Consider the following 62,323-nt stretch of genomic DNA (forward strand, 5'->3'; position numbering starts at 1 on the left):
ATGAGCGGCTTTGCCGAGCGTTGCTACGTACTGGCGTGTTTTTTTCCGTGAAAAACATTCCAAACGCTGCCAGTGTTGCTAATAAACATGGTGAAGGAAAACCATGAACAAAATGGCCGCCAAGACCAGAACCCGGTTGATTTGGTTTGTAAACTAGCTTAGTGCTTGTTTTTTTTTGTTTACGTTAGAGTCGTTAACGCAAAATGGCCGCCAAGATGATTTGCATTTTGGGAGCGTTCGCAACGACAAACGCCAGGAAATCAAAACTTTGGTCTCAAGTTTGTCATAGAAATGTTCTGTTTTGTTAGCATAGTAGCATAATTGCGCCGTCATTTTTAAATGATTGACATGAAGTCTCTGTCTTTGTTCTTGGCGAGTTAAAAATGTGTTTTGTTTTTGTAAACGTTAAACAATATAGACATTGGACGCTTTGTTTCTGAAGCGAGCTTCGTGTGCTTCTCCGTCAATTGTTTACATTCGACTGGAATTCAAGGAAATATTGTAACGCAAAATGGCCGCCAAGGCAATTGGCCTTTGGGAACCGCCACAAATCGAAATTTGGGGTTTTTAGGTTCAAATCTGTCATAGCAATTTTCTGTCTCGTTAGCTTAGTAGCATAATTGCGTCAGTTATTTTTAACGGATTGTGACCAAATCAATTTCTAAAAATTCCAATATTTTTGTCGTGTTAAAAATGTGTTTTATTTGAAAACGTTTATTGTATATCTGACACTATTTAGGGCAACAATTTTTTTTTTTAAACATTTTTTGTCTGACGTAGTTCCATAGCGATACGTTCTGGGATCCTGAAACAAAGTTTTGGGTCAGACAATGCTGTGAATTTTTTTGGCTCAAGTTTTTAGTTTGAATGCAGAATTTTGTGTCTATCGAAAAATGTTTTGGGTTGTTTTGAAATGTCCAACTTTTTTTTGTGCTTTCTGAGTATCTTGAAAAGCTGCTTGATTTTGGGAACTTCGCAATGGGAACGGCAGGAATCCAAACTTTGAGCAAATTTAGCTCGAGCTTTTACAAATTTTCTTCATCGCTGAAGTTTGGAGCTTTTTTTAAGAAGCCACGGGTTGGATTTTTTGGTGGGACCTTTTTTTTTGTCACGAGTAGCGTGTTTTTGTTCTGAATGCAGACTGCTGCCCCCCTTTCGGGACGGCGGTTCCGAGTTTTTCCTTTGGGCCCACAAATAATACAAACGCTTTGATGATGAATGGGAATTTCCCTCCGAGAACAACAAATTCTCATGAGACAAAAATGACGCAAGTGTTTGTGTGCGTGGTGAGGATTATGGAGGGGGTCTGGGCGGAGAGGGGGGGGGGGGGTCTGAAAACTGTCTTTCTTCACCCACGCTGACCTCAGGCCGTCAGCAGGCCCGGATATGAACTGCGATCTCTTTCATTTCCTCCATCCACAGGAAGCCCCCCTTCCCCCCCACGCCCACCCGCACCTTCACACACACACCTGAAATACCTCCGGACCCCTCCCCCGGGGGTCTTTTCTACCCCCCCCCCCCGGCTCCCTGCGTCAAATTGCCTCCCGCATTCCACACTTGGCCTCCATCTCGCCTCGCTCAAGCTGCTCGGGATCTTTGCCGCCCCTTCTCGCTTTCGCCGCCGCACTATGGGGGGCTTTGTCTGCCAACTCAGTGTTGGGGGGGGGGGGGGGTCACGAGGATTCATTGCGATCAGCGGAGGGAACACGACGCCTCGGAGGAGCCGGCCAGCACAAGTTGTTGGCATCGGGAGAGTCCTGACTTTTTTTTTTTCCCGTGAGGCCCACACGCTGACAGATGGACAATCGGGGCTCTCATGAAGGACACACAAACAGAGACGTGCACACGCACACACACACACGAACGGACGGACGAGCCATCCTTGGGACACGACAGATGTCTGTGGGAAAATCATGCAAAACAGCCGCACGGACATGATAGCACAAGTTGCGATAACAGGAAGTAGCCAGAAATACATTACGTGCGCACACACACACACTCACACACATATCTCTCACAAACACACACGCACACACACACGTCTCTCACAAACACACACATATCTCTTACACACACATACTTGTGCCTCTCACACTCACTCTGCTCACACACACACACACATCTCTCTTCCTTACACACCTGCCTCTCACACACAGCTCTCTCACATAGGTGCAACTCTCACACATTTCTCTCATACCTCTTTGACACACAAATGTTTACACAAAACCCGAGCACAAACTTATTTCTCTCACACTCACTCATCTCTCTCTCACAATTAGACATCTCTCTCTCTCTCTCACACAACTTGCTGACCCACACACACACGTCTCTTACTCTGTCACTCACACAAAATCCTCTCTCACGAACACACTTTTCACCGACGGTGCGTGCACGTTTCAACATCCCCACCTGCCCCCTGTCCGCACTCTTGATGTCAGATTAGTTCAAGTCCAGGCCAGCGCGCTCTTTGCTACGCTAACCGACTGACCCAGTAATAATCCAGACGGGTGTGAGTTTGGTTGCGCGCGCGCATGAGTGACGGTTGAAGGGCCGCGTCAAAACCTTTTAGCACTTCAAAAAAAGGCACACAAAAACACAAATCCTCTTGACAATTCGTGTTACACTACAGTCTGCTGTCTTATATTTTAACGTCGTGCTTTAAATTACATATGCTAAAAAGGTTAACCTGGAAAGTCAAACAAGTTTTTGGGGGGACAATACATATCAAATAGTCACAAAATGTCCAAAGTATCGAGGCTTTTTCTTTCCATGACATCATACGTGCCATCAATTGTTATCAAAATTCAGCTGGACTGTTTTCATGTTAATTCTGTATTCGTGTTGAAGGTGAGCCTTTTTAGAGGCGTGGCCTAGTGGTGAGCCGGAAATGCTCATGGTGAGCGTTCTCAATTGCGTTCATCAGCAACAAGGAAACAAACTCATTTCATTTCTGTGGCTGGCCATGACGTCACTAACAGAACTCCCTACAAACGTGGTCTATTTTTGCCCTTTGCCAGCTTTTCTCTCAATGATTCTCTGTCTTCGCTGCCTCCTCTTCCTCCTCCACATTCTCCGCGGATAAATGCGGCTCCATCGGCAACGGAAGAAGTGGGCGTGTTGTGACGGTGGTCCCGATTTCGGGAGGGAGGGGGGGGGGGCGGGTACGAGCTGTCGGGGTCCCGATGACATCATCTATCCACTTCCACGCGCGTAATAAAATGTGCCCGCCACCCCGCCCACCAAACTACCAACCCCCCCCTTTCTCCCGAATTAACGGCAGGATGCGAAGCCGGTGACACAGACGCCACAAACCGCAGAGCCCGTAATCAAGCTCAATTAGAGATTACCCACTAATTACTCACGCACGCACGCACGCACGCAAGCGTGAACGTACGTACGTACGCGCACACGTTCGCATTCGCCTTACGTACGGGTTAAAAAGGCTGGTGCGCGTGCGTGTGAAGAGGAGGTGGTGGTGGTGGTAGCGGGAGGAAGGGGGGGGAGGTCACCGGGGGCCCTCACAGGTCTGATATGTAGGTCGAGTGCAGGATTTCCTCGTTGATATCATCACTCCTGTCTCATTAATGACGCATGCGCACACGCACAAGGCTAGTTAAGTCGAAGTGGACGTGCGCGTGCACACAAAGGATCCAACATGGTGGGGTTAGGTAGGTCGCTAGGTAGGTCGCTAGGTAGGTGGGGTGACTTACCGCGGCGACGTGAGCGTGCGGCGGCACGGCGGCCAGCGCCAGCAGCAGCAGCAACCCGGGCAGCAGCCTCATGCTCGGTGGCGGGGGTACGCGGCCACAGCCTCCCGGTTGGTGGTAGCCGCCGCTGCCTCCTTCGAAGGGGGTCGTCGAAGCCGTCTGGGGTCCAACTTTCAGAGCGCGCCGTCGGCCGAGCTTTTAAAATCCACACACTCAAAAAGAAGCCAGGCCAAGAAGAAGAAGAAGAAGAAGAAGAAGAAGAAGAAGAAGAAGAAGGTCCCCCTCCTCTTCCTGAGTTCCAGGCCGCCTCTCCCTTCGCTCCTGATAGATTTACTGGCTCGTCTCGCCTCCCTCCGGCTCTCTTTCTCTCTCTTTCGCTCGCTCGCTCGCTCGCTCGCTCGCTATCTCCTCCTCCCCCCCGTCGCCGCTAAGAAGCCAGGATGTTCCGTATGGAGACGCCGCCTGGAACCGCGAGTCTGGCGGGAGGAGGGGTTGAATGAAGGGGGAAGGGTGGGAGGTGTGGGGGTTTCGCGGAAGAGGATTGCCCCCTGCAGCTCGAGCAGGTACCCGCAGCGGAAGTGGAGCTCTTCTCGCTCTTTTTTTCCTCGGGTTCCATGAATTTCTTTGTTGGCATTTATTGATGTATTTATTTATTGATTATTTATTTATTTATCTATTATACGGTCAGGTGTCACAAGGATGGCGGAAGTGTAGCCCTCGTTTTTTATAGGCGGGCTTGTTTTGAATTGCGTTCGTTAAAGATGGGCGGCGACACACCTTCGCAACGAACCGCCCCCTCCTCTACTATCACGTGGCAAAAAGTGCCAAACTCGCCCTCATTAAACCTTTTCCGCTTTTTTCCTCCTTTAGGTGGGTTCGTTGGGTGTTGTTTTGATTAATGAGATACGGGTACAGATCTTCGATTCAGCGAACCGCCCCCTAATGCTTACCAGGTGTTTGGAACGCACTTCCACTACGTTCATATCGTGGTTGCCTAGCAACTGGGTGGGTTGGTTGTGTGTGTTTCTTTATTGTTAAAGAGGGGCGGCACACACCTTCTTAGAGAAACCGCCCCTCTAACTGTTGCGCGGTGAGTGTGACGAGTGCACCTCACCTCGCACGCGGAATTGAAGCCTTTCCCGCTTTTTCCCCTTCATGAATGGGTTGTTTGGCATTATTTATGAAAAAGAGGGGCGTTGCACACGCCTTATTTTCAGCAAACCGCCCTCTCCGCCGATGCCCGGTCAGGTGTGTCAAACGCACCATCCACTACGTCAGATTTCATTTTCATGGTCGCCTAGCAACCGAGCAGGTGCTCTGGAGCAGGCGAAAGAAGGGTTTTAAAAATAGCCCCCACATTGAATTTTAATCCAGTGGATATCGCACTTAACTCGCCCCTGTCCATTATTCATTTCGCCATTTCACGACACTGAGGTTATTCTTATTTATTTCTATCGTGCTTTCACGACCTTACTTTTGTTTGTTTTTACGAGATTTGCCTTGAGCAAGTGTCATGATCGAGGTCAATAAAATTCAAGTTCAGTGATGGGGGAAACTACCACTTTGAGAGAAGAAAAAAAAAATGCAGATATTAAAAAAAGTGGAAGATAAACCAACTGTTATTTTCCCCACTGTGGAATGAATCGTTATCTTTCAGGAAACACTCGTGTAGCGAACCCAAGTTCTTCCTCTGACGCGTTGTGTTCAACGGTTTGGTTTCAATGGAACATTCTCCTGTAAAATCAGCATTATTATTTTTTTCCTTCTAAAAATCAAATTAGAAAAGCTGGATTTTTGGTACCAAAAAAATGGATCTAGTAGTGTTGAAATGCAATTTCGACAAGCTCTGATGTGACATTCTGCTATAAAATAGGCACTATTTGGCTAAGCATGTCCCAAAACAAGTGTATGGTTCGCACAAAACAGTACGTTTGGTGTTATTTGTCCATTTATGTCCACGAAAATACAAAAAAACATCCACCAAACCGTAAACTACTCAAATTGAAACGATGAAGCGTTATATTCTTGTTTTGTGTGTTGACCCTGAAGTCGATGTGTATGGCCTAGTTCTGAAATCTGGTTTGTTTTCTCTCGGAAATATACGAAAAATAAGAACTCACTTGAACATATGGCATTGTGACGCTTAACAACAGACGTGGCTTTGTTTTGCCCCATTTTACTCCAATTACGCTTTAATACGAAGAAAGCTTCAGAGTCTCTCAAGCATTTGTGATCGATTACTTATGCCTGAACTTGTCGAGAGGTGAGAATAACGAGGCTAATTCAATCAAGGGGCGGGGCGTTAAATCAAGTAGGGAACAATGACGCACACAGAAACAGGTTAACATTTTCAACATTTTTTTTTTTGGTTCTTTTTTTTTTCTTTCCGTTTGGTTCCAAAATAAAGATCACACAATTGTTTAGAGACAATCTACAACAGGAGTTACAAAAAATAGTTGCCCAGGCAAGTAAGCATACACAGGTTTCTGTTAACTATACACATATGGTTACAAGGTGTGCTCGTAGTAGTAAATATACACAAGGCGGCTTTTTTTTTTCTTCCTTTTTTTTTTGTTTATCTTCAACACCCCCCCCCCCCCAAAAAAAAAAAAGTCTGCCTCTCTTCTGACCTACACCCCCCCGAAAAAAAAAAAACTCAAAACATGGACAAATATGATACAGCACTTACAGCACTAGAGAAACGAAAAAAAAAAAAAAAAGAATCTCCTCTGTACAAGCCGTGTTCACTCCCATCAAAAGTGAAGCATTTCTATAAAAAGATCTAATAAAAAAAAAAAAAAAAAAACAAAGTCAGTGGGAGATATATATTTTTTTAAAGTTAAACAGATAAAACCAAACATGGTGCAAATGTTGTTTTTTATACAAGTACTATGCTGTTCATATATAGAAAGGGATTTGAGGGGGGAAGCAAAACTTGATATTACAATTTTTACAATATACAACAACGCATAACACAAACCAAAAAGTGAGAATATACACTGAAATGCACAGGTAAAGGTTTTTTTTTTTCCCCCTTATTTTTTTTTCCCCCTCTTCTTCATCATCCTCATCATACCAAAAAAGGGCGGCAAAGCACTTTTACATTACAAGGGTTTACAAATGTACAAGTATACAGTCAGAAGTATGCGTGGTCACTACTAGGATACATTATAGATACAGAGTCAACATCAAAAAACCAGAAAAAACTACAAAGTTTTTATATATATATTTATATATATATATTTATATGTACTGTATATGCAAAGATTCTACACCAAGTATACATGTTATATTTATAGAAGCAAGACCAGAAAACTCCCATGCTAAATGACGTGTAGGCTGGTTAGCTCGCTAGCTCGCTAGCTCGCTCGCTCGCGCGTGTGTGTGCGTGTGTGTGTGTGTATGTGCACTCGTCTACGTTTGGCTGACAAATTAAATAGTCAATTCCGAATAGTGGTAAGGGAGCCAAAAGTTAAATTGGAAACAAACCAAAATCATGGGAGAGGTGGAACAACACCCCCAAGTTCAGCAGGCCCGGCGAGGGAGGGGGCGAGGCTATTGGAAAGGTCGGCATGGAAACAGAAGGGTTGGGGAAAGGGTTCCTTCTTTATAAGGGTTAGGATTAGATAAGGGGGGGGGGGGTTACATGATGCCATTGGGGGGCCCGCACAGGGGCCCCAGGTCCACGCCGTTCTTCATGTAGTACTTCTCCAGCTTGGCCAGGATGTGTTTGCCGTACGTGTATTTCCGCAGCGTGGAGATATGCGGCCGGATCTGCAAATCACATTTGGGGAATTGATCAAAATCGGGCACTTTTTCCCCCCCCCCGGACACCAAATGTGCTTACCGTACCCCCCTCCAGATTTTGGCTCGTCTTGCAACTTACTACTACATGCTCAGGCATGACTTGTATACATCAGATCAATGAGCTAATTGATCACAACAGACAGATATAAAAAGTCTACACACCCCTGGTCAAATGCAAGATTTTTGTGATACGTAAAAAAAAAAAAAAAAAAAAAAAAAGAAACTTTTCCTACTGTGAACTGATCAACTCCATTGAGGAAAAAAAATCTTTAGAGAAGGGAATTAATTTAAGTGCTCATAATAAACTTCACTTTTTTTTGGGGGGGGGGGGGGGTGTGTCATGAAAAGTTCCAGCACAAGAGGCAAACTTATGCTGCGGGCACGCACGCACGCACCTTGTGCATGACGATCTTGCGCTGGGTGGGCTCGGCCACGTCGATCATCTTCTGCACCACGTAGTTGGCGTACTGGTCCTTCATCATGGTGTATAAGGCACTGTGGGGGCCCTCCGTCAGGCTGCACACCTCGTCGATGAGCACCGCTCGCTCCGCACGAGACGCGTGCGTCACGCACTTCTCCACCACGTTGCTGAACGGTGGGAAGAAATTGGAAACAAAAACCAATCAGCTTTTATAGCGACGTCATAAGTGCACATTTTGAGAAAGGCATGCTTATAAGTACACCGCCACGACATATGCTGTATACTTATAAGTCCTTCCAAATCCTAAAACATGACATTCACAAGTTTTGATTTATTGTTTTAAACCTTAGCACTAGGGATGGGTTTAAAATATATATATATATATATATAATGAATCGCTACTTCTAAATATGGCTACCAAATGCAAATGTGCCTTTCTGTTATTCAAGAGTTCCCCAAGAGGAGCTCCGTGTTTTTGCCACTTTATTTACATCGTGCTGTGGTTGTAATCAATTTCAATGATTATTTCTTGTTTTGATCAGGTCATGTTCAATAAAACATACATGATTAATGTAACTCACTGCATTGGATTCAATCCTAAATGTATTTTTTTTTTTTTCATACTAATGTGTCATTTAAGAGCATTGAAGTAAAATTGGTATTGCCTGAAATCCTTAACTGAAAGAAAATCGGAATTGGTTCCCAGCCCGACTTTGCACCTTACACTAATTGTTACAGCTTTGAGGTGGCAATTTTGTAAAAACTGCTAAATGTCTGGACAGATGCTTTATTTACTTATTGAATTTAAAAAAAAATTATGCAATTTTTTTTCAAGGATTACCTTTTATATTTACTTTCAATTTCTAATTATTTTTCAAATATTTCTCATTCCATATAATTAAGTCATTTAATTGTTTGGGACATATTTACTCAAAACAATCGAACTTTCATTTTCAAAATGTTCATAACATACTGTGTTATTTGTTTTAAAATGTAATTTATGACTAATTATTGATTTTTTTTATTATTGTTATTATTTTTTACCGCCAGCCAAATGATTTTACCTGGCAAACTTGTGCTGGCTGAGTCCCAGCACGTTCCCTCGGATCTCCGCCACGATCTTGCTCTTATCTTCGGCGCGGCCGTGTTCCAACACGTGCTGGATGACGTAGTTGCCGTACTGGTCCTGCGCACGCACGCACACACACACAAATAATAATAAAATGCAGCAGTGACTCTCAAAATGTGGCACGGAAAGAAGAAATGAATTAAATGCTCAAACGGCATAATGTTACAGTGTAGTAAACTTTTTGTTTTAATCCAGTATATTTCTCAAGTACAGTTTGTATTTATTTATGTACAATACATTTTGTCACTGTCGGGCAGAAACATCCTATGCCCAAATTTGGTCAAGTTTACACAAAAATTGATACACCTGGTAAGACAGCTTTTTTTTTTTGGGGGGGGGGGGTATGCTATGTACTAGAGTTATTATAGTTTTTGAATTTTTTTAGCTTTATATTTATTTGTAATTAGTTTTCAGGGTGGTTCTGATAGTTTTAGGGTTCTTATTTTATTATTATTATTTTTTTAAGTGCTGTGTATTACTGGTGTGCAAGATTTAATAAACACAAGGGTACACTTTCAAATGTCTTTAAAATCCTCCCCAACAGCTCATGTATTCATTACCAAAAACTCAAACGAAGGACAGTTTAGCTATCATTTTAGTTAGTTTTGTAAACATAAAATGTAGTTTCAGTTAGGTTTTGTTTTTTATTTATTTATTTATTATTATTTTTTTTTAAATAGCATTTTCATTTTTATTTTATTTAAAAAAAAAAAATTGTAGTAACTAAAATAACCTTGGTATATGCAGATACCATTGGAACTTTTGATTTATAAAGTTTCATTTAACAATGCCAGATCATGTGTTCTTTTCGATGCATAAAATTGATCAGCCAACGTGTCAAACTGCAAAAGTATAAAGTACCACTGATTGTCACACCAATCTAATAATGCCAACGACTGCCAAGGAGGACTTAATGGGGTTTTTTTTGGTCATAAGTATTGGTAGCTTGCATTGGCTGCCTTCACAAGTACCCGATACCTTGAGATATGGCCTGTATCATCGTGATACCGATACCGATGCCCGGTATCGTTCCATGGCCATACATAACAATTGCGTGTTGAAGCGGACCTGCACGAGCTGCTCGGTGTGCTGGTGGAGCTCCTCCAGGATGGGCAGCGTCTGCTCGGGCAAGCAGTGCTCCAGGATGCGCTGGATGACCCGGCAGCCGTACGGGTGCGTGGACAAGGCGAACACCTAACGCACAACACAACGTCACACTTGGACTTCAAATGGTAAAATTAACTCGTTTGTATAAAATATGCTTTACAAAACGACTTTCCTGTATGGAAGGTTTTCTTTTTGTTTTGACTGACTTTTTCTCCCCCCCCCGTGAGTAGGAATGTATTTATGTGCTTTTGAAACATCCATAAACATAAATGTTGTTGCTCGATTTGAAAAACGCAGCCACACCCTGCGCAACGCCACGGGGAAGGTGAAAACAAAATTCCACACGCTACACAAACAAACCTGAGTCACAAACACACGCAAACAAACAAACCTGAGACAGACACACACAGAGTTTAAAAACAAACAAATGTCCCTCCGAGTGTGCTTGTCTTTAGCGCGCTATGCTAACGACACAGTACGCAAATCAACAGAAGACAGAAACCAGGCGATTGTGGTTTGTGTTGCCACGGCAACGCAGTGCGAGTGTGTGTGTGCGTGCGTGTTGCTACCTGTCCCTTGAAGGCGTCTATGATGAAGTGCAGCGCGTGCGGCTGCACACACTCGATGCACTTCTGCACCACGTGGTTGCCGTTCTGGTCCTTCACGCACTTGAGCACGTGGCCGTCCAGCTCGCGCACCATCTCGCTCTGCCGGAGGAGCGAAAAAGACAAGTCATCGTTGGACACAAATCAAATAGTGCCTCCGAGCAGGTTTATTTATTTATTTATTTTTTTTAAACAGGAGCTTAAGTGTAGCCAACAAACAGCGGTGTGCTTTGAACAGTCGCCCTGGAGAAAACAACGAGTGAGCTCCATTAGGGACGAGATGGATACATCACAAACACGCCCTGGCGGGTCTTGGCCCTAAAATGTAATGAGTCATTAAAAAAAAAAAAAAAAAAAACATGGGGGGGGAAGCCTGTGATGTTTAAACACTCACTCGCTTTCTTGGCACCAACAGTTATGAATTAGCATCGCGAGTCAAGTAGCGCAAAAACCTCAAGTGCTACTCCTTGTCTGTTATTTAACCTTCCTGCTTTGTGACCAGAAGGACCCATTTTTAAAGGGGAAGACGACACAACAAATGCTTTTGTGACAATAACATGTTCTAAATATGGCATTCTGTTTAATGTGAGTTAAGCAGCAAAATGCAGCCATTTTTATCCATCTCAGGGGGGCGGCCATTTTGACACTGGGATGTCGACTGAAGGCTCAGAGGCAACGACCAATCACAGCTCACTTGTTCTCTGAAGCCGAGCTGTGATTGGTTGTGACCTGAGCAACTGTGATGTCCTCTTCAGCCGACAGCAAGTGGCAAAATGGCCGCCCCCATTTTGCTGCTCAATTCTTATTCCACAAATGAAACATTAATCAGTCTTGTTTAGATTAGTGAGGTCACACACAACATTGTTAAGAAATGTTTACGGTTGACTTACACTTTAAGTTAAAAAAAAATATATATATTTTTTTTTTAACATTCTTTTTATTCTATATACTTTTCTTGACATTCTTGCTATTTCGTGGATGTTTCGATAACCAGTAAGTGTCAAGTTGTTGAAATGTTGTCTATTGTGTGTGCGCGTTACTCACAATGACCTGCTGATCGGACGGGATGAACTCCAGCGCCTTCTGGATGACTCTGCAGCCGTACATCTGCAGCGCCAGCGACAGGACGTGGCCGCGGATACGCTCGGCCAGCGCCAGCTTCTGGTCCAGACTGCCAAACTGCACGCAAAAATCAAGTCTACATCTTCTGCTATAACACAAAAAAACAAAAAAAAAAACACACACACACACATGGAGGCTACCTCGAAGAACTTCTGGATGACGTAGTTGCCAAAGACGTCCACCATGAGCTGGTAGGCGGCCTGCAGGATTTCACTGAAGACGAGCTGCCGCTCGGCCGGACTGGCTCGTTCCAACTTTAACTGGATGAACCTGCGGCAAGGCGATCGGGGCTTAGCTTAGCATGCTGCCAACGCCCTAAAACTCTATGGAACATTACAGCCGGAAGGGTAACGCGGCCCGTGACGGACGCCAGGCGAAATGACAGATAAGGAAGCCAGCGATAATGACAGGCAAGGAAAAGAAATGTTTGGAATGAGCAGACGGTGCGTCATGCTGGATAAACACTAAATTGAAACACGTGGCAGGCTCTGGAGAAAGCTACTGTATGCGGTCTGCGGAAGTCATCACACCTACAGTCAGTCCGCTCCAAGATGAGCAAAAACGCTTGTGTAAATTAATGCAAATTTTGACCGATTATTCCATCACTTAAAACAATATTTTGAATTGTTGTAAAGAACATGTTAATGTGAAGTGCAGGTTCCATGCCATCCTCATGATCTACTTAAGCGTCCATGTCAGAGTTGTGTGCCTTTCAAAGTTCGAGGCCAGGCTTGGTGAGTGACGTGGGTGGCAGTGGACATGAGTCACAATACTGTATGCTCCAAGATACGAAACACTGTAGGGCTGAACTAATTAATCAATCGCACAATGCTAGCCCTTTTGGTCTGGAGTGTAGCGGATTTTTTCTTTTTCCATATATCGACCCCCTTTACACCCAAAAAAACAAAACAAAAATTTTTCTATTTTTTGCGGATTTCCCCCCTCTTTTATAAAGTTAAACAACTAAAGGATAACGCATTTTTTTATTTAAGGCCCGATTATCAACATTTTATTCTACCTAATACTGAAATTGGCATTGGAAAAAAATCCATATCAGTTGGGCCCTTGAATGTGCTTTTTTTATAAAAAATGCTAAAATGACACGAGTCTCAAAAGCTACGCGGTCATCCATTTCAAAACCCTCAAAAACCGACAGGTGCACCCAAAGTACTTGTACAATCCGTGAAATAATGCTATGCTCACGTCATGCTACAAAGATAAATGCTATGCAGTCGCATTTTGAATCAGTAAAAAAATAAACAGGCACAACAAAATGTTCCATCTGCAAAACATATGGTATGCTGCTTATTTCCCCAACATGCTAATGTCGCTAAGTGCTAACCTGCTGCCGTGCTGGTCCTGGCTGAACTCCATGATGTGTCCGGCGATGTCGCGCAGCTGCAGGTTGGGGTAGCGGTTGTTGCGGAAATCCTCCAGTAGGCGGCTGCGTCCCGACGGCATCACGTCCGACATGCCGTAGCGTAGCCGCGACGACGGGAACAGCTGGCTGCTGGGGGAGAAGAGCGACGAGCCCGAGCTGGCGGCGCTGCGGTACTTGGCTTCGGCGCCCGGGGCGGCCGAGATGAAGCGCCCGCTCCCGTTGGTCAGGCCCCCTGTAAGGGGACGTCGGACATATGTAAATTCAACTGGACACAAAAAAAAGAAATGGTAAGCCTGTGCTGTAGCCCGCAACATTTGTGGTTACCCGCCTACCCAAATTGAGGTTGGACGAGGAGCTGTGGTTGGAGAGCGAGGGCGGTGGGGTGAGTGAGTGGGACGGGCCCTGGTTGGGCAGCGGCATGCCCACCGGGCCGGGCGAGGGGCTGAAGCCCAGCGTGCCGTTATAGAAGCCGCCGTGGCCGATGGGCGTGAGGCTGGAGGGCGTGCGCTTGTATAGCTCGCTGTTGCCCGTCAGGGAGTCGCGCCGAGAACCGCCGCCGCCGCTCGAGTTGGCCACTAGAGGGGGGCAGAGACAACACTCCCGTTAAAATGAATTACAAGTATAAATATATTTACATTAAGATACAAATAAATATATGAATAAGGAAATTTCAATGCTTTACTTTTTTTATTACATATTTAATTATTTTAAATGTAATATTTTTTTTTAATTCTTGATACATCACAAATGTTTAAAAAAATACAAGTAGTAAATATATTTACATAAAGATACAAATAAATATGAAGGAAATTTCAATGCTCTTTTTTAATATTTTTTTAATTCTTGACACCACAAATACAAATAAATATATTTAAATAAAGATACAAATAAATATGAATAAGGAAATGTCTATGCTCTATTTTTTTAATGACATATTTAATTATTTTTTAAATTATTTATATTTGTATTTAATTCTTGATACACCAAAAATATTCATGTATCAGTATGACTTGCAGCTTGCTTGAAAATATTCTTAAAATGCTACTAAACTCCTTTTTTTTTTAAACCATTTTTATACTCAACCCTTCCTAGCTTGAAATGAGTCAAGTCACATGTTTTACATTAAAAAAAAAATCTAACAGCAAGCAACAAAAAGTGAATAAAATGGCATCTTCTGCCATCTAGTGGAAATGCATTAAACTGTTCCACGTTGCGAACATAGATGGATAAAACAAAGACAAATTTGTAATTAATAATATTCAATCCACATAAATGTTTTTTGTACAACACATGCATGTTTAAGCATGAATAAAAAATGTATTGAAAAACAAACAAACAGTGTTTGTAATTATGTATGGATGTCACAAAAACATCAACACCATGTAAGTAACAAATTTTTCAACACAAACAAATCACCTTCAAATGATGCTAAACCATATTAGACAGCGATTCTTACATAGGCGGTTGTCAAAAAAATACTTTGTCGAAATTCCCACTTGACAAAATGCAAAGAACGAAAACTGCTCCTACCTGCCGTACCGAAGCCTCCCAACGTGGCCCCCAGCGTGGCGCCGAGGGAGGAAGACGCTTGTTGGCTGAAGCCCAGCGAGGCGGAACCCGGGCCAGGCTGGCCGGAACCCTGCGAGAAGAGCGAGGAGCTCTGCGAAGAAGAGCTGAGCGAGGATGAGCCGTAAAAGGAGCTGCCGCCCAGCGGGCCGCCGCCGGGGCCGCCCTGCTGCTGGGGCTGCTGGGACGTCATGGCACGGAAGGGGCCGTTGGCGCCGCCGCCCAGCCCGCCGTTGGCGCCACCCGCCGAGGCCGCCGCGGCAGCAACTGAGAGCAAAAGTACACAACCCTTGTAAAGAAAATGTCACATTTTGGGCTTTTTATTAATATCAAATATAAAGCGTATGGAAAAAAAAAAATACTGAGTGAGCTGAAATTGCATTCAATTGTCCCAAACGTGTCTTAAAAATCATTTTTACCTTACGAGGGTTTTGTTTCTCAGAGAGAGAGAAATAATATTTGCGCAGTTTGAATGTTGGAAGGTGACATTTGAATTTTTCCAGGTTGCAGTCGTGGTATTTGATTTGACAGTCGACAGCTTGATTTTTCTCGATTTTGACACCTCATTTTTTCTACATACCAACATTTTTAATCATTCAAATCTGGCAGGATTGTTAGCAACACTGCGCTCTGCGGTGTGTCAAGTTGACAAGAAATATTTATTTTCACTTTACCTGCTTGCGCAGCAGAAGGCGAGATGATGACGGACGCGGGCGCCATGAGGCGAACGGGGCCGCTGCGAGCGCCAGTGTTGACCACCAGGGCGCCCGTCTGGTCGTAGTAGGCTGCGGGGGCCAAGACCGGATAACCTGGCAGGGGGGGAGAAACCAAAAATTAAGAAAAACAAAAGAGCACTATGGCGAGGGCTATAAAACGAAACGCTCTGTTCAACGGACTCACCAGGCACGCCTGCCGCCAGCCCCTGACCGAAGGCGAGGGCGGAGTTGACGGCTGCCGTGGCAACCAGCTGCTCGTTCTGCTGCCCTTGCTGCCCCTGGCTGGGCGTCAACGGACGCTGGTTGCCTCCCGCACGCATCACCTTGAAACGAAAAAAAAAAAAAAAAAAACCCATTGTCAACAAACGACTTCACATGTGGCCTGAATGAACATTTGTAGGACTGACCTGCTGTTGGTTCTGCTGACCCTGGCCTGCCGCCTGCTGATTGGCTGAGTTGTTGGCGGCGGCCGCCTGCTGTTGAAACAGATTGGCGGGGTACACGCCCCACGGGGTAACGCCGTAGTACTGAGGAGGCATCACCGCCGGACCTGCAAACACACAATTTGTGAGTTCGAGGACATTTTTTCAAAAACGCGTATCGAGCCCGAAAACTTACCGAGAGTAGCCGCCGCCGCTAGTCCCGCCGCGTAAGGGTCTGTACCCGGCGGCGCGGCGCTGATGATGTAAGGATTGGGCACGAAGGCGGGGGCCAGACCTGAAGATGACAGGTACGACATCAGGAAGCCATAATATCATATTGACTTCCATTTGTTGAACAATACGCGGGAAAACGTTTTGCTGTCATTTTCCAACCTATGTGCGACTGCTGTGCCGCCGCCAAGGCGTATTGTTGCTGCTGGGCGGCCGTTAGCTGCTGAACGGCGAGCGCGTTGTTTCTCTGGAAGAGCTGCCGGACAGGAGAAGAGAAACATATTAAGGAGGGTTGGGCAATATGGTAGGGATAGACCGATAATGACTAAATAAATAAATAAATATGAGGTCTCACAGCTCTACAACATGTTTTATTAGCGCAAATAAGACACACAAACCTGCTGCTGGCTGGTGTAATCAAAAAGTCCGACGGTGGGCGCCGAGTCCATCTGCATCTGCGAGTTGTAGTCGAACTGCAGCGGCTCCATCACCGACTCCATCTGGTCCATGGCCACGCCTCCCTGGTCCACGCCCGGGAAGTCCTCGGGCGGCTTTGGGCCCCCGCCGCCGAGGGGCGTCAGCCCGTCCATGCCGACGCCCCCCGGACCGCCCAGCAGGTCCCCCTCTGGGCCCGGCGGCTGCATGTTGCCCGGCGGGCGGCTGCGGGAGCGACAACGTTGACGGCCAAAAAACACTGGCTTGCCAAGAAGCCGCCGTTGCGAGACGTACCCGAACTCTTTGACGTCGACGTCCAGGCCGTTCTGCACGGGCAGCCCGTTGGGGTTGATGACGTCGTTGATGACGTCGGCCTCCACCTCCGCCAGCTCTTTCAACTTTTCCGCCTCAAACGTCGCCTTTGGCTTCTCCCGCTTGTCCTCCACCACCTCGCCGTCGCGTTGGCCCTGTGCCGCACATGACAAAGGATTCAAAAATGCACCTTTAAATCATTTCTTTGACTTGCAGGAAGCCAATATGCTGATTTCAGGCAACTTCTAAAAGCACAAAATGCCAGAGACTCACATAAGGTCCTTTCCTCAAGCAGGAGTCCAGCTTGTCTGCGGGCGAGGACGACAGCACGTACTCCACCATGCTGACGCCCAACCCGCCGCTCTCGGATCGCGGCGACATGACGGAGCCCACGCCCACTTCGCCGCCGCCGCCGCCATGGAACCCCTGACCGGGTCGGCGGGACACCATGATGGGCTGAGACACCGAGTGGTCTGCGGGAAACAAGCGGGGCGGTTAAGTAACTGAAGAAAATGTTTATCCGCTGTCACAGTTTTAACTCATTCGCTCGCAGCCATTTTGACTGAAGCAACCCCCTTTCGCTCCCGGCTGTTTGACTGGATTTGGACTGATTTTGCAAGGCCCACAGAATATTGTGTTCTATTGCTATGAAAACATGGAACCTACCGAAAGAAAGATTAGTCTCTTCTTTCACCAGGAAAAAAAAAAAGTATACTTCTATCTGTTTCTGTTTTGCAGCAATTAGCATTAGAATATAGCAAGTTTCATCATTAGGCACAAATCTGTTTAAAACGGTTGGGAAAATAGCTTGTTGCAACATGGCCCTGGTTGATCTCTTATACTCTACTGCCACCTGCTGGCCGTTTTTGTAATAACTACCATTGCTTTAAGGCTCTAGCATAAGAATTGTATGAATACGTCTTTGGGACGCTTAAAATATAAAATTTTTGGGGGAGCAAATGAGTTAATGAATCCAGAGCAGATGAACAAAAGTCAGGCATGGATTTCCATTTTAAAACACATTCACTTGAAATTGTAGACAATGAGCTAAGGACGAATTCCAATTAGTTTGTATCATTTAATCAGATTTTCATATTGCCATTCATAACATATTTTTCCATTTTAGATGATGCCCAAAGCATTTCCTTTATATTAGGGATGCGCAAGTACCGATACCGGGTATAAGGCCAATGCCAGGCCTTATTTCAAGGTATTGGTGAGCCCGACGCCGTCTTGCAGCTGTTTAGGAACCAGAAAGTCTAATAGAAAATGATTGCCATTGTGCAATTTTAAGGGAAAATACTATATTGGGATGCAGGGTGTCCCCCAGTGCTTTAAAAAAAGAAAAAAAGGCCTCAACTAGGATTTTATTTTAGTTTTGGAAAAGGAGAATGATGACAATAACACGAGTAGCCTGCATTTGGTTATGGACCAAAGCGGGCCAAAAAAGGCCCCGGACCTTCCTGAAAGTGATACACCAGAAACCTCATCATAACCGATGCTCCTACTTTTTACATCCAACGTTTGATCTTAGCGTCCATAAATAGACTTCCAGAAAATCAAGTATGTGATTGTTTTTAGTGATTTCTCAGTGTGTGTGCAAAAATAATCCAAATGTTCCTCTACCTGAGGCCCCCCATGCGCTGTCCCGCCACTGGTCCAGGAAGATCCCCTTTGGCCCATCCTTCCCGGAGTCGTCCGTCTCCCAGAACTTCTTGCCAGTGAGCAGCTGCTGCAGGGAAATAAAGCCAGGGGGGAAAAAACGGTCAAATTTGAATCTAGACAGCAAAGAAACAAACAAACAAAACACAAAAAAATCATTTGTGGGCTGGATTTACACGGCATGGTTCAAGTCACAATTACGATTATTTGGTCTCCAGTGGCACAATTGGGAAATGCATCATCGAAGCCTTACAAGAAAAAAAAGAAGGAATTGTCTTCAATGACACACTAAATACGGTATTAACAATAATTGCAACATAAAACAGTAAAAGTTAGTTTGAATTGTTATCACGTTTATCAGTAAATTGTTTCACTTCGATGTGTAAGTGTGGCATTTAAAAGGCCTGGGGAAAAAAGATATAAAAAAATACCATATTAATAAAAAATATATATTGGACAAAAAAATACGAAATATTAGAAAGTACTACAAAATTAATATATATATTTTTAAATAAATGTTTACAAAAATATTTAGCAAAAAAAATAGTACAAAAAAATCCACATAATACGCAATATTAGATTAGGTAAAATGCTGAAATATTACAAATAAGTAAATCAATTTGAATTGAAAGTTTTTTAAAACGATATAAAACACTAGACAAAAATATCAATGAGTGCAAAAAGAGAGAATATTGAAATACTTGAATAATCAAAAACAGCACATAAAAATACCAAAATAAATAATTATGCATAAAATACAAAAGTATTGAAAAGAAAATTAAACAATATAGAATAAGTAGTACAAAACATAAAAAAATGTATTAATAAATATTAGATTGTACAAAAATTGGACGGTAGCGTATGCTTCTTTTTTTCCCAACCTAACAAACATAATTACTGTGCATAAAATGAAAGAGAAAATACCCAAAATAATACAATTGGACACAATAAATTATTGGGGGGAAAAAAACTGAAATGTTAGAAAGACTTTTTGGTTGCCGAAAATATTTAATTAAGTCAAAAAATGTTTTTAGTCAAGTCGAGAATTATTCAGAGACCCAGAGTAGGCGAAGTTGAATAACGCCAACTAAAAGTGTTTTTCGGCTTCCCTGTCTTTCCTCCCATCTTGTTATTCTGGAAAATCAAAGGCCAGTTTCCTGTTCGTCAAGTCTGCGGTTCGCCGGGGATTGGCCAAGGTGCCGATCAGCAGACGCCTCCAAAGAAAAGACAAACTCGCGACGTTTGCAAAGTGTGTTGCTCTCACCTCTCCCATGGCGCGGCCCTCCAATGCCAGAGCCTGGAAGTCGTGGTTCAACTCGTCCATGGAGCGCACCTGAGGACCAAAAAGAAAGAAAGAAAGAAAGAAGTGTACTTCTGAGTTTCTTTTTAAACAGAGTGCAATACCGCATATCTCATCCGACTGGGAAGAAGTAATTACAGCTGCTAACATTATTATTTATACAAGGGAGGCGTTTACTGTCGTGGTACTGATGAACACAACGTTGTGGTGCAACCACACATCAAAGTCACCTGGAACGCAAATTTGCCGTTAAAAAGAAAAAGCCGTTTAATATCTGTCCATGAAATGAAGTAATTACAGATACAACTTGTTTTATTTCCACGAGGGTGGCATCTATTTTTGTAGGACAGAAAGACAACATTGTGGGGCAACCACAAGTCAGAGCTAACTGGAAAAATCATTTATTAATTGTTTAGTTCCTGTATTATAATTTAATAATAATAACAACACCATCTCTTCAATGGCCGTCCATGAACTGAGGTTATTACTAGCCGGTCTATTTGTGGAAGGCATTTATTTATGATACATGTATGCAGACAACATCATGGAGCAAGCACATGTCAGAGTCGACTGGAACTCCAACCCATCGCATTTCTTTAACGCCCAACTTATAAACTGGGGTCATTAGTTACGCCGCAGTCTATTTTAAGGGAGGTGTTTATTTATGCAACATGGACAGAGACAACATTGACTAGGACGCAAATCTTCATTTAAAACTGCATTTGTAATGCCCATCCATAAACGGAGGCCATGACACTTACGACGAAGTCTATTTGAGGGAGGCATTTTTTGACGTAACACATTCAACTTGGTAGGTGCTGCTGTTTTGGCCAGTAACCAAATTAAGTCTTCTAGAGGCTTAATAAAGGCTATGACGTGACAATTTACCCCCCCATTGAGGTGTCTATTTGAGAGTGGCATTTATTTATGAAACACACACTCCAACATCATTGTAGTGCGACTGTTTAGGCGCCTCTGTAGATGCTGCCGTTTTGGTCAGCAACATAGCGAAAACAGGCTCAGCGCTCTAAATTTCCTTGCATGAAATGAGATGAATTACAGATAAACTAATCGATAAAAATTGATCAATCTCACAGTGGTGACTTCGATTGTGCTAAAAGTAAACGCACTGCTTGGAGGAATAATAGTCCACACACGCACCTGGCTGTCATGGATGTTGTCCCCGGTGGGCCAGCGGTGTTTTCCAGGCTGCTCGCCGTGCTGCCGCTGGAAGAAGTAGTCCACCATGGCGTCATCCTGGGAACGTCCGGCACCCGACACACCCTGAGCGGACAAAATGGCGGGGGGGCACACATGCACGCACGCAAGACGGGGTTACCAAGGTATTCATAGTGGCGCCCCACTGAGGTTCTTCGTCGTTACCCCGCCAACCCCCTGATATATTGCTTTTTTTTTATTTTTTTTTGCGAATTGTGTTATTACCTTTCTGCAGGAGTAAAACTATATTTAAAAAAATATATAGTGAAATGGGGGGCTCACTACAAAGACAACGTGACTGACGTTTTCTTTTCACGTCGTTACCTGCTGGCTGGGCGGCGCTGCCTGAGGGGTCTGCCCGGCGGGAGGGGCGTGTCCTCCGCTGCTCAGCACCACGGGCATGCTGCTGGGGGACGTAGTTCTATGGTGGGGGCTGAAGGAATCCTGCCAGAGTACTGCTTTCCTCTTCAGCACACACTGCTCATTCCACCACAGCCTGGCCAGGGGGAAGCAACAAAACAAGCGTTACGCCATGACATCACCATGTGAATAGATAATAAGCACATTCAAGTAGAAACGAGAGACTAGGCTAAAATCAACGACCCTGGATCAACGTTAGCTTCAGTTGTTGTTGGGTTTTTTTTTTTTTTTACACCACAAGGAGAAATGTGATGAACGTTTCATACCACGATTTTAGGGAGCATAATGATTACAGTTATTTGTGTTTTCGCACTGTTGCTAATAGGAATGAGCCACAACATTTGCTAATGGGAGCAAGTGAACAAAAACATTCGGTACACTTGCACAATCTAACAACAGCCAAAGCAAAAGTGCTGAAAATATGACAAAAAACATCTAAAAATACAATGAATTTTCGACAGCAATTTAACAATGTCGAATTAAAGAGTATTACATTATTAGAAGAGAAGTATGTTAAAAAAATATATAAATATTCAAATTTGATTTTTTTTTTTTTTAAACATTACTACAAAAATCAAGGAAAACGGGACAATTAGCCAAACATATTACAAGGTCATAAATTATTCTAATACTGTACTACAAAACAGTAAAAAAAAAAAATACAAATATCACAACAAAATAAGTAACACGTAAAATACAAAAATAAAAACTAATTAAATGAAAAAAAAAAACTGAGATGAAAAACATAAGAAATAAATTTAACAAAAATTACATGTATTAGAATCGCAAAAAATACAAATTAGATGAAAATTAGACAAAATATTAAAATAAGCCCAACTATTAGAGAGTAGAACAAAAACACGAAAACTAATATGCTGAAAAATAAAAAAAATATTAGACAATAAATGTAAACAAAATAATCAGATGAAAAATTCAAAACAAAACAAATGTGTTTGTTCAGAAATACATAATTGGAAAAATATGCAAATTATAAAATAAGTAAGACAAAAAATTGGATCTAAAATAAAATATAGCAATATTAAAATACAGTATAACTATTTTTGCCATTTGTTTATTATTGCAACACGCAGTGGGCTGAGAGAAGCTACACGAGTTCTACCCTCAGAGACGCAAAGGACGCTACTAACGACAACTCTAAACTTCAACACTAACAACTAACTCATGTTTGTTTAGTTTATCACAAACCCTTTCATTCATAAACCCACTGAAGTTGGACGATGGATTGACCCAATTGTTTAACTCCCTATCCTTTCCGCAATCATCGCTGTTCTTTTAAATCCCGAAGACATGGAAAAGATTCACAAGATAGTGAAAATAATGCTATCCAACATATGGAGTATGAACATTTGCGTGGTGAAAATATTTGGGAGAAATTTAGAAAAAGGACCGTAGTCACACATTTCAGCACTTCTTGTTCATTACACATGCATAAATAAACATGCAACAGCGCACTTAAAACAAATGCACTTGAGAATAACAGTACACCCTTAGTTTATAATCATTTTTTCTGTAATAAATTGCGCTGAGGTGCATCTTCAAGCAGCACTTGAGGTCATTTCTGAAAGTATCCGATTTAAAGGCATCGGTTTATGGGCACTCACCTGCTCAATCTGATTAGATGCAAAACAAAATGTCTGCCTTGACAATGATAATGTTCACTTTTTTTGTTGTGATTCATGCAGCCTGGCAGATGGATGCTGAGCAGGTTAAACCCCCAGCCCAAATAATGCATCACGCACGGAGCAATCGTCTTTTACAACCCCCCCCCCCCCCCCCCCACACACACACCTCACCTTATCCCTTTTAATGGGGGGGGGGGGCACCAGGTTCATATTAGGGCCTTAAAGGCACTTAGCCATTATGTTCCATTTCATTAGCATGTTAGCCATCTTCAGACATACACACACCCCTTTTTGACAAAAGACACCATTTGACTGTTGATTTAAAAAAATATGGTAAAACACGACAAAAAGGTTCAACTGCACCACCCAAAAAGAAGCTTTGATACAAAGTGTCAGGTATCTTTACGGCTACGGCGACGAAGAGGCAGCGAGACAAACACCCGGAAATCCACAACACTCGGGTCCATTCGCCGACATGACATGCTTGCAGCACCCAGAAACGGGAGACGATTCCCTGTGGTTGAAAGCCACCGAGAACCGGGCGGTCTGCTGGGAGTCCACCGGTCAATTATATCCATATCATGTCTCCACCACCGGCTACGTTGACGGGGTGTGACAATACAGGTTAGCTTCTCCCAGGCACTCACGTTTTGTCTGTCCCGTTCCGCGGCGGACATGACACAACAAAAGCAGGCAGAAATGCGCACCGGCGCCGACAATCAATAACCGAGGCGTCCATTCGCACGTATGCGGGTTCACTCACGCCAGAAGCGGGTTTTGCAAGAGAAAGACTCGCTCGCTCGGTGTGTCGGTCGGTGTCTTGCAACAATAACACGGCCTGCCCCCCCCTCCTCCGACTCCACACCGCTTTCAGCCCCGGGTGAACCGGCGACCAAACATGGGCGCCAACGTGTGTTTTGTAACAAGCGGCGGCGGTGTTGGGACAAACGGCCGGACGACCGGGCTCTCTCGCCGGTGTGGCCAGGCAGGTACTCGTGACGCGGGTGCTAACAAAGGCCCCGCGAGCTGTCTGGAACGGAAGACCCACACAACGGGAAGAAAGGGGGGGGGGGGGGTGGCGGCAGTAAACTCGGGAGGCGAGTCGGCTCCGTCTCACAAAAGACACTTCTTCAGCCCCGTCATGGCGATAATATCCGCACCGGTACGTAGCTAAGCGGCGTGCCGAGGTATCGCGAGCGGTCAGCGGGCGATACTCACCGGCGGAGAGGGTGGATGGTGACGGATTTCGGCCCCAGTTTCTCTCTGACGCCCCAGGATTTCACTCCGACAACATGGCGGCTCGTCGGAGGAGTAGGCGCGAGCGCTGCATGATGGGAAGGGACGGGAGAGAGCGTGCGGTTCATTGCGCCAACCGGGGAGGGGAGGGCCGCACCGGGGCCCGCTTCCTTTGTTGGGCCGTGTGCTGTATTTATGGACCTCTCATTCACGCCGTTTGTCAATGGAGAAATACTGTACATTCATTCTCGTACGGAAAGCGGGATGTGTCCCGACATAACGCCATACTCGTCGGAGTAGCATGCCTCACACTTCTGCGCATGCGCAGTAGGAAATGGCATAACGGGTTGGGTTCGGGTACGGCAGCTATACGGGGGTTTTATGCTATTCTGACGAGCTATGTTGATCTGACAAGAACAGGGGCTGTGGCGCCGACAAGCTGTTTTTTGTCAATCACACTGTACTGAGGAAAAAAACGACACATGATCTAATTTAATAAAACAAAAACCGTTGTTATTGATGGGTGGGGAGGGCTGTCACCAGGTAACCAACCAGGTATCAGGCAGCCATGGCAACGCGCTGCGGTCAGACGCAATGAACGTCACTCAGGGCGCCCTCCTTGCCAAAAAATAAATAAATAAAAAGCCCAAAACAAAAAGTCTCATCCCGGCCACTTGGAACCGAGCGGGTGGTTCTCCCCGTTCGGTCCCCCGGGGCGAAAGGGAAGACTGCCGCAAAGCGTGTGGGGGTGACGTAATGCAGGCAGACTGTCGCCATGGTAACAGGGTACATGTTTCCTACGATGCGTATTTTAAGCATAAAATGACTGGATGAGCATTTTTATTGTTGTCTTTTAGTTTATAATTATTTTTGCTCAAACCAAGTACAAATATGTTTTGCCAAAAATAGGTATACAATTTTGAATTTTTTTTTTTAAAGGAAGGTAAGAAAGAAGTAAGGGACTCAATTCCACTTTTTAAAATTTAAAACCAGTTTAATGACGTTGGTGGCCGGTGATATTTTTCTTTAATTAAAAACAAATGTGGTTCAAGCCGCTCCCGCATATTAGCCATCGTGCTAACTCACCACGGTACTAACGAGCCGCGCTTCTGTTGAAACGTTTAAAACCAATCCAATGAGGACACAATTCTTGTTTTCCATGTAGAAAGTGTGTTTTTATTATTTCAAACTGTACCGTGCACCTTTACGTCAAGGTGTCCACCTCATACCTGTCTCCCTCCTTTGCTCCTCTCGCCTCCCGTTTGAAAGATAAAAAGTGTCAGGGTGTTGAGATTTTTGAGATTGGGAAGACCAACAAGAGACACAGGTATGAAGAAAAAATATACACCCGCCCCCCTCCCACCATAATCTAATGCAAGCCCCTCTTTTTTTCCTAATCAAAATCAGTCATTGGCTGGTTATTTACATGCACAGTATTCCCCCCATAGACACACTAATGCCTGATCCCAAAGCCATCTGCACGAGCAAACTTTTTTTTTCTCTTCACTATCCTTAATCCTCTTCCATATAGTTAGCCATTGCAATTTTGCTTCGATTTTTTTCATTATTATTTTTTATTAGAAATGTTTACGTGGAACATTTTGTGTACTGGCCGCAGATGACTTTGGGAGCAGAAATTTTTAAAAACTGCTCTAGTTTGACATCAACACATTCTAAAATGACAATGAGCCGTGCCTTTTTTTTTTCTTCTTTTTTTTTTTTTTAAATTACGTGACCCTCCCTCCCACGACAACAATGGTGCGAGGTGCAATCTCAAAGCACCGGTTAATCCTGTGACACGCACACACACACGTACTGTAGTACACTACACATTTTTTGTGTTGATGGCTGGTAAAGACGCGTGTCTCTGGTGAATTGACTGTCTCCTTATTCCGGTTCGTCCCATCCGACATGCTGGTTCATCCCTGAGTTTGGTACATTCCATTCAGGGATGGTAATCTTCCTCGGGCACACACTCACACTTCTCACACGTCTTCTCCAAGGCGGGGTAAGCAAGTCCTATTTGGGGCCACCACCTTGTTCGATCCGCAGTGGCACTGATTAGCCTCAAGGAGGCGCAAGCGTCCGTTAGCCGGCCCTGGGGTGCAGAGAGGACAGGTTACGCTCTAAAAGCCGTTGGGTCAAAAAGAACCCAAATTGGGTCAAAAAGGGACAGACCCAACTTTGTGGGTTATTCAGTTGACGTTGCTTTGTGGGTTAATAATTTAATTTGAGGCAACTTTTGGGTTGAAATAACTCAGAAAATTGGGTCAGTTCATCTAGTTTGACCCAACTTTTGGGGTTAAATACATTTTGGTGTTATTTAACTTTTTGGGTTAAATAACTCAGTCGGTCAGTTATTTTTTGACCCCAATAGAATTTGGGTTATTCAATTAACCCCAAAAGTTAAGTGAAATGAATGACCCACAAATCAACCCCAAACATGGGTTGCTTTTTGTGGGTTATTAATTTAATTTCACCCAAATAATCCCAAATGGGTCAGTCAATTCTTGACCCAATTTGGGTTATTTTTGAACCAACTGTTTTCAGAGTGTAATGTTTTAGCTTGTCTTGTAGGTTATTCGCTTGACCCAACTGTTTGGGTAAATCGAACTGAATTGGGTCAAAAATGAACCGACCCAACTTTTTGAGTTATTTAACCCAAACGGTTGGGTAAAATTAAATGAATAACCCACAAAGCAACCCAATTTTTGTCTTGTGGGTTATTCATTTGGCCCAACATTTTGGCTAAATTAAATAACCCAATTGAATTGGGTCAAAAATGAACCGACACAACTTTTTGAGTTATTTAACCCAAAAGGTTGGGTAAAATGAAATTAACCCACAAAGCAACCTAATTTTCTTTTTTTGTGGTGTGGGTTATTAATTAGATTTGACCCAACTTTTTGGGTTAATTGAATAACCCCAAAAAGTTGGGTCAGTCCCTTTTTGGGTTATTTTTTACCCAACTGTTTTTAGAGAGTAGGAGTGAAAAATGGAGAAGACGGCGAGGATTGTAACCAGATGGATTTACGTGTAGAGAGGCTGCAGTTGGAGGTGCGAGGACTTCTGCGGAGGCTGGTAGCCGTACGAGTCGAAACCGCCGATGAAGTCGACTTAGAAGGAGAGGAAAGAATGATTTTGTTTTACATTCATAAAAAAGTCTGCCTGTGACCCACATGAGTCTGACAACAAACACGATGTGTCACACGGCTCGCAGCGTGACGGTTCCGTGTCATCGTTTAAGTACAGGCCTTCATTTGCGAGGCGTGAGACGCGCAGATGGCTCGCACACAACATGACAGACAGGAATATTCCAGTCACACACACACACACACACTCGGATCACACGATCACGAGGGATTCCCTGAAATTAAAAAATATCATCACCCACGCACGGCAGTGACGTGCGACCAGGCTCATCATGGCTGCTGAAGCACTGGCAGTCACATTTAGAAATTCCATTTTGGGTGATATGATCCCGCGCTGGTTGAGCCATCTCGACCACTTGACTGATATAATGTTATGCCAATACTACTCCACTAGAGGGCCCTGTGTCTTTAAATAGTTTGCGCCTTTGTCCTCCCTTCAACCAGGAAGTCAGTTACTTTTATTTGCTAATACAGCGCAAATTTAATGTAAATATGGAATAATACATTTTTTACTAGTGCTGGGTTTAAATCAATCGAATAATCGATATCGAATCGATTTTCCTTTTCCAGCCCAATATCGATTCATAAAACCATGAATCGATTATTTAAATATCTATTTTTCCCCCATAAATTCTTAAGAAAATAGAATTTTAAAGATCAATTTTTTGCATCTTACTGTTTTCTTGAAATTTACTATTCACATGAATTTAAAAGTATTTTCTTACAATTATGAAAGACCTGACTTATTGCACTTCAAGACAATTCAAAATCCTTTAAGTTTATATTTACAATTATTGAATTCGATTATGAAAATATTTCCATCTCGTTCCTGCTGATGTCAATGTTTGTGTAACACGAAAGTGATTAAAACGTGTTACTTTCATTAATAGACTAAATCATTTGACCATTTACTACTTTTTGTTTTAATCATGTCTTTGATATCGGATTCAACTGAAATCAATCAAATCGAGCTGAACTCTTTAGATTTATTAGAATTAGAATCGATTCCCAGCCCTATTAACAACTACTAATATTATCGTGACGTCATCAATAATCGGAAAAAAAATCAACAAAAATGAAGACGTCTTTGTTATTACAAGAAGAAGACGATAGGTTTGTTGACACTAATAACGGCAGGGGTAAAAAAAAATAATAATAATAATAAAAACAGCGCATATGCTATGTGAACCACTACATTACTTGCCAGGCAAAACATTCAATGTGGGATGAAGGCGAAAACACTCACAGCTGTCCTCGTCGTCCTGGAAGACTTTGCTCACGTAGCATGCGTACACAAAACCAAATAGCTGTTCAAAGACAAGACCACTTGATTAAAATTCATTTCATTTCACTTGATTTAATTCATATAGCGCGCATGGCCGTATACTTACGGCCAACAGGACTTGGATGGCCGAGCTCAACACTTCGATGTACTGATAGTCCAGGAGGCAGCCGGAGACGGTGATGACGTGGTGGTCGTCGGGGGCCAGGTGCGAGTCCAGCACCGGCGTCACCAGGCAACCGGGACCGTGTTCCATCCACCAGGAACGGTGCAGCGACGTGTTGAATGTCATGAGAAAGTCCCTGTCCTACACGCGTACACATACATTATAATAAAGATGTGTCGGCACCCGGACTTTTTTTTTTTTTTTTTAAAGGAGCCCCGGACACCAGTTTCAATCAATGACCAACGTGAAATTGGGTGGACAAGTCTATCATAAGAGCACACACAGAAGAAATCTCAAGGACACGTGCCTGAAATTCAACACAATATTGACTATTTAGGTTCAGAGGTGGCAAATCCAGGTCCAGAAAGTAAAAACCCTGCCACAGTTTGGCTTTAGCTCCCTAGCAAGCTCCCATGGTTTACTTGCTAGGGAGCTAGCTAGCTAGCTAGCACCTGCGGCTAAAGCCAAACTGTGGCAGGGTTTTTACTTTCAGGTGCTAGCTAGCTCCCTAGCTAGCTCCCATGGTGCTCGTTTACTTGCTAAGGAGCTAGCTAGCTAGCAATTGGGGCTAAAGCCAAACTGTGGCAGGGTTTTTACTTTCAGGTGCTCGCTAGCTCCCTAGCTAGCTCCCATGGTGCTCGTTTACTTGCTAGGGAGCTAGCTAGCTAGCTAGCACCTGCGGCTAAAGCCAAACTGTGGCAGGGTTTTTACTTTCAGGTGCTAGCTAGCTCCCATGGTGCTCGTTTACTTGCTAGGGAGCTAGCTAGCTAGCAACTGGGGCTAAAGCCAAACTGTGGCAGGGTTTTTACTTTCTGGACCTGGATTTGCCACCTCCGTTTAGGTTTGAAACAGACATTTTGGGGGCAAAGTGAAAGCTTGAAAGGTGGGGAAAAAATTCTCCCGACATCTGTGTCACTGAGTGTCACACAATTGGGTGGGTGGGCACATAATAACAGACGTCTCGAAGGACCCATACAGGAAATGGAACAGGAAGTCGGCCATTTTGGTTTGAAGCAGCCATTGTTGGGTGATTATTTTCACCCAAATTGGCTGCCTCTGACTTTGCTGAGGATTCACCATGAATGACGGGGGTGCCAGGTCCCATTCATATCAAATGTGTCACTGGTGTTATTGGGCCTTTTCCTGATATTGGTTTATTGGGATTTCTGTTTGGCTACAGTCCCCCCCACCCCCCCGGGCTGTATTCTCTTGTCATGTTTTTTTGGCTCAATATTTTTGTAGTTTTTTTTCTCCAATAGAATTCCAGTAAATTGCAAATAAAAGAAAAGAAACAGCATTTATCACGGCTCTTAACATAACAGGCTTCCTAGCGGGCAAATTATCTTGCAGTAGTGGAACATCATCGTCATGTTCATATAAATATTATATAGGGAGCACTTTGTTGAGACGCCTCAGACGGAGCTTTCTGACGTAATGGCGTGCAAAAACACTGTAATTGTTACATTCTCCTTTAACGGGGAAGGACTTGAACTTAACTTTGTAGACTTTGCGGTGGTCTCCAAAATAGCACATGAAAAAAAAGGGGTAAAAAAAAAAAAGCGTGAGGCCAGGATGTGCCCTGAGGGGAGAGGGGGGGGGGGGGTGACTTTGCGGCTGCTGGAACATGGTCCACTACTTTCAAAACCACTGGAGAAGAGAGGGGGGGAAAAAAGGGGGGGGGGTGTGCTTATTTCCACCCCCCATCCTCGCTCGTCTCCAGAGGCCTTGAAGCTGCTCTCCTGCTATGCTGCTCTTATTTTTCAAACTCAAGTGAGATCCAATTCCATCATCAACTTTCCTCCTGAGTGCATTTTAAATTGGGGAGGGTGAAAACCAGACGCTTGGTGGTCTTCTGTGATTTTATTCAAGAGGAGACTAAGGGCAAGAGAGAAAACTTTAGCATGTATCCTTTTGGTTGTCATTTCTCACCACAAATGCTGAATCTGCACCGGCCAATCAGCAATGAGCAGTGGTTTGCAATACCCAGCCACTTCTGTTCAAACCGGATCAGATCTGGATTAGACTTTGTTTGATTTTGTGGTTTCCGGATGGGCATGCACATATCAAATTGAATTCAAACTAGATCGGATCTGGATGAAATTCTGAATAAGAATTTCAAATTTCATTCTAACTAAATCTGATCGGGATTAAATTCGGTTTGATATTGCAGTTCATACCATACATATAGAACATTTTAATCAAACTGGATTTGATCTGTATTAAACTTTTGTTTGGTACCGTGTTACATTCTCAACATATTCAAAAAAAAAATTCATATACACAGGATCTAATCTGGATTCAACCTGGTTTGACAACCAGGCAAATTTCATTAAATTTGAGCAGATTGGAATCAAACACGGCTTGAATTACAATTTTAGCACATACAGTTTATATTGAAAATTGGATTGAAACTAGATACCGAATGTCAACCTGGTTTGATTGCAGTTCTGCCGCTAAATAGCACAATTCATTCTAACTCGTCGGAATCAATCCAAACCGAACCCGATCCCGATTCGTTTCAAACGATGCAACTTAGGAGACCGAGGACCGGAGATCTTACCTGAGACAGGTTTCCCACCTCCAGGTAGAAGCAGATGATGAAGGAGTTCCAGCCCACCCACAGCACCAGCCACACTGCATACTACAAAACACGCAACAGGCCCCGCCTCAGACGCGTCTATTTTTAGAAACCCCAATCGCCGACCGCGTACTCACAAAGATGAGGTATCTGAAGCGGAACTGCGCCGTGCCGAACATGCCCAGGATGACGGCCATGATGTGCAGGAAGTTGGCCAGGATGGGCGCCCACTGATACCCCAAGAAGTCAAACACCTGCCGCTGGAGGGCGGCCACCTTGGGGAATTGGAACAAGAAGGAGGCGGAGTCCCGTTACAACATGGCGGGGGGGACACGCATCGCGCGCACTGCTGCGACTGTTGCCATGGTAACTGCCTGGAGCACACCCCCCCCCCCCTTTCTAAACTAATGAGGATGTACGGGCCGCAATCCCAACAATGGCCTCCACCACACACACACACACACACACACACACACACACACACACACACACACACACACACACACACACACACTTTCAATGCCATCATCATGGTGGGCTCGTGTTTCACCCTTATTACATTCGGACAAGACAAAAAAAAATAATCTATTTTTAGACACAAGGAGCTGCTAAGTTTAACTCCAGAATGGACACCAGATGGCGAATGGGGGCCCTCTGGAGCATGTTTGAGGGCAAAGAACCCCCCAATCTCCACACACACAAACACACGCACGCACGCACACGCACGCACACAAAGCAGCTGAAACTCAAAGCACTGACTGTACTGGACAAAAATGTCCGATTAGCCCGCATGTAGCACGCTGCTTTAATTATACCCCCGAGCAGCACACAGAGTCGAACATTGATGTGAGGCGTTCAAGGAGCCTCGGCCCTTTATCCAGCTGGAATTACCCTCCCGACATACTGTGCGGTATTGTGCGCCGGCTTGATATGTAATTTATGAGCCGTTCTATCAAGAAAACTTTCAGTACGCGGCAATTTGTCCACTTATCCGACTATCTTCGGAGATAACGAAATATCTTGTATGTCATCTCTGTGATTTATTTGCCTTGCTATGCTTAGTAAAAAAAGTGCCGCCCTGCGTAAATCACATTGATGCTATTATCAGGAAGGAAAAGCAGTTGCGGGGCCTGCAACACGAGCGCAAAAATACGAAGATGGTCGGTGGAACGCTCGGCAAAAGGAATCAAATGTATTCGGTCGTAAAAAAACCTTAATCTATGCATCTGAACGCGCGCAATGAGATTTTTCAAGTTCACATCATTTACATATTTGCATTCTGGATCAGAGCCAGATTTGCTGTACTTTGAAGTGACACTTAAGACCGTATTCGGGTTCAACCTGACGTTTACAGTTCGCCGCATGCAAATTTCAAAATGGAATTTCCTGGAAATTGATTTGACTTCACACATTGCAGGCTCCTTCATTTGCGACGACGTCAATTTTTAAAGCACATGCGTAACATATTTAATTCAAACGAGGGTGGATCTGGATTCAACAGAAACGAAGCACATCTGGAAACTGGAATACGATCTGGAATAAAACTTGCTAAATATATCATCTTGACAACGACTCAAAGAACTGAATATTAATGTCATGGGTTCGAATTGGATCAAACTTGCTCAACGCGGCGTCGGAGCGATTCCGACAATCAGGACCGAATACAAATTTCACGTTTCATTCAAAATGGATCCAATCTGGACTGAACTTGGTTTGACGTTGATTTTATTGCATACCAATGCACGCAACATAGAAAATTTGATTAAACTCGAGCCGATGCTTTATTAAAATTTGACGTCACATTTTATTGACTGCATAAACCAAACACGCGGAACCTGGATTGACTCTGGATTCAATTGAGTAAAAAGTACATCTTAACTTTAAAGACTGAATTAAAATGTTACATTCCATTGAATCTGGAATCTGGAATCTCGTCCAGATCAAACTTGGCAAACATCACATCTTGATTGAGTCAAGACTGAATATGATTTTCATGTTGCATTCAAACTGAATGCAATCCAGATTGAATTTGATTTGACTTTAGTTTTACAGCATTTCGCACAGAGTAGTCAATTTCATTTCGATGGAGGTCAAACTACACGTTACAATTCCCAGACACTGCATAGAGAAAGCATAATTTTATGGAAACTGGATCAGATCTGGTTTCACTTTAGTGGACATTACATGCGGACTATTAAGATTGAATACAAATGTCCTAGTTTGTTCAAACTGAATTAAGGTTTGGATTCCATCAAGCAAACATTACCACACCTTTAAGATGAAGTTCAAATGTCATTCAATTTGGATCCAACGTGGTTTGACTAAATTTGCACATGGCACATTTCATTCCAGATCGAGCCAATCTGGATTTAACTTGACAGTTTATTTGACAGATTTTGCATCAACGCGTGTTTTCTTAAAGACGAAATACAAACTTCCCATTTCATGCAAACTGAATCAAACTTGGTGTGACGTTACTTTTACAGCATCCAAATGGAATTCAAACTGGATCAACTCTGGATTAAAAACTTGATTTTGACTTCACACGAGAAAACCACCCGAAGGAGGATTTGTGTTTCGTGTGCATCAGTGTGTGTGTGTGTGTGTGTGCGTGTGCGTGTGCGTGCGTGTGTGTGCGCGCGCGTGTGCGTGTGTGTGCTGCTGTTGGCCGCTCACCAGCTGCAGGGAGCAGATGACCAGCAGCGTGCATCTCCCGTCGCACTTCCCCATCTTGGAGGGCTCGGCGCGCGGCTTGGGGCCGCGCAGGCTCCGGGGGAAGGACGGATCCCCGCTCAGATCCAGACTTGCCCGGCCGTGTCAGCTCACACCATTCCGGGCTGAGGGAGGCCCTCCCTGCCGCCTCCTTCCTCCTCAGGGCTCGACTGCCGCCTTCCTCCTCACAGCGGATGACCCATTTTATGCTCAAATTCTCAAATGATTGTCGTCGTCGTCTTCGTCGGAGGAGCGCGACCGACTGCGGTCAGACCACCAGCGACAAGCGAATCACCTCGGCCACACCTTCCGGAGGGTCTGGAGGGAGGGGGGTGGGGGGTGCGGGAGGGGGGGGGGTGCACACACGCACACACAAAGGCACAAAGAGAGGCGGAAAAGTGTTATGATGAGCTCCGGGCTGTAGACAGAAATGAGCATCATATGATAGCGGGATCACACGGGGACGTCGGGGAAGGGGGGGAAAGCGATCCCGCAGCGTTGCTTCGGAGGCTCCGGCCCTCCCGCCCGGCGACGGACGCACAAAGCAGCCCGTTGTGACTCACCACGTTCGGATGAACAACAATCGCGGGCCCCCTCCGAGGCTCCTCCGCGCGCCGTCTTCCCCGTTCCGTCTTCTCCCTCGGTCACGCTCCCAAAAAAAAAAAAAAAAACCGGCTAGATTCCGTGTGGGGGGGGATTCCGGCGGCTGGAAAAGAAATACGGAGCTGCCTCGCTTCGTCCTCCTCGCCGTCTTTTGTCAACAAATCGGTGCCGGAGTGTGCGCAGGAGGAGCCGGAGGAGCGAGGGCAAAGAGGCGGGCGGGAGAGCGAGGAAAGGAGGAGGAGGAGGAGGTGGTGGTGGGAGTGGAGGGGGTTGGGGGCTGGCCGTGGTGGCGACCCCCCTCGAGGAGGAGCTGAGTGGATCCTGCAAGGGGGGGGGGGGGGGAGGACCAACAAAAGGGGAGGCACAAAAAAAAAAAAAAAAAAAGCACATCAGCGTGGATGAGCGGATGCACGCACGCCCGAAAGCGAGGATGGATGGAGGGAGAGATCACAGACGACCCGCTGAGGGGCTCCGATACTCGCCTTGCACTTCCATTCCTTTGTCATCATGGCCATATTTCGGTCTTGTTACGCACAATGAGTCATCAAAACACGTAGTCTAAATGAACAAAAAAGCACTCAATAAAGAAAAAAAAAATGAAGTATGAAACTTAATAAAAGCACATTTCTAAGCAAAAGATAATCCCAATGTGTGAAATGGAACTGCATTTACATTGCTTCCGAATCAGGTCCGGATTACATTTGGCTTGAATAGACGTTTTACAGACTGCATACAAAAATATTTTATCTGGATCATAACGGATTGCACTTGGTCAACTCTGGTTTACATTATACTAACGTGCATCAAAATAAATAAAAATATCATACAAACCAGAAAAAAATTCGAATTTGGTCAGACTGTCCACAAACAGAATGACAAAATGTAAAACATGAGCAACAAATAAAACAAGGACAGATTTTCATGCTGAGTATAAAGCCAAGGAATAATAATAATAACACAGATAGCAAAATTAATTGAAAACTGGATCAGATCTGGACTAAATTGAATCATACAAATTCATTTACAGACCATAAATAGCAATTTTCATTCAAATAGAATCAGCGCTGAATAAAATGAATAAACATTGAAGTTTAAAGAATTGGCTAGAATACTTAACGGAGGTTAATGCATCAAAAATAGTGTTGAGGAAAACATCATTGGTAGAGCGAACAATAAACTACGTACACTTACATGCACGCGCGTACTACATCTTCCAGATCTTAGTTACTAACTCTTCTCAAATGTCATTCTACACACATCAAAGAAAAAAACCGCAGTGTGTGTGTTTATGTTTTAGATCTGCATCTGTTGCACACATGCGCGTGCAAAAGCATAAAGATTCGAAGCGGGACAGTCTGGATGCGCTTTACAGTTTCTCCGTCATTTGTTGCCTGTGGATGCTATCCGTCGGTACTTTCGTGTTTGTATTTATAAACATCTTTCGGGTATATTTCCAACAGCTGCATCAAATATTCAACGCCTTTTAAAGAGAGCTTTTCATCTTTCTGTGTGGGAGCGGACCAGCAAGCACACACGCGCGTGTGTCAGATCACGTTTGGTTGGATCTTTCAGGCATTTACAGGTCATGCACACACGTCTCGTTTGGATCCCAGCGGATGTCGAGATCTGGATTACATTTGGCACATATTGCAGTTTTGAAGAACAAAACGGACACATTTCAATCAAACTGGATCAGATCTGGATTAAGTTTGACCTTTCACTTGACAGATTGTGCCAACACCAAATGACATTCAAAATTGGATCAGGTGGATTCATAGTTCATAGTTTCCGCAGAAATTTTCTTTCACTGTATCGGATCCAGATTAGATCGAGTTTGGCAATTTGGTAATTCTGCAATCAATCTGGATTAAATCTGGTGCGATCATTTACTGATTTAGCATACACACTATGCAAAATTGAATTCAAACTGGATCATATCAGCATTAAAAAAAAAATTTTTTTTTAAAGACATAGCAAACGGACTTCAAACTGGACCAGATGTGAATTAAATTTGGCTTCACATGATCTTGGTTTGTCAGGGACTTTTCCCCAAAAGAATACTGTCGCTCTTTCAGTTACATAACAGAGAGATGACCTGACATTCGAGTCATGGTAACAAACTTCTCATCGCCTTCATAAAGTTCGTTTTGTGGTTTGAGCAATTCATCATACCGAAAAACAAGGTCAGACGTGATTTCTTTAAAGAATTTGTAGATTTTATTAAGAAGAACAAAACGTTGGAAAAAAAAAAAAAAAAAAAAATCACTGCTGATGTTCTTACACACTCACACAATTGCTACTGAATCTCTCCCAAATACAGTCGTTTATCGCTGCCACCAGAGAGCACTGTGGAGACAAAGCATGCACAACATTAGCAAGTGGCTATAAATTATTTACAAAATAAATAAATAAATAAAAGATAAAAAAGGCACAGTCAACCCTTGTTATTTGAGACCAAGACCCGTAGCAGAAATGTGCAAATTGTTTAAACCCCAAACTCACTTGAATATCATTTCAATCTTCAATTTAAAAACAAATTTCAGATATTACATTTTAAAGAAGAAAAAAAAGAAAAAGAAATGTTGTATCGTTTCAAAAAGAGCACAAAAACGTGCACTTGGACATCAATAAGTGCATTTTCAGCCAATAGTTGTTCTTCTATCCTATAGAAAAGGTTCCCGAGCGGCGACTGGACGAGGGTCGCCCCCCGCATCCCGAAACGCGAGACTTACCGACAGGCTCCTCGGGATGAAAGATCACCTCGTTGACGGAGCCGGCGTGTCCCGGCAGCTTGTAGAGGATGCGGCGTGACGTGGTGTCCCAAATGTAAACAAATCTAACACACAGAAAAAAATGGGCAACTTTTGGGGTGATTTCTGGTGACTCCCTCCAGGACACTTCTCATTTCCCAGCAGCCTCGAACGCAACATCCGTGTTAGACTGTGTGTGCGTGCGTTACCTGTCAGCTGATCCCGCGGCTATCTTGCTGCCGTCAGTGGACCACGAGCACCTCAACAGATTCTTGAAGAAAACGGGGTTGGAGTTTGTCAGCAAAAATAAATAAATAAATAAATAAATAAATAGATGCACATCGCTAACCGTTGACTGGCTAGCGGACAAATACATTAAGCGAGGACAGGATTTTCGTAAATGTTAATAATGACCTTTTCAAAGTTGTGTACGTTGCCCTGGAAAATCTTGACACATCTTTCCTTGGGCGCAAAAGGTCGAACGTCCCAAATACGCACTGTATGCACACGTAAACAACGGTCAAAAAAAACATGCCTGAAAAGAGGGGGATTTAAAAAAAATAATAATAATAATTTTTTTAAACAGATAAAAGCGTTACCAGTGTTGTCCATGGAGTTGGAGAGCAGGTAAGATCCCTCCGAGCTGAGACTGAGTCCGGTCACCGAGTCGCCGTGTCCGTGCATGTTGTACATCAGCTTGTTCTGCCTCAGGTCCCACACCTGCAACACGCCAGAACCCGTAGTGCCGCAGCCGTACGGCCATCCTCGAGTTTCACTGAGAATTTCCGTGGGTCTTAGGGATGTCACCATATCCAGACCTCACGATACGCTAAATGTCACCATATGATAATCATCATGATGTTATGATTAAATGGGCCGGCTAACTAATCGAACGGGCCCTTAACTCAGTGATTACCGCCCACTTGGCTCATGTAAAATGTATTTGGCCCGCCGGGAGTGTCTGTTTTCTTAGCAGGAAATAGGTGTTAAATTAAATTAAATTAAATTGTGATAAATTGTCAAGTGATTCTACTTTTGTAAACTAACAACCCTGATTACAGCCATATTGTTAGTGTCAGCAGTGCATGTCAGCGTTCAACTATGGAAGCTACTTTATTTGAATATGATCATTTTTCATTACAAATAAAAACTGTGCTAACAAATACACTGGATTAATTGACGGAATCAATTCGACATCTGACCGTTTCGAGGGCGTTTCCCCTTACCTTGATGTCGTTGTCGATGCCTCCAGACAGAATCTGGTCGCTGGTGTCATTGAAGGTGACGGCAAGCACCTGGTAGGTGTTCTGGAAGGTGTGGATGGCGCCTTTCTTGCGCACGTCCCACAGCTGCAAAACAATACGTACATTCAATCCCAATGAAGTGCATTTTTCATATTAATACACAAGTTACAATATCTTTTTTGGTCATACGTGACATCGTACCCCGCGCCGCCCTCACCTTGACGGTCCCGTCATCGCTGCCGGTGCACACGAGCTGGGGCCCCCTACGGGCGGGGTAGCAGGTGTTGACGAAAGAGGTGTGACCCTTCAGCCGCTTGATCCGCTCGCCCGTCTCGCTGTCCCACACGCCCACCGTCTTGTCCGTGCTCGCAGAGAACAGCAGGCTGAATGGGAACAAAATACGAGCTACTTTTTAAAATTCACCTGGTGTTTTTGCAATAATCTGACCGAGCATCTGCACAATTTTAGATTTTGAATAAATGCTTAAGGTTTCAATACAGTCTCGAGCCTGAGTTAGGATTTCAAAGTAGGCGAGTTAAGTGACCTTCCGTCTGTGTTATAGTGCAGCTCCATCACAGCCCCGCTGTGGCCCTTCAGCGTGGCAAAGTTGTCACAGTCTCCGTACACGTTCCACATCACTACAGAGACACAAACACAGTTCATGTCTTCCTGGCAACATTAACATCTTCATCTGTTTGTACGTGACGAGCTTACATATGAGCCTGTCAAAGCCGGACGAGGCCAGGGTGGCTCCGTTGGGGTGAAACTTGCAGCAGTACACCTCGCCCTCGTGGCCCGACAGCAGCATGATAGGGGCCTGCAGGCTGGAGGTCCTAGGGGGCCCCTGAAAAAGTCAATTCACATTATTACATTTTGAATATTGACAACAAATAGTTTCTCATTTGCACCACAAGGTTGCACTGGTGGGCTAGCTTACTATTAGCATAACTAGCCTCACCGACGAGTAATTCAGCAACTACCGATAGTGTATTTCAAGGTATTTTGTAGTCCGTGTCCAGTTATTGTCTTCTAATTAACATGAACTAAGGAACTTAGTGGTTGTTTTTATGCGAAATTCAATACATTACCCCGGCCACGAGCTGCTGAGACTGGGCCGCCGCCACCAGCTCCGTCCGGGGTCTCTTCATGGCAGCAGACGGCACAACCGCCATGTCCGCCACTCTCTTCTTTGGCTCAATCATGCCTGTTTCTTCGACGAGACCGTCAAAAAGATTGAAATTCCGTTCTTTGGGCTATAAAACCACGAATGTATGGACGCCTTTTCACGGAGATACATCGAGCGGTCAACAATCGAGGAAGAACAGAGGTAAGTACTTCCGCGAGTTCGAGTGATCTGATTGGTCGAGATTTTCCGTTGTTGTGATGATTGGCTATGTCAAGAATTGAACTGGAAGCGAAACCGAGGTAGTTACGCGTCCTCTGACAAACAAACAAACAAATAAATAAATAAATGAGACATAAATAAATAAATAAATACACCCTGTGGCAGAATTTCTAAAAAGGAGATTTAAGTTTGAGGTAGATAACTGTTCCTTCTGCCAAAATGATGAAGACACTTTGGATCATTTGTTTTTTCTTTGCCTTAGTGGAACAACAGTAAACCCTCCTTTCAAGGATTTATGGCTGATTTTAAGTAGTTTTTTTGTATGCTTGAAGAAGTGGCAAATAAACAAATGTGCAACGAAAATAAGTGCCAATATGAAGCAATAGTTATTGTTTTGATTTTTTTGTATACGCTCCTCTTTTATTTTAAGTGACGTGATATGCACGAATCCCCAGTTTTTGTTTATTCTGATATTCTTTTTATTGTTTATATTGTTGCCATGTTCAGGCGTTGCATCCTCTACAAGTGTATGTTTATAGAAATGTTAAATAAAGTGAAGGGGGGAACTTGCTAAATGAAACCGGAACTAATGCGTGGATGTCCGTTTTCTGATTGCAAAAATAAATCAAGTGCCCGATGATTGGCAACACCGCTTGTTGTTAAACTGCATTGCACCGGAAGTGAAACAGGAGCTAACTGTTGCTAACCCAACTGATAGCAAATAAGCGTGCGTGTTTTACGTTGATACTGCACTCGGCGTAAGTTATATCGGCGCGCTTTATGGACTTTACGCAGTTTTTTTTTATATTATAAACATATATGCTATTTTCAATTGTATTTTAAACGGGTTATTCTCAGTTTTAGCCAGTCAAGTGGATGCTTAAATCGTGTTGACGTTATCTTGCCGTGAAGGGGGATTCCGAACCAGAATTTTCTCAAAATTGTTGATATCGAGAGAACGATCGAGATGTCCGACAATGAGCCGGAGCCCGCGGGACTGGATGGCCTGCCGCCACTCTACAGCGTCTCCAAGGGAGAAGTGGTCTCCGTGCAGACGTACGGAGCTTTTGTCCGCCTGCCAGGCTACAAGAAGGAAGGTAAGTGACACAGGGGGAAGTGATGACCGCATGCTTTTAATGGATTTCCTGCAATGCATACATCATTCGAAGACATTGAGGTAGTTGATGTCCAAAAGACTTGTAGAAATGCGCAGCAACATGTTCGCCAGGGCGTACAGTTGACAATATTGTCTCTGAATGTCTCTGTCATCACGCCAGTTTGAGAAAATGTCCCAGGTTGTTGACTTCGCAAACATGTATGAGAGGCTTTCCACATAAATACAAACTTTTTGTCCTCCTTGCTTCTAACAATCATCATGTTGCTCTTAGTGGGATTGTACAAAATGCCATGTTCTTTCCCAAATTCAGAATGCGAGAGGCAGAAGTAGAGACTAAATGGAGTCGCTTCCTTGTTGTTGTTGTTGTTGTTGTTGTTGTTGTTGTTGCTTACGAACTTTATGCACATTCAGGTCTGGTACACGTGAGTGAGATGTCAGCCACGCGTGTCGAGAGTGCTGCAGAAGTTGTCGACGTGGGGGAGAAAGTCTGGATCAAAGTCATCGGCAGAGAAGTAATTGCACACACAATAAATGGTGAAATGACCGGAACTCTTGGTTCAGGTTACTTTTGTTCCCTGAGACGTTTTAGTTTGCCCATTGCATTTTCACCCAAAAGTGAAAGTCAGGAACTTTTGGTTCAGTGTATTTTCGGCTCCAGGTACTTGACAGCGCCCATTGTGTCTGTAGCTGCATTTCCACCTTAACTTAAAAGGGACCCGGAACCAGATAAACCCATTGCGGTCAAGCATGATGTGATGACGGTTCTCAAGTCCACGGGTGTCTTCTGCTTGTCAGATAAACGGCGAGAAGATCAAGCTGTCCTTCTCCATGAAAGCTGTAAATCAGGGAACAGGCCGGGACTTGGACCCCAACAACGTCATGGCAGAGTATGTTTATTTTGATCCTGATGCGCACGTGGGTGCTTAACACGTGAGCTTGCGTGTGCAGGCAGGACGCGAGGCGACGCCGACAGTTCCGAGACCACACGGGCAACAGGATCACGCTGGAGGCCGTGCTCAACACCACCTGCACTAAATGTGGCTGTAAAGGTGCTCAAAAAACCCTTGGCGTGCAGTTTACCTATCGAATTGACCTCATGAACTGAAGTCGCGTTTGCATTTTTAGGCCACTTCACAAAGGACTGCTTCTCTGCACCCGGATTGCAGTACGCTCTTGTACCTGAAGAGGGCGACGAAGAGCCGCAGCAGCAGCAGCAACAGCAGCAGACGTCCGCGGCTGCACCGCAGAAAGATAAAGACAAGAAGAAGAAAAAGAAGGTATAGTGAACGCGAGAAAAATTTGGATCGCTATTCGTGTCTCAATTCAGCGTTCCTAATTGAAATGAACAGAATGCTATTCATCTTTTCAGGCCTTCCCCAAAATAAAACACCAACAAAAAATGGTGAAATGTGATTTTAAATAAGAAAAACATGCAGTGTTTATATAACATAATAACATTGTTAAGTAGAATGTAAAGAATTGAACAGTTTGTGCATCATTGGTTTCAAACTTGATTTGTGCTACTCCTAGTATGTGCTTTGGCCACCAGGGGGCAGTATAAAGTTAACCTAATAAATACATCAGGATGGTGGTCTCTTTTAAACTTGATAAACTGCAGTCAAATGTTCGTTTATAAACTTTTCTTAAGGCGGCACGGATCACTCACTGACTTTTAACTTTTGGCAGCAGGGCTCGTTCCCTCACTGTTTTCATGAAAAGTGATGAACGCACGCGTGACGCTTTTCTTCTTGTACTCCACCAGGAGAAGAAAACAAAGAAGAAGAGGAAGCGCGAGAGGAAAGACTCGGACAGCGACCGCAGCAGCAGCGACGGCGGCGGCGAGTGCAAACCCAAGAGGAGATGTCACGAGCGGGACGATGACAGCAAGCACAGAAAGAAACACAAGAAACACAAATCGCACAAGCAGAGCTGAGCGTGCTCGCAAAATGGCCGCCACAGCGGTGAGGACTTTTTTGTTTCAATTTTGGGGTTTTAAGAAATTAGGCTTCTTTTTTTTTCTCTCTCTCTCTCTCTCTCTCTCTCTCTCTCTCTCTCTCTCTCTCTCTCTCTCTCTCTCTCTCTCTCTCTCTCTCTCTCTCTCTCTCTCTCTCTCTCTCTCTCTCTCTCTCTCTCTTCTCTTTGTCACGCTGCTGACAAGACAAGCTTATAGTTCTGGGAGCTTTTGGTTCTGGTATCTTCAGATCCATGGACACAAAGTTACCTTGACCTAAGATCTGTTTACTAGACTTAAGATCTGTTTACGTTATATATATATATATATATATATATATATATATATATATATATATATATATATATATTATAAGTTCTTGGTTCTGAGTACTTTTGATTCCTGAGGCTAAACGGTTTTGTTACCTTCAGTTTCATGGACTAAGAGCTCCTCAGAACTAAAAGTACCTATTCCATTTCCACCCAATGTTTGTGGAACTTCTGGTTCTGATGACTCTATAGCAACAAACGTCCCTGGAACCAAAAGTGCCAATTGCATTTCACCCGTAAGACTCATGAGCTACTGTTCTTTAGCAACATGTTCAAATTGTGGTTCTCTGTATTTATGGTTCCAGGGATTAAAAGTCCCCACAATTTCTGTAGACTTTTGGTTCTCCGCAGCTAAAAGGTCCTCAGAACCAAACATAGCCATTTGAGGAACCCTGGTCCCCGAGAGCCACAGTCCAGCGTGTTTTAGACGTCTCCCTCCTCCAACACAGGTGATTCAAATGATCAGCGGAGAAGCCTGCTAACGATCCTCGCCTGTGTTGGAGGAGGGAGACATCTCCAATTTACGAGGACCAGCATTGCCTACTCCTGCTATAGTCCGAGGACATGTTAGTCCCTGGAACTAAAAGTGCTCTTTGCGTGTCCACCTAATTATCCAGGAACTTCGTTTCCATCTCGAGTTCAGGGAACTTTCAGTTGGTGGAATTTTCCCAAGCTAAAAGATCCCCAGAACTAAAAGTACCCATTGCATGTTCTAAATGATAGACTTGGATTAAAAAAAATAATAATCAGTTTTAAAATGTAATTTCTTTGTCCTCCATGTTGTTATCTGGCCACATGTAACTGTATATCTGTAAGCAATATGGCGGGAGGCGACCGCCCTGAAGAAGGACGACTCATCTCGTTTGACACTTTCTGAACTTTGGCGACGGTACGCACACACACCAACACACTCAGAGGAAGCAGTAAAGGCGCCCACAGGAAGCGTCGTGTGGCCGGTACGAGCACTTCCTCCATGTTTTGACTCTTTTGAAATTCAACCATTTGAAGCTCACACTTGGCAATGATCCTGTTTAGAAAAAAAGGGCGGGAAAAAAAAAGACCATTCTGCTCCTGTCGGCGTCCCCAAAAATGTTTTCGGCAGATGTTGCGCAGTTTGTTTTTGTCAAGATGTGCTTCAAGATTCCTCGACTGGCTTAAACCCAAAAAAAAAAAAAAAAAAAGCTCGTCAGAACACGTGAAGGAGCAGTTGCCGAAAGGGGGAAAAAAAAAAGATTAGCAAACGCTCCGTAAAATAGCTCATTAGCATTTATTTGTGCTCTTTGGGGACTGAAAAACAACCGCCGAGAATTACGGAAGACAACTTTGTGGGTGTTTTCGTTTCATTTTCTTTATTAGCATTTAGCGAGCTAGCCTGCCCTCCTTATAGGCAGGCAGTGTATTTACCACAATGTCAATTACAGATGTACAGTGTGTGTGCGTGTGTAAAGAGGGTGTGACGAGCTCTCAGTTCTGCGAAGAATATTTTGTCCGCCCACCAACAAAAGTGACTCATAAATCCTGTTGGGTGCTGCATGTTTTTAGTCCTGATAGCAAAGCATGCAATGATTACAGACATGTCATAAGTTGCTGTAATAAGGATTAAAAAAAAAAAGAAAAAAAAAGAAGAAGTGTATGTCATGTTATCGTAGGCACCATTAAGTGTGATAAAGTGCTTCCCACTTCTGGACGTGAAATGTTAACCGGTAATCGTGTGGAGGCAAATGGAAGAAGTTGGCTTTAATTTCTGCTTCTTCCTTTTTTTCAAGTCTCACACCCGAACCAAATCGTCTTCTACATGATGTATCAAAATCTATATATATTTTTTAGATAAGAGGGGGAAAAAAATGTATTTTTTTGTATATACTGTTTATAAATGTTTGAGTAAATACTGTTTTATTTTTGTAATGCTAAAGATCATTTTAATGATCGTTAGTTAGCATACGCATGTATTTATATTTTATAATTTTCCTAGATCATCAATGGCTCTTTTAATATTTCTTTCAAAATTAAAAATCCAAAATATTTTCTTAATGTTTTAGGATAGTTCTATATATATATTAATGTGTTATATAATTTAATAAAACTGTATTTGACAAATTTAAAAAGCATACCCACATATATGCAAATATTTTCAAATGTAATTTTTTTTGTTTTACCTAATCATTGGCTCTTTTAAAGTTTTTTTTGTTTTGTTTTTAAAGGAAATATAAATATATTTTTCTTATATTATGTTTCTTTTCTAATTCAATTATTTATGAATATTTTGTTACCCCCGCGTACAAACAATGAACGGCAACAGTTCCGTAATCAAGTAGAAAATCAAGCGTTTGGTGAGCGTCGAAAAAGTCTGACCTTTAACCTCGTTGGCGACCTTGCGTGACACCTCTCCAGTAAGCGAAAGAATGATCAAGTGCAAAAACATCTGGAATTGTTCCTTTCACCTTGCCAGGACACGCACACACGCGCGCACACACAAATAGTGTACACGAGCTGCTTGGTGTTTATTTATAGGATGGAAAGTGTGCTCACACTCTTTGGATCACTTCAGAGGCGTCCGCCAAATTCCTTTCCGGACACACGGCCTTGCGAGATATGCTTTCCCTCTTTTATTTGTATGCAAATGGTAAAAAAAAAAAAAAGAAGTGATGTTGCTCGCTCGTTAAAAATATGTTAATCCAAGTTAGGATAAAAATGAGGTGGTTTTCTTTGGAAAATGATTTAGAGATTCATGCCGGCAACTTGGGAGATGCTTTTCGTTTCTTTGGACGACGAATCTTATAATGGCTGCTTGCAAGTCCAAGATGTTCTTGGAGCTGCATGCTTTTCTTTCGACAGCAATTTGCCTTTTTGCTTTTTTGGACAGTAACTTGGAGATGCTTGCTTTCGCCCGGACACCTTTTGTTTCCGTAATGACTCTTAAACATGATGCATGTTTATCTAAGGACGCCAACTTTGAGACGTTTGTTTATCCTAAGACGGCAACTTGAGAAACAGGCTTTTTTTCTATGGTCAGTTTGGACTGTGACATTTTTGGGGGGGGGGGGGCACTTTACTTTGGCTGTCAACTTGAAGAGAAGTGTTTTTCGGTGGACAGTTTGGGTAGTACGACGGCGTATTAGGCCCACGTATAAATAGATTTTTTTAGAGGGGGGGGGGGGGGCAATAATAATAAAAATAAAAAAAATATGTGAGTTTATAAAGTCTCAAAAAAATAATTTCTCAGAATATTGCCCCCGCCCTCTGAAGAAAATATATTTATACATGGGCCCAATACGCCGTCGCAGGACACTAACTTGGTAATGCTATAAAATAAATCACAATTTCCACACATTTGGTTTGGGATTTTATTTTTTATTTTTTTATGACTTCCCAACGTTTCAATTGAAAACATTTCCAGGTTTGAAAAGTGGACTCCATGCATCACAATTCCAAACAAGCAAACAAAACAAAAAAACTGTGATACTCCAAAGAAAAATAACATTGGAATATTTTCAGTGTTTTTAACAGTTGAAGTCCTCAAAGTAGGGAGGACGTCATAGGACGGTACGGGATTGGGGGGGAGGGGGGGTCCACATGTAGTGTAAATAATACTGACTGCAATATATGATGGAAACATGAGTTGATACATTGCGGTTTCGGAGCCCTGTGGATGCAAGCATGTTTTCCGGGGGGGGGGGGGGGGGGGGGGCTTCACTCGGCCTTCTCGTAGGAGCGTGTGCTCACGACGTCGCCCAGCGTCAGCGTCTGTTTCCGAAAGCCAACATTTCAGAAAAACAAGCCAAAATATTGTTTGCTTGTGTTTTTTTGAGCGAACTGACCAGCGTGAGGGCGTTGCCATTCACTTCGCGCACCAGACTGGTCTCCTTGTCGTCCCACCGCTGGACGTGAACCATCTTGCCGTCTTCTATTTTCACCAACGACTGCGCACAAGAGCTTGAGGTGTTACCTCCCTCAAGGAAGTATGCAAAAATGATGCCAGAGCCAGTCAACAAAAGCACTCGTGAATTTTTTTTTGTTTTTGCATAATTCAGTTGAGCAGGCTTGTTTGTTTGAGTTTACATAATTATGCTGAAAATATCAATTTGAACACTAAACCAGAAACCAGCTTTGTGGACTTTCCAAACGTGATGCGAGCCATCCAATGTTGTCGTTAAAAAATTGAGAATAATGCCATTGTTTATAAAATAAATAATTCAATTTAAATAAAAAAAAAGTAAAATATAGTTCATGCTCTTTTTTTTACACTATTACGAATTGTTGATTTTTTTAAACTTAAATTACATTTTATTTCAATTTGACAGTTAAAAGTTTAAAACTTTTTTGTCTACAAGTTTTTATTTGACTTTTTGAAAAGAAAAAAAAGTTACTATTATTAGACTATTAAATTAAACATTTTTTATTGTTTACATTTCTATTTTCACTTAATTTTATTTTTTATTCATTTCATTTCATTCAAATCAAATTTTGTTTATTTCATATAACGTTTGTAAATATAAAAAACAAAATTAGTTTTTCATATTTTGACTTTTTTTAACCATAAATTGTATCTATATTTTTTTTTTAATTAAACTTGTCTAATTTGACTATTACTGTGATTGTCACAACTTATTTTCCCCCCCATTTTGTAAATATTAATATCAAATGTTATTCATGAAACCTTTTATGTCTTTTGATTAATAAAAACAACTACAATTTGACAAATTAAAGAAGGTACACTATGGTTAAACTTAAAAAAAAAATTTTTTTATAATGTTATAACTTTTATATTGCAGTCTTTTGTTGGTATCATCGACTCCACACACTTTTCGACCGTTCACAATGAAGACCTTTCGAATAATAATAATCCTTGGCGACGTGACCTGACTGCACTTTTCATCGAGATGGACTCGTCAGACCGACCTTGACGTTCCTGCTGTCGGCGGTGGTCTCGTCGAACTCTTCTCCCAGCTTGAAGGAGATCTCGGTGTTCTTGACGGAGCTCTGCGTCTTGACCGTCACCGTGTCGCCGGCCACCAAGATGATGGTGGTGGGCTTGGTCACGTTGCCCAACTTGCGCACGGCGAAGCCCACGCCTGCGGGGGGGGGGAGCAGCATACCGCTACGTTTAGGTGGCGTGGGAAAAGGGGAGCCTTCTTGTGACTGTCAGTCATGTAGTGACTTGTGGTTTGTGTGCAGCCTGTTCTGCGGGATTTCCATTAATTGTACGTGTGCACCTGAACACTGGATGACTCACATAGCCTTTTGTGTGAGTGAGTGAGTGAGTGAGAGAGAGAGAGAGAGAGAGAGAGAGAGAGAGAGTGAGTGAGTGAGTGAGTGAGAGAGAGAGTCAGTCAGTGAGTGAGTGAGTGAGTGTGAGTGAGTGAGTGAGTGAGAGAGAGAGATGGGGGCAGGTGCATTGTGTCTCACGCACACACACTTTTGCAGGGTTCTCGAGGATGTGTGTGTGTGTGTGTGTGTGTGTGTATTGGGGGTGGGGTGTTGAGATAATTACAAGCAGTGACCTCAGGGCCATTTGAAAAAGACCTGCCCTTGTCACCATGGCAACTGGCGGCCTTATTTCCCCCCCCCCCCCCCCCTCAGCAATTCTCTTGGTCAACGAGACACACGCAGTTCTCAATGTTATTTGGTATTTATGTCATTGCCGTATAAGGGAGTCCTCGACCTACGTCGTTTGGACTTTTACGGCGCCCGTGCCTCGTCCGTAGCGCCTTATTTTTCGTTATTTTCCCACAGTAATCACGCCATTTTAAAGTTATTTAAAGCTGTGTTGTTGCTGTGGTTACCTCCAGCGACGGAACGTCCACCAGCCGGTCGGCTCGCCGTCGGGCGCGTCCCGTTTCCATTGAAGCTTGAATTAGCTCCGCTCAGCCGTCGGTCAGCAACGGAAAATATTTGTTCCGGCGTCTTCCGGGTCGCGCAAATATCTTTTTTTTATTTATTTTTTTATTACTGTACAAATTATTTTGACGTAAATATCGACTTTAACGGAGAAATACAACTTAAGTCGAAATTCAGGTTACAACGCAAGCGTAGGTCGGAACTCCGCTGTAACTCGAGGACTGCCTGTATTAGGTACGTGTGTAGCATGTGATGATGAGACATCTTGTCAAACAATAATTCTTAATTCAATTTCTTATTTTAAAAGTACATTTGAAAATGTACCTTTTATTTTGTATTTGAATTTCCCAAATTTGATTTATTTTAAATGAAAAGAAAAGTTTGGATTTTTGTTACATTTGTATTTTTTAACAATCTTTATTTGTTGAGCATTTACATCATGCAAACATGTAAATTTGCTTATGTTTATGTACATATTCACACACAGGAAAAACAGTTAACAGAGTTTTGCTCATATTTTACATTTATTTGATTAGTGCAAACACAACCCTCAGTTGAGCCTGTCCGAACAAGCTACATTTGTATTGTTTGAAACTTTTTAAAGCATTTATATTTTTATCTATTCTAGTGTCGTTTAAATGGGGGAAAAGATACAATAGAGAAGATAAAATGAATGAAAACAAGTTAAATGTTTTAAATTTATTTTAAATATAAAAACACATTACATTTTATTTTGAAACCAAAAATATTTAAAAATATATATTTTTAAGTTTAGTTTTGTGGTTTAAAAAATAAATAATTGAAATTCAATTTAACATTTTATTTTCCTGTTTAAATAAAAAATATTTTGGTTTACTTGTGAAACAAAAATATACTTCTTTTTTTTTTACTCAGCTAATGTTTTTATTTATTTATTACTGTTTTTGGAACTTTTTCAGTGTTTTTAATTCATGTATTAAATAAATAAATAAATAAATATATATATAAATATTCAAAATTTTGGTTCTGATATTTTGCCATTTGAAAATGTCATCTCTGCTGTATGACGATGTTGCTCCTCCCACCACTGACACAAATGACATCATCGGTGTATGCAAGTTGTGCATTGGCGTACCTAATCTAGTGTCCTGTGATGTCCTATTTGGAATCACACGTTGCATTCTGTCTCAGCAGCGTTTGAAAATGCGAGCCCTCCTACATTTGCCAACAATGGCCGCCTTTCAAATGGAAGTGTGTGGCCGGCTCCTGACCATTCTCCCACACTGGGGGCCATTCAGGGCCCCTCCCTACCACACTAAGGCCATGTGCTCGCTCAGCCACTCCACCCTCCCCACCACACTCGGGCCATGTGCTCTCTCAGCCACTCCACCCTCCCTCCTCCTCCGTCTTTTCCGCCCTTATGCCACATTCTCCATCTTGTTCGTCCCTTGAATGAATGAATGCAAAAACACACACACACACACACATCACGTCACATCACAACACATCACGTCACATAAAACAGACTCACCCAGTTGCTTCATGTACTCTTCAAAGTTCTCGCTGCTTTTCAGGTTCCATGTGCCCACGAAGGCCTCGGCCATGATGTCTGCGGAAAAGGTGGAGGAATGAGGGGAGAGTGTGTGTGAAAGCCTATGTGAGAGAGTAGAGAGTGTGTGTGTGAGAGAGAGAGAAAGAAGGCAGACTGCAGAAAGACTGAGGAGGAGGGGGAAGTGGCGCGTTCCTACTGGCTGGCTTGACACCGGCTGTTCGTGATGTCATCGAGAAGAGGCTGCCGCGGGAGGAGGGGAAGAGACGAGGAAGAGGTGAGTAGACGTGCTGACTTTTTATCCTGGGGTAACATGACGCTTCGTGTCATGTGCCGCATACCGACAAGAAGTCTTCATTCTGAAGAATTTCACCACAAGTTTCGTCATCATCGGAACTGCGGCGGGAAAAAAAGCTGACTTTTCATTTGTGTATGGTGAGCACAAAACCCCCCCCCACAAAAAACAGTCGGTATAAAAAGTCTATACACCCCTGTTAAAATGCCAAGTTTTGGGGATGTAAATAAATAACAACAAAACTTTTCCCACTATTATTTTCTTTTCAATGCAATTGGGAAAAAAAAGAAAAAGAAGTAAGACAGGAGAATAATGTGTCAGCAAAATAAAATCCCAAATAAAGTTCAGCTGATCTGGTCAAACAAAAACCGACAGCGCTTCACAGTGCAGATGGACAATAACCACTAATTCAATCTGAAAATTTGCATAAATTAAACTTTGATAGCATATTTGAGCAGTGAAAAATGTGTGGTGGATGACTAGACCCCAATTATGGAAGACCAAAACTGCCAAAATTAAAAATAAGTAAATGAATAAGAATGAAAATAAAAATATTAATATAAATACATTTATTTTTATTTTTTGAATCTCGTTTTTTATTTAGTATTTTATTTTTTACTTTTATTTATTTTTTATGGATATATATGGGTATTTATTTTATTTTTTTCCATTGATATTTATTTTTTGTATTTATTTTTTTTAATTCAGATTCAGAATATTTATTGTCATTGTCACAAAGGAACATCGTTTGCAACATTCATAACGCAGAGTTGGTAAAGTGCAAAATTCCACAAAATAAATATCTGTTTTTATTTTCACATTTATATATTTATTCATTCATTCATTCATTTTTAATTTTGGCAGTTTTGTTATTATTATTATTATTATTATTATTATTATTATTATTATTATTATTATTATTATTATTATTATTATTATTACCACTTTACTAGTTCTGCACTTGTTTGCCCTCTAATAACCTCTACTTGCCCTGACTGTGTGTGTGTGTGTGTGTGTGTGTGTGTGTTTGTATTCATGCCTGCACACACACATTTGCACGCCAAGACAGGCTCGCCCATGTGTAGGAAGATGTCATGTGACCGCCCGCCTTCCCTGGTAAAACCTGATACGAAAAATTTGGACACAACCTCCAATGGGTTGCGTGTGTGTGCGCGCGCATGCGCATGTGTGTCATTATTTACATCTGTGCAAATGGCAAGTTGACAGGTATCTGTTACATGCTAACAGTTAGCACACGGCTAACTAGTGAAACCTTGACAATTGTTTTTTTTTTTTTTGTTTTTTTTTTTTTTAAATGAGCAGTTGCACTCACTCACTTTTCCTGTGTTATTAGTCCAACAGTGGTCGAGAGCAAACTTGACTGTGAGCATCGGCAGCATATTATCTCAATATCGTGAATTGTGACTCACAGAGATTATGTTCACGTTTCACAGAGAATTACTTTCGTTTGATTGTTGATAGTTCTGACAATCTGATGTCACCTTTGAGTAGCATTAGAGAAAATTAAAAATGGTATTCTGGCCATGAAATGTACATGGCGCGCTTCTCCCAGACTTATTGGTGCAACGGTGCGCCATACATGGCGGCATTTTTGCCATAGAGACGGAAAATAACGTGAAAATGCCTCATAGAAATCAATTGGAATCAAGTTGGGTGAGTTTGCCGAGTAGCAACTTAAGATGGCCGCCAGTGGCTTCACTTCTCCCGACGGCGAGTAGGGCGGCATTGTTGGTCCATGAGGCAACATGGCCACTTTATTTATTTATTTATTTATTTATTTATTAGTAATAGGACTGCAATCTTGCAGAAAGAATACGCAACAAAATTACAACTTGATTCTCATAAAAACCTGCCATTGTTGGCAATACATGGCGACAAAAAGTCACATTGTTACTTCACACACACACACACACACACACACACACACACACACACACACACACACACACACACACACACACACGCACACGCACGCACGTCCCACTGCCCTTGTCCCGCAGCAGCTTGTATGTGTGTTTGACATAAACAGGTGTGAGGCACACATGCGGAAAAAAAGCAAGCAGGCCACGAGGTGAAAGGTAACCATTATAAAAGACTGACCAACGACACGTCCAAAAGTGTAAGGGTGTGTGTGTGTGTGCGTGTGTGTGCGTGCAAGAGAGAGTTGGACCACATGCTGTGTTATGACATGATTTATAGCGTGGGACTTTTGGAGGCGGGAATTTCACTTTGAGCTCCTAAATGGATTAATACACACCCTATGCAAAGATATTGACTAGGCAGGCGTCCGTTAACGTTAACGCACACAAACAAACGGCGCATTCAAATGTATCTAATTAGCCCTGCGAGTGTTGAATGTCATAAAAGTGAGGAACGTTGATGTCGCTTCCAACTATTTCACGTGGATTCTGTTCAGTTGAGGGCGGGGTTGGCCTCGTCTCAAGTTGGTGGTTCATTGAGTTTCTAATTGCAGATGACCTTTTATTAACTCTAAAACTTACAGTTTACAGACGCTTAACCAGCTCTGCTCTTTAAAAAAAAAAAAAAATAGTCAACTTCTGGCCCAAAAAGTCGTGACCTAGCTTCAAGTGCTAACATGCTCATTTGAAAGAAAGGAGGGGGGGGGGGGGGGGGGGGTGATAGCGTCATACCCAATGACTCTATCCTACCTTAAATGCATCACGCGACGAAGAACCTTGGCGCAAATATGATATCTTTTTTGTATATTGTTTCAGTAGTTCATAGATAATAAAACCTTTTCATTTTAATAAGCAGCAGTAGTTAAAGTTCACACCTTGTTGATGTTGATACCCAGTAATGGATACAAATGAATACTCATACTTGCTACAATGTTTTTTGTTTTGTTTTTGAGACAAAATGTTTTAGTTTTAATAGCCAGTAGTGGATTAAGAGTAAAATGAGAAAAATAAATATTAATCCCCGTTTAGTCTGCAGTTTTCGAGGCGCTCAAACAGCTAGGCCTTGTTTTGGTGCACTAGCTCCATCTGTCGGTCAAACGACAATACTGCCACTAAATAAATGTTGTCCCGTGGATAAAATGCGATGACATATTCATATATGAAATGTTTTAGCTTGATTTTCAACCAAATACCATAGCACTAAAATACTTACATTCTAAGTTGTTGTTGTTTTTAAGGCATACCATTACATTACCCAGTTCGTGACAATATATTTAAGTTACTGTTGAATGGTCAAAGGACAGGATGTAGATCCGGGATGAAAAGAAAGGAATTGCTAATCCAATATTAACAGTATCCCTGGAGACAGACCACGAGGTAGGTGGCCACCGTGGTGAGGAGGTCTTAATTAACAAAAATTATAATAATAACAAAAGAAAAGAAAACAAGAGACCACCCAATGTGTCGTATCAGAGTGCATGCTCGCAACTGTCAGTGAGAAACAATCCAGAACAATACCTAACAAACATTTTAGCGTGTTATTATTATTATTATTATTGTTGTTGTATTAATTAGCCTCTCGTTCTGAGCATCTGAAACAAGTAACAAAAGTGTAATATTTCACATCCTTGCGTTGACTTCAAAATAAAATGCATATATTTGTCAAAAGAGCCATAAAGCACGACAATAGATGATAGCTAGGTTTTTCATAGTTTACATTTTGCATTTATTGCTATAACTAACTTAATACGTGACAGTGTTGAGCACTCGCAGCATTTTAGTGCCTGTTAATCTTACTTTGAAGTACCAACTAACTATACTTCCGACACCAAGATATGCAACTTGACGAATAACCACGGCAACCGCTTAACGCCGGCTCGTGTCAAATTCAGCTCGCGAGGGATGACGTCAGACACTTGTTTTCAATTGGAACTTGCCACTCACTTGTTTCGGTCTGGTTTTGTTTAGAAATGGCACCGCCTGCCAAGGCTCGTTTTGGCTGCGATGCGGCGAGGAAATGGAGAACTGCAGGTGAGTTTTGTTTTTTTGTTATTGACACGAGACAGTTCCAAAGAAAACTATTTGTATGCAAACAGTTTTTTGGGGGTCTTGCAAAATGGAGATATGTTGGTGGAGGCAAATCACGCACTGTTTTCTCTCTCATACACACTCTTTCTCTCGCCAACCCTGTCAACACGCACGCACGCACGCACACACACACACACACCCCGCACGCACACACACACGCATTGTGTTCTCCAGAAAGTGAACGTTTTCATTAATGATGCAGACATCCAGGTCAAGGAAGCTTTTGTTCAGGTGTGTGTCCGTCTCAAGAAAGCTTAAATAATGAATCCGGGGCCGCATGAAGTCTCAAATGGCACCACTTGCACTTCATGTAATGGAAAAAAAAACTCAAATCTGATCATGAGGATTTGTTGTTGAGAATAAGGACTGAAAGTGTGTTTGTTAATGATGCTGATCTAATACCTACAATAGGGATGGGGATACAGGAAGTCAGCCATTTTGCTTTCAGGCGGCCATTTTAAGCTTATCCTGACCATTTCCGGGGGAGTTTTGCAATTTAAAAAAATCCAGCCCTTGAAGCCAGTTGAACTTAGCAACATGACATTTGGGAGGCATGTCTGTCCACAAAAAAAGTCTCACAAAGTGTGAAAAGACACATGAAGTCAGCCATTTTGGTTCTAACCAACTCCATATATTCCTGTGTTTTAGCAGCTCCCGGCCCGTCTTTGAAACGTTGCGGCGGTGGAACTGGTGCTGCTGGTGCTCTGCCGCCGCCGCCGCCGCCGCCCTGGCACACTCGCCCCCATCACCGCCCGGGGCAGATCCGCGGGGCGGCCCCTCACCTGCCACTCTTCCACGGGCGACATGCGGAAGAGAGCGCCGAGCGACCCCATCTGGTCACCGTTGTACGACCCGGTCAGAGCGCGCCACGGAAAGTAAACCGCCTTCATTTGTCTTTCGACGTGGTGAAGCAGCATGTGGCTCATTATCCTGGGATGAATATTATGCAGGACCAAAGCTAACCAAATTTTTTTTTATTTATATATATATATATAAAAAATATAATTCAAAAATTAAATAGAAAAATAAATATAAATGTAAATGGAAATAAATATATATAAACATATGTATATTTAAATATATATATTTTTAAATGTGTTTCAAAAAAAAAATTACGCAATTTGTTTGTGTTTTATACGCTACTTTTTTGGGTGCGAAGTGAACTTCTGTTTATTTTTTCCAAGGTGACAGTGCTTTTAAACCGCAGGGGCGTAGTCTCTTTCGAGCAGCTCCTATTGGACGTCTCGGAAGCACTGGGGTTCCCCCGTTGGCACCGATCCCGAGTGACCCGCCTCTACACCGCTTTTGCCCGAGAGGTGCGATCTTCCTTCGCTTTCGATCCTAAAATCGACACCAAGAATCCTAATAAGAGTTTATCGGTATGCACCTCAGGTGAAAAGCGTTGGCGACTTCTTCCGTGGCGACACGGCCCTCCTGGCGCTGGGCAAAGCCCGCCCGGAGCTGAGCAGTCTACAGGAAGCGCTGGCGGAGCTGTTCCCGGAGCAGTCCCGCTACCGGACCGAGGCGCTGCTCGTCTGGGAGAAGAAGCTCCGACCGGCGCCGGATAAAGCCGCCAAGGCGGACAGCGGCTACGGCGAGGGCGCGGACGACAAGGATCCCACGGAAGATCCAGCGCCACCCGTGACGGAGAAAGCGAGTAAGGGCGTGTCCAGGAGAGCCGCCCACCTTCCCAACCATCTGCAGAAGCTTCGAGTGAGGGGCGGGGCTGAGCGAGAGGCGGACGTCGCTCCTCTGTGTGAAAATTGCTTTGTGAGAAGAGCCAAGCGTCCAAGCCCGGAGTGGATCAACCCGTTTTCAGGAAGGGCCCCGCTGCCCCCCGTGTGCAGGAAGCAAGCGGAAAGTTCAACCCAAGGTTACAAGAGTTTTGTATTTTGCGTTTTATTTTATTTTGGTGTTCAGTTAGTTGTGTGAATGCACATGTGATTCTAGACCAGTGGTCTGCAACCTGCGGCTCGGGAGCCACATTTGGCTCTTTAGTCCCTCCCCTGTGGCTCCCTATGGATCAAAATTTTTTTTTAGAAGAAACTAGTTTTTTTTTTAAACATATTTATTAGTATTTTATTAATGAATGAATTAATTCATAAAAAATATTTTTTTTAATGAGTAGAAATTAGTGGGTTTTTTAAAAATATTTATATATATTTATTTTACCTATTTATTTATTAGTTTCTTTAAATGAGTAGAAATTATTTAGTTTTTTACATATTTTTATTTATTCATTTATTTATTTATAATTTGTATAAATTAGTTTTTTTTATGTATTTATGTATATTATGTATTCATTTATGTTACCTGTTTATTTATTTGTATTTTTTTTAATTAGTATAAATAAGTATTTTTCGTGGAAGACAAAATATTCTTTAAAAGAATTAATGGTTTTGATAAAAAAAATGAATAATTAAATATTTTAAAAAAGGTCAGAGTCCAAATGTGAGTTGAGACGAAAGGTAAATGAAAATTATTATTTTTTTAATAATTACAAATGTCCAAAAAGTGACCATCAATGTAAAAAAGGATGACGAAAAGGCAGAAAAGAATGTCCAATTAAAAAAAAAAGAAAGGTAGAAAATTACCATAAAATATATTTCCCCCCAAAAAGTCAGAAACTTTATTTTAAAAAAGGCAGGAAACAACAAAAAGGTTCAAAAAGGCAAAAATGTCATCAATTTGATAGCAAAAAAGGCAGAAAAAATGTCCAAAAAAAGGAAGCGAGGCAGAAAATTACTATATTTCCATAAAATTAAATTTTATAGAAAGGCAGAAAAGTCTAAAAATGTATGAAAATGATGCACATTAGACTACTAACACTGACACAATGTTTCCTTCATGTTCAAATGTTTTGTGGCTCCAGGCATATTTTTTGTTATTTATTTGGCCTAAAATGGCTCTTTTGACAGGAAAGGTTCGAGACTCAAAAAAACCAACGTATTGTTCTCACATTTTTTTCAATGTAACACTCATAATTAGTTTTCCCCCAGACTGTAAGAATCCTCCCGGGATCTCGAGCGACTTCTCGGACCTTTGCTCGGAGGGCAGCGAGGTCTCCGAGGCCGACGTGGACCGCCTCTACGACGTGGGCCGTCTCCTGGGGGACGGCAACTTTGCGGTGGTGCGCGAGTGCCGGCGCCGGGCCGACGGCAGGACGCTGGCCGCCAAGATGGTGGAGCGCTCGCGGCTGCTGGGCCGAGAGCACATGCTGCAGAACGAGCTGAGTCTGCTGGCCAGCCTGAGGCACCCGCGCATCGTCCGGCTGCTGGCCCAGCACCGCACGCCCGCCAGGGCTTACCTGGTCATGGAGCTGGCCGGCGGGGGCGACCTCTTCGAGGCCATCAGCCAGCGCGGCAGCTTCGGCGAGGACGAGGCCGCGCTGATGGTGGCCGACGTGAGCGAGGCGCTTCAGTACATACACCGCCGGAGCGTGGTCCACCGAGACGTCAAACCCGAGAACCTGCTGGTCAGTTGACAAAAACATCCGTGGTCAATATTTTTCAAAATGCCATATCTGATATCGGAATTCAGCATGATAGTTGAAAACCAAGTACTGTAGTTCTGTGGCACTGTTCAAAGAATTTTTTCAATATTTTTTCAACTTTAATTACATTTTTTGAATGGACAGCCATGTCTAAATGTACAGAAATGTGGAACTGCCCATGTGGAGTAAGCATTTTTGGATTATAAAATGTGTTTAAACTCGGGGAGTCAGGAGATAAAAATTGTTTTAATCGCATGACTTCAATAGTTAACTCACGATTAATCACACATTTTAAAACTGTTCTAAATGTACAATAAAATTTAAAATTTTCTCTCTCTAAATGTTCATACTCTTGTCAACATAAAAGAGGAAAAATTTTAACTAATAGAAATATGGAAATATTCATTAAATTGAGTTAAAAGTTAAAAGATGTACTGTACTGTGAAAAAAGGAGTGATATTGATTTGTGTTGAGGTCATTTTCCTGCCACTAGATGGCATAATTGCATTTGTAAGACCTTACCATATACCATTACTTTGGAAATTGTACTTAATTAATGTAAGCCGACCTCTTTGCTCTGTCAGATCGTTCACACGGTTCCTGGCATGACCAGACTAAAGCTGGCCGACTTCGGCCTCGCCATGGTCGTGACCGAGCCCGTCTTCACCATCTGCGGCACGCCCACTTACGTCGCGCCCGAGATTCTGTTCGAGACAGGTTAGTGCTGCACCAAAGTCCTTCTGGAACCATTTCTTCTTTTTTTTTTAAACCATTTCTAAATAATATGACCCGGCAGGATACGGCGTGGAGGTGGACATGTGGGCGCTGGGCGTCATTCTCTACATCCTTCTGTGCGGCTTTGCCCCCTTTCGAAGTCGGGATCGAGACCAGGAGGAACTGTTTGAAATCATCAAGCAGGGGCAACTGCACTTCCTGCCCCCATATTGGGACGCCATTTCAGAAGGTAGGAACATTGGAACATGCCAAAAATGTTCAACCACAATTTTATGGAAATATATACAAAAAAATAGGATGAGGCCACGTCGCACTAGTTTAGATTTCAAAGTTGAAAGCACTGAACTTAAATACAACTGCACCATGCTTATGTTGTGGTTCAGAAGCCAAAGGTCTGGTCTCAGGCCTCCTCCAGTCCGACCCGGTGGCCAGGATGACGGCAGAGCACACGTTGCAGCGTCCCTGGCTGAGAGTCATGGCGGCCAGCTGCCAGCAGAAGGCGCTAGAGTGCCACCGCAAGACCAGGATGGAAGAAGAACCAACCAGACCGGCGCCGCTCGACAGAGAGAAGGTCCAGACGACACTGAAGGAAAACCCCAAGACTGTTAGGGACCCAAGCGGCGGGCAGGCTTCCGACCCGACGAGCTCAGACACTCAAACGGGCTGAAACCAGCAGCCCGTCAAATCAAAGAATCGCTTTCGAAGAGAGATGTCGAAAAGAGTCACTTTCAGCTTCGATGCAGCGGACATGCTTGTTTTTGGGAAATGGGGGAGGAAAGCCAAAAGATCCACAAAAACAACTCGTGTGGTGATCATAAATGTGTGACTTCCTTTCCAATCCAAATAAGGAGCATGTCGGTCTTGGGTTCCGGGGGTGGGGGGGTGACACAGGGGGTCCACAGCTGACACTTAAACATCCTGCCCCACCTTTTGCAAATGGCCTCCTAAAGTGCATTCCACCTTAAGGAGGCACAACATATTTTTAAGCCTCTCGGTTCACTCGCCTTGTATTTCTGGTTTCATCATTAACGCATGATGGACACGCGTACCAAAAATTCACAATAGACCAAAAATATATTTTTATATGTAAAAAAAATATATATCTACATCCTTTATTTCAACATGACATTTAAAAAGCAAGTATACCCAAATTTTTATAACTTTAAGAAAAATTCCAAAATTCAAACTTTTGTGTTCCCATCACATCTGGTTTGACCGAAAAATGTGTGCGCGGTCTGTAAAGTCACATTAGAATCAAATCTAGATTGATTACAAAGGCGTGCGTATCTAAATGTAGCCAACTTTTTAAAATTCAAAATTGCAAAGACAAAAACAATATTTTACACATTTAGCAGATCTGCGCACGTCGTCTACCTGATTTGAACTTAAACTGGATTTCACTCATGTGAATTCCAAAAAGGTACATCTTTGTATGTCCACATTTTGTGGCTTTAAACATTTTTTTTTAAGCACATTAAAATGTTTTTGTGTTTGTTTTACATGATTCTAAATAAATCATGACTCGTGTGTAAAAACTGTTAAGTCAAACTAGATTGAATCTGTATTTGTGCGTCATATTTTAATTTATGCCTGAAAAACAAAGAACATGCATGTCCAAATGTTGTGAATTGGGGGGGAAATCCCAAACACACACATTATTATTATTATTATTTTTGTAATAGGTAAAGCTTTTGTTTACCCAGCTTGTATTTCTGCTTGTATTATTCATAAATAATAATACAGTAGAGGGTCTCCCAGACCACTTACATCACATTTAACAAGTAGCGCGTCCTAATATGCAAATCACAACAAGCCACAAACTTGACTTTTTGGGGGGGTTTGGTTTAATTACTGCTTCGTCATCAATCGTGGTCATCAAAGCACCTTCGTGCGCGTCGACGTGGACGCAGACGTGCCCTCAGACGGCTTTAAAAAGCAGTCAGACCCGGAGTCGTAAAAGGGTGAAAACTCTGAGACGCTGAGGAGGGGGGGGGGGGACGGAGAGGGAGGAAAAAACAAAGATGGCTGTGTGAACCCGAGAGACGAACCAACAACAACAAGCGCCCGCGGACTGGGAAAGACATCTCGGGCAGCCGCAGCGGACACGCCGGACTTGGGGACAGCCGAACCGAGCCGAGCTGTCGGGAGGGAGAGTCCCCCCCCCTCTACCCCCCCTCAAAAACAGCTGAGTTGTTTTTGTTTTGGCTGCCCACCCCCCCTACCGGAGCGCCGCGCTCAGTGCTCCGTGTCAACTAGCTAGCCGCACCGTAAGTCCTCCACCCCCCCGCGCGTGACACTTTGTCTGCACTTCGGTTATGACGACCAGAAAATCTTGAAAATTAGCCCGACAAATAATCAGCGAGTTAGCATTCCTCCGTAGCGTTAGCTCGGGTGTTAGCCGACTAGCGAGCTAGCTGTCAATTAGCCTCGGGAGCTAACCCCTCACATATAAGCTAGGAAGAAGTGCATTTGTGGTGGTGGTGGTGGGGGGGGCTACGTAGGAAGTTCTAAACAAATTCGGATGTCCGCCATGGAAGACGATGACTTGATGTCCGCGCCCGGTGGCTCCTCCGCGGCCGTGGCGGGGGCGGCCGAGGCGGCGGCTGTGGCCGGGGCCGGGCTCGGGCTCGTCGGGCAAGAGGAGGTCGGGACGCGGCCTGAGGTGGACGCGGACGAGCCCCCCAAGAAGAAGACCAAAGTGCCCGAGGCGGAGTCCGGCAAACTGGAGGAGAGACTG

At 43.2% G+C, this 62,323-nt stretch overlaps 7 protein-coding genes across 10 annotated transcripts in view; 3 read left to right on the plus strand and 4 right to left on the minus strand.

Moving 5' to 3' along the window:
• Positions 1 to 6,565: 6,565 nt before the first annotated feature.
• On the minus strand, positions 6,566 to 24,728 carry pum1 (pumilio RNA-binding family member 1). 3 transcript variants are annotated; one of them, XM_086063081.1, is made up of 23 exons: positions 24,423 to 24,728; positions 21,466 to 21,637; positions 21,085 to 21,207; positions 19,888 to 19,956; positions 18,588 to 18,690; positions 17,235 to 17,434; positions 16,944 to 17,116; positions 16,613 to 16,874; positions 16,377 to 16,470; positions 16,180 to 16,278; positions 15,969 to 16,111; positions 15,746 to 15,884; positions 15,520 to 15,654; positions 14,810 to 15,112; positions 13,612 to 13,854; positions 13,241 to 13,511; positions 12,039 to 12,168; positions 11,821 to 11,955; positions 10,741 to 10,878; positions 10,133 to 10,258; positions 9,000 to 9,121; positions 7,910 to 8,102; positions 6,566 to 7,481 (listed from the first exon to the last, which is right to left on the minus strand). In XM_086063081.1, the coding sequence occupies exons 1-23, from the start codon at positions 24,680 to 24,682 to the stop codon at positions 7,350 to 7,352; spliced, it is 3,765 nt and encodes a 1,254-aa protein (XP_085919207.1). In that variant the 5' UTR covers positions 24,683 to 24,728; the 3' UTR covers positions 6,566 to 7,349. The 3 variants fall into 3 exon arrangements, with proteins under 3 accessions (XP_085919207.1, XP_085919206.1, XP_085919208.1); XM_086063080.1 differs by having other exon boundaries at positions 18,588 to 18,693; positions 24,423 to 24,727; XM_086063082.1 differs by lacking the exon at positions 24,423 to 24,728 and adding an exon at positions 23,968 to 24,175 and having other exon boundaries at positions 18,588 to 18,693.
• A 784-nt stretch (positions 24,729 to 25,512) lies between these two features.
• On the minus strand, positions 25,513 to 35,219 carry nkain1 (sodium/potassium transporting ATPase interacting 1). Its single transcript, XM_086063359.1, has 8 exons — positions 34,894 to 35,219; positions 34,295 to 34,648; positions 31,756 to 31,893; positions 31,601 to 31,681; positions 28,984 to 29,181; positions 28,839 to 28,899; positions 27,475 to 27,556; positions 25,513 to 26,538 (listed from the first exon to the last, which is right to left on the minus strand). The coding sequence occupies exons 2-8, from the start codon at positions 34,346 to 34,348 to the stop codon at positions 26,529 to 26,531; spliced, it is 624 nt and encodes a 207-aa protein (XP_085919485.1). The 5' UTR covers positions 34,349 to 34,648; positions 34,894 to 35,219; the 3' UTR covers positions 25,513 to 26,528.
• Positions 35,220 to 37,144: 1,925 nt separating this feature from the next.
• snrnp40 (small nuclear ribonucleoprotein 40 (U5)) lies at positions 37,145 to 40,254 on the minus strand. The gene is made up of 10 exons (XM_086062897.1): positions 40,016 to 40,254; positions 39,642 to 39,771; positions 39,472 to 39,565; positions 39,145 to 39,310; positions 38,910 to 39,032; positions 38,283 to 38,403; positions 38,098 to 38,180; positions 37,893 to 37,954; positions 37,666 to 37,769; positions 37,145 to 37,279 (listed from the first exon to the last, which is right to left on the minus strand). The coding sequence occupies exons 1-10, from the start codon at positions 40,127 to 40,129 to the stop codon at positions 37,230 to 37,232; spliced, it is 1,047 nt and encodes a 348-aa protein (XP_085919023.1). The 5' UTR covers positions 40,130 to 40,254; the 3' UTR covers positions 37,145 to 37,229.
• A 674-nt stretch (positions 40,255 to 40,928) lies between these two features.
• On the plus strand, positions 40,929 to 44,432 carry zcchc17 (zinc finger, CCHC domain containing 17). 2 transcript variants are annotated; one of them, XM_086063455.1, is made up of 7 exons: positions 40,931 to 41,030; positions 41,185 to 41,369; positions 41,801 to 41,901; positions 42,185 to 42,276; positions 42,338 to 42,438; positions 42,515 to 42,666; positions 43,152 to 44,432. In XM_086063455.1, the coding sequence occupies exons 2-7, from the start codon at positions 41,240 to 41,242 to the stop codon at positions 43,320 to 43,322; spliced, it is 747 nt and encodes a 248-aa protein (XP_085919581.1). In that variant the 5' UTR covers positions 40,931 to 41,030; positions 41,185 to 41,239; the 3' UTR covers positions 43,323 to 44,432. The 2 variants fall into 2 exon arrangements, with proteins under 2 accessions (XP_085919580.1, XP_085919581.1); XM_086063454.1 differs by having other exon boundaries at positions 40,929 to 41,369.
• A 2,567-nt stretch (positions 44,433 to 46,999) lies between these two features.
• On the minus strand, positions 47,000 to 51,209 carry fabp3 (fatty acid binding protein 3, muscle and heart). The gene is made up of 4 exons (XM_086063235.1): positions 51,018 to 51,209; positions 48,569 to 48,741; positions 47,488 to 47,589; positions 47,000 to 47,413 (listed from the first exon to the last, which is right to left on the minus strand). Exons 1-4 carry the CDS (start codon positions 51,088 to 51,090, stop codon positions 47,360 to 47,362), a joined length of 402 nt encoding a protein of 133 aa, XP_085919361.1. The 5' UTR covers positions 51,091 to 51,209; the 3' UTR covers positions 47,000 to 47,359.
• Positions 50,266 to 60,465, plus strand: dclk3 (doublecortin-like kinase 3). Its single transcript, XM_086063232.1, has 9 exons — positions 50,266 to 51,312; positions 55,239 to 55,301; positions 56,007 to 56,233; positions 56,543 to 56,674; positions 56,751 to 57,231; positions 58,358 to 58,833; positions 59,436 to 59,568; positions 59,648 to 59,815; positions 59,970 to 60,465. The coding sequence occupies exons 2-9, from the start codon at positions 55,241 to 55,243 to the stop codon at positions 60,251 to 60,253; spliced, it is 1,962 nt and encodes a 653-aa protein (XP_085919358.1). The 5' UTR covers positions 50,266 to 51,312; positions 55,239 to 55,240; the 3' UTR covers positions 60,254 to 60,465.
• A 1,066-nt stretch (positions 60,466 to 61,531) lies between these two features.
• zftraf1 (zinc finger TRAF-type and ring finger containing 1) overlaps positions 61,532 to 62,323 on the plus strand; it is an 8,583-nt gene continuing 7,791 nt past the window's right edge. Inside the window, exon 1 of the mRNA XM_086063234.1 lies at positions 61,532 to 62,323. This exon is cut by the window's right edge and continues 57 nt beyond it. Coding sequence (XP_085919360.1) covers positions 62,108 to 62,323 — 216 coding nt within the window. The 5' untranslated portion in view covers positions 61,532 to 62,107.

This window comes from Leptonotus elevatus, chromosome 19 (assembly GCF_054856555.1).
Source record: "Leptonotus elevatus isolate MCC_2025b chromosome 19, RoL_Lele_1.0, whole genome shotgun sequence".
NCBI classification, from domain to species: Eukaryota; Metazoa; Chordata; class Actinopteri; order Syngnathiformes; family Syngnathidae; genus Leptonotus; species Leptonotus elevatus.

Excerpts from the sequence above, each read along its gene's own strand:
- zcchc17 (XM_086063454.1), top strand. The coding sequence starts at position 41,240 with ATGTCCGACAATGAGCCGGAGCCCGCGGGACTGGATGGCCTGCCGCCA. Across the intron at positions 41,902-42,184 it reads TCAAAGTCATCGGCAGAGAA|ATAAACGGCGAGAAGATCAA; the intron begins GTAATTGCACAC and ends TCTGCTTGTCAG. Across the intron at positions 42,667-43,151 it reads ACAAGAAGAAGAAAAAGAAG|GAGAAGAAAACAAAGAAGAA; the intron begins GTATAGTGAACG and ends GTACTCCACCAG.
- dclk3 (XM_086063232.1), top strand. The coding sequence starts at position 55,241 with ATGGCACCGCCTGCCAAGGCTCGTTTTGGCTGCGATGCGGCGAGGAAA. Across the intron at positions 56,234-56,542 it reads GTCAGAGCGCGCCACGGAAA|GTGACAGTGCTTTTAAACCG; the intron begins GTAAACCGCCTT and ends ATTTTTTCCAAG. Across the intron at positions 59,569-59,647 it reads CGAGATTCTGTTCGAGACAG|GATACGGCGTGGAGGTGGAC; the intron begins GTTAGTGCTGCA and ends ATGACCCGGCAG.
- nkain1 (XM_086063359.1), bottom strand. The coding sequence starts at position 34,348 with ATGGGGAAGTGCGACGGGAGATGCACGCTGCTGGTCATCTGCTCCCTG. Across the intron at positions 31,682-31,755 it reads GCTTCAGATACCTCATCTTT|TATGCAGTGTGGCTGGTGCT; the intron begins GTGAGTACGCGG and ends CGTGTTTTGTAG. Across the intron at positions 28,900-28,983 it reads CCATCCAAGTCCTGTTGGCC|CTATTTGGTTTTGTGTACGC; the intron begins GTAAGTATACGG and ends GTCTTTGAACAG.
- snrnp40 (XM_086062897.1), bottom strand. The coding sequence starts at position 40,129 with ATGATTGAGCCAAAGAAGAGAGTGGCGGACATGGCGGTTGTGCCGTCT. Across the intron at positions 39,566-39,641 it reads CGGCTTTGACAGGCTCATAT|TGATGTGGAACGTGTACGGA; the intron begins GTAAGCTCGTCA and ends GTGTCTCTGTAG. Across the intron at positions 37,955-38,097 it reads ACGTACACAACTTTGAAAAG|AATCTGTTGAGGTGCTCGTG; the intron begins GTCATTATTAAC and ends GTTTTCTTCAAG.
- fabp3 (XM_086063235.1), bottom strand. The coding sequence starts at position 51,090 with ATGGCCGAGGCCTTCGTGGGCACATGGAACCTGAAAAGCAGCGAGAAC. Across the intron at positions 47,590-48,568 it reads CCGACAGCAGGAACGTCAAG|TCGTTGGTGAAAATAGAAGA; the intron begins GTCGGTCTGACG and ends TCTTGTGCGCAG. Across the intron at positions 47,414-47,487 it reads ATGGCAACGCCCTCACGCTG|ACGCTGACGCTGGGCGACGT; the intron begins GTCAGTTCGCTC and ends TTTCGGAAACAG.
- pum1 (XM_086063080.1), bottom strand. The coding sequence starts at position 24,682 with ATGTACAGTATTTCTCCATTGACAAACGGCGTGAATGAGAGGTCCATA. Across the intron at positions 17,435-18,587 it reads CAGCGCATGGGGGGCCTCAG|ACCACTCGGTGTCTCAGCCC; the intron begins GTAGAGGAACAT and ends TGTTTCCCGCAG. Across the intron at positions 13,512-13,611 it reads CTCGTCCAACCTCAATTTGG|GGGGCCTGACCAACGGGAGC; the intron begins GTAGGCGGGTAA and ends GTCCCCTTACAG.